This window comes from Protopterus annectens, chromosome 9.part0 (assembly GCF_019279795.1).
Source record: "Protopterus annectens isolate FY-2018-M chromosome 9.part0, PAN1.0, whole genome shotgun sequence".
Taxonomy (NCBI): domain Eukaryota; kingdom Metazoa; phylum Chordata; order Ceratodontiformes; family Protopteridae; genus Protopterus; species Protopterus annectens.
In genome coordinates, this window is record NC_056743.1 from 1,081,475,366 (window position 1) to 1,081,547,454 (window position 72,089).

Genomic DNA, 72,089 nt, shown 5'->3' on the forward strand with positions numbered 1-72,089 from the left:
CAAATAGACAATACCTTCACTACCACAATCTAGTCTATCTGGAACAGTGATGTTGAAATCAAGGTGTTGCAAAAAATATAAGAACTAGTGTGGATGTACCTACATACTTTACATCCCATACACTTATGCACACCTCTATTGTTTACTCCTAAACAACAGGAAGCATGTCCCCTCTCCAACATATCCTTGATGTTACAATTTTTCTTGTACACAAAACAAGGCACCTCACCCAATACATTTACCACGTCACCATTACCTAAAATGACTTTCCAGTTCTTGTTAATAATTTTACGAATCTGGTTGTTGTTCAAACACATGTCCAAACAAAACCTAGGTTTGCTTGGACCTACACCATCCATATACGTTCTTTTTGTGAAACCTTTTACCAAAATGGGAGGAAAATCATTCTCCCTTCTAGAGATAATCTCACTGGCAGCTTTGTCCAGTAAATCTCTAGGATAGCCCCTATCCAAAAATAACCTTTTAATAAACTGAACCTCCTCAAAAAAGGTGGTGTCATCCATGGTCATCCGTGAAGCCCGGATGAACTGGCCATGAGGAATGTTCTTTTTAGTAAAGGTGGGGTGGTCACTTTTATAATGTACATAGCTGTTACAAAAAGTATTTTTTCAGTGAATACTACTGTAAACCTCATTTGTAGTAGCTTCCCACCCAATAACCACATCCAGGAATGAAACTTCACGACCAAAACCACTTAAGGTGAATATTAAAAATTCAGTGGTAGCACTTAAAGCATCTACTAAACCATCTACAAATAAAAAACAGGTCATCTACAAACCTTTTGTAAAAGATGACCTTGTCATATAAACCGACATTAGGCAAAATTTCCAACTCCCACCACCCAAGAACCAAACTTGCATAAGAGGGACCCACAGTGGCACCCATAGATACTCCTAACAGTTGTTTGTAGAAATTACCATTGAACATAAAATAACTGTGCTCCAATAGTAAATCTAACAACAAGGTGTAAGTGATCACACTGTTGTTACTCAAATTAACAAAATCAACACCTGCTTCCTGGGGAATGCAAGTGAACAGTGAAATCACGTCAACTGTGAGCATCAAAAACTGTTCACTGCCATTGTCCAAACTGGAAAAAAATGTTCTTAAATTTTCCAAAAAGTCCCAGGAATCGGCAATGTACGACGGTAACTGCTTCACATATGACTTCAAAACATGATCTAAGTATAAAGAGATGCAATCTGTACAACTTCCTGAGGCAGAAATGATAAGCCTAAAAGGGGGATTGGTAATGCTCTTATGGAGCTTAGGTATTCCAAAAAGAACACCTATTTTGGGATCTTCCACTTGCAAGAAGTCGAAGACTTCTTTAAATATTTGACCATCCATTAACAAGCCATAAAGATTGGCATAGATGAAACCATAACATTTCAAAATGCCAAATTTAGACACCTTTTTATATTCCAATTGGTTAGCCAACATAAGCTCCATTGCATTATTGTAGTCATTAGTACCCATGACCACAATCCCTCCCCCCTTGTCGGCCTTCATACACCTTAAATCCTTGTTGCATACCAAGTCATTAAGTGCCTTTCTCTCATTTGTACTTAGATTGTAAAAAGAACTGTAATTACTGCTACCAATTTGAGCCCTGATGTCTCTCTCAAAGATTTTCAAACATTTTCAAAGTATACATTAATGTAGGATTGTACACAGAAGGCTTAGCCAGAGTACTACCCAAAGTTACATCATACAAAATGTACTGCAAATTAAGCTTTCAAGTGAAAAATTTCAATTCCAAAAGTGTTTTAGTCAAGTCAGCCCTTCTACTGGGATGAAAATTTAATCAAAGCTTTAAAACATTAACATGCTCGTCATTCAAAACAAATTCTGACAGATTAAATACAGAAATACGTGCACAGTCATAATTTACAGTCCCAACTATCTCCGTAGTCTGCTCCTGTCCTGACTGCGGGTTTGATAACCCTTGCTCCTGCTTCTGTTCCTCCTGTTGTGAGAACTGTAGTCCGCCTGTAAAAAAGGCTTGTTGGCAACAAAGCCGACCCCTTTGTTGTTGTCACAACCATTGTTCTGGACAGTTCTTGTTTGTGAATGCTCACCCATATCACCAGAATTGTGTGTAACACCGTTGGCTTTTCGCCTCCCCACTGTTGAACTCACATCACCACCTTCAGAAAAAACATCTTCAGAATTGTTGGAATTTAAAGGGGCCACCACCTCTGGATTCTGAAGTTCTCTTTCAACTCTTCTATTGGAAGTGTTGCCCCTTAAATCACGCCCCTGTTTAGTTTCTGCATTCCCAATGGATTTGGCACCACTAGGAATATAATCAAAGAAATCTTTGCCAAGTTCGTACACAGCCAAATCCCTTAGAATCTTCTTCAGTTTGCACTGTGTAACCTATTTTTCGCCTTTGACGAATAGTGAATTAAATCATTTTACGCTAAAAGACCTGGTTTTCTCCTGATTTTTGGTGTTTTTGTCTTACTGGGAATGAGGTTTATCATCTGCATCATTAAAACAGGAAACTTCCTATCTCATCAGAAGGATTAGTTGACACATTGTTCCAAAATGATACACTGTCGTTACTGCATTTTTACAGCACAAGGCAGGCAAAATCTATCCATCTAGAACTGGAATTTACTGTTACTAATTAGCATGCCTAAGCCTGGTTCTTATGTTCAAAATGTCTTATGTAATCCTTCTATCTTCACAGTCATTATTTGATGCAAAGGGATGTTCACACTAATTTCTGTATACTGTTCACAATCTGAACTATTCTGTCTTTATGAATGCTAAGGATTTATCTCAGTAAAACATGCTTGAAAAAGGCACCAAAATCAAAGGCAGATTCAAAAGGCTGTAAGTAAACAAATCTGTCCTAGATGTCATGCTTGCAAGACACAGGAAATTAAGAAAGGGAAGGAGAACGACTAATATGACAGAATACAGACTAGATACAAGTCACTTATAGGGATGCCCTGGAAAGGACAAACATCCCCTGAGTGACTTATATCATGTAAAGTGAAAGATGAATTATAAAAATGTCTTCTCTAAAACAGAGACATGCTGCAGTGTGTAGCATGGCACTGTGACATAAAAAAACTTGATTTAGAACGGTATAGAAATTCTTTCGTAAATAGCTGTTGTGTGCAATGGAGATTTGAGTAGGAAAACAAATGGATTTTCAACTGCCTGTAAAATAATTACTTCTTTTTCTGTTTGTTTCATGACAGATAATTATTGTTCAGGCACATGGTATCTATCTTTGTCAACATTTTGGTTTAGAGTCCTGCTTTTATAAATAGAAATACATTATTTTGGAGGGGGGACTGATGGGAAAGATTTTTTTTTCTGTTTCATTCTTAAACAAAGGGGGGATAAACTTCCAGTTTGAAGTAGCTTGAAGATAAATAGATATTCCAGTTCACACAAAGGAGTAAATATTTATCAGTTAAACCATTGAAATAACATTTGAAGATGGGAAAGAGATACAGTGTTTTGAGAGATATCATAGGCACACTTGGTGTGCCTTCCTCCCACATCTTATAGACATGCTGTGGAATGGATTTGTGATTCTCTAAACTGAGTGTGAATGAATGTATGTGTGCACACGCGTGTGCATGTGTATACATCCTGAAATGGAGTGGCTTCCTGTCCAGGACTGCTTCTTTGCTTTATGCTTACTGCTAGTCTGGATAAGTGTCACCCCTCTATGACCCTGCATATGATAAAGTGGATACTGCAGAATTAATGAATGAATTACTCTTACTAATATCACAGTAATTCTAAGTAATAATGTTAAGCATCATATTGTAAATGACACATCTTCATATTATGGTAATATCGTATTAGTTCTGGGAGATCAATGATTAAAATGAGTTACAGATTTTTGTCTTCCTTTGACACATCATAGTAAATATGTCTATGTCATCTAGATGCAGAATAAAAGATCTGATTTATGGGATTAAACTGCTAACTTATTAAAAAAGGAAATACAGAATATTGGTAATCCATGTGGGTGTTAATAATTTATCTTCCTTTTTTTCAAATGCAAAAGGTTAGGGTAACATCAGCTAGCCAAACCAATTTTAAGCAGCTTTAATTCAAATTTCTAATTGCATTATATTCCTGACACATGAAGGACAGCCATAGTGGTGCCATTACATAAAGGTAGCCCCACAACAGTCCTCAGAAACTATAGATGTATTAGTCTCATAAGTGTTGTCCTTAAAGTTATGAAATGCAAAATTGTCATGCTAATCACTAGTCGCACAGGTGACCTACAAATCCTAGACCCAAAATAAAGTGGATTTGTAAAAGGCTGGTCATGCCTCCTAAACCTAGTTTGTTGCAAGGAGACACTGAAGCTCTGGATGAGGGTCTGGCAGGCATTTGATAGCCAACTTTTTTCCTGCTTACATTGAATTTGCCAAGTTCACTGATACCATTCTACAAAATGGTATTATACACAAACTCTCCCAAATAAACATAAAGCCATATGTTGATTTCCAGTATGGTGTCTGCTGAAGATAGCTGTCTAACTAACAGAAACTTATTAATAAAATAAACCTAGTTAACATTATTGTTTTCAGAAATATTCAGTCTCAGGCCAACAAGTACATTGCTTGAATGTCTTCAAGAAGAAAGTCTGACAGTTCTAAGAGAAAAGTAGCTCAAAAACAAGAAAAAAGGGCTGTGGTGTGATAAACCTCATTGCAAACAGACATGAAGCAGGCCTTACCACAGTAACTGTACAAGAAATGGCTCCAAACACAGTGAAGAAAAATGACCAAATCCAAGCAGAGGTGCTCAAAACAATTCTGTCATTGGAAGAATTGAGTAATAAAAGACTGGAGTATATTGATGAACCATTAAATAAACAGTCTGGTGACCTAACAGAATTGCAGAGATCAGAAATTGAAATAAGAGAAAACAATGACAAAATATGTGGCTTCCCAAGAAGATATAAAATAGAAGCTAGTTGAGCTGGAAGACAGATCTAGAAGAGAAAACGGAGAAGTTTCTGCCATTCCAAAAAAATGGAGGAAACTGTTTGCATTACCTTTATGATATAGATGGACTGGTGTTTTTCAGCAGGACCTCCTGATTTACTCAGGATATCATGTGTATCCGCTGAAACTTGCCATTAGGAAACAATAACCAAGACCTTATCAGCAAAATGGGTTGTTACCAACAAGAATGAGGCAAGAAGGAAAAATACTGAAAATAACACTAATGAAAGTCTTTGTAGAAAATGACTATTTGAGGTATACTTGACAGACCATTTTAATTGTTATATCCAGCCAAAACTCTGTAGAAATAAAGGCTAAAGAGAATTTGGAAATGGTAAAAAAATTCCTAGTGCTATTTGCAGTGGTAAAGATTCTATAAAGTAATAAAGAAAGATGCATGAAAGAGGAAGAATAGCAGTTGTATTCATCTATGGGAAAAGTTAATGAACATTTAGATAACTTAAATGAGTACAGAAGTAAGCAGAAGCTGTTCGCTCAAAAATTTAGACAACAGAAAGTAGAAAGATCAATAGTAAAGCTCGGATATCCTAAGACAAGGAAACTCATCAGGGACCCAGAGGAAATATTGGAAATATTTGCAGTATTCTATGAAAATATGTACAGAGCAGAGGATTTGGGAACAAGGGCAAGAAGCAGATAGAAATATTTATGAGTGATCTGAATATGCCCGCTATGGGAAAGAAGAAGAAAAAGCAGGACAACTAATGGCAAAGACAGATGAAATAGAAACTGCAATTCATAACTGATCAACTGGAAAGTCTCCAGGAATAGATAGTATCTCTAAAGAAATCTGGAAACTAGGTGGCAAAAACTAATAAAGCTTTGTTATATAGTGTACAATAATATTTTGAATGGTGGGAAGTTGCCAAAAATGTAGAAAAGTGTAGTAGTGGAAGTCTTACCAAAAGAAGGCAAGGAGCCAGCAGATTTTGCATCATATAAACCAGTTTTGCCCCGAACCATGATTAGAAAGTCTGTGCGTCTATACTGGCTAAGAGAATAACAAAAACCCTACCAAGATTAATAGGCACTGATCAATTTGGCTTTCTAGAAGGGAGGCAAACATCTGATAACATTACTAAAACTATGATGATACAGAAGGAATCTGAGCATATACCATTATTGCTGGTAAACTTGGATGCAGAGAAAGCATTTGACATGATCTTCCAGGACTTTACGAGGGCAGTTAAAGCATTTGTATTTTCATAAAATTAATGGCATTCATATTTAGAATATATGAAGAGTCATGAGCAAAAATAAAGGTAGGAGGGACACTTTCAGACAGACTAGGTTTGAGCAAAGGAACCTGTCAGGGATGCCCATTGTCCCTTATGTTGTTGGTGTTCTACATGAAACCTTTAACTAGGAAAACAAAAGTTTACAAATTAAAGGATACAATTGGTATGGATGCCAGGACAATCTGCCTCTGTTTGCTGAAGATAGTATAGTGTACCTGACAAAACCAGAAACAGATATTTCTACTCGGAAAGATATACTGAGTTAATTTCAAGTGTCCTCTGGGTATAAGGTAAGCAAAGACATGACAAAGGTAATAACAGTAAACTATGTACCTATACATATATACATACATGTTCAGCAGTAACCACATTTATGAGGGCAGGACAAAATGAAGTATTTGCATATTTTGATAAAAACAGAAACAGAGTCAGCAGCCAAAGGTACTCAGGAAGAGACTACACATAAGATAATTAAAAGAAATTAAAGGTGTGGTAAATCGTGATTATAGATCCAGATAATAAGATACAAGCAGTAAAAATGTTCTTAGTCCTTCTAGTGTTATATATAGAACAGGCCCATTTTTTCAGTCCAATGAAGAATTACAAAAAGCAGTTAACAAAGAGTTAAAAGAGTTTATATGGGAAGAAAAAAGGCCAGCAGTCAGATGGGTAAGTTGATTGTTCTCCTGGATCACTTGGATCAGGAGGGACTAGGAATGCCAGACTTGAAGGGCTATTTTAAGGCCCCCAGCTAAAATTTACTTATATAACTCAAGCAGAAGATTACAAATCCCAAAGGAAAATAATGGCATTAGATCAATATGGAAACAGTAGGGACAGAACAATAATACCTTACTGAATTCAGGCTCTTAAAGAAAATGTGAATAACCACACAGAGCAGAAGGGGTCCAAATGGAGAGATGATAAGTCAGCAAGCAAAGGAGAGTAGTATTGCTGGAACTGAATTCATCTTCAGGTCTTGAGTACCTTCATGAGATGGACCCTGTTTTTCACAAAATGTCACCAAGATGACACTGACATATAGACTGTATTTTATATAGCATATATCATGGACAGAAGTAGGTTAAAAATAAAAAAAGTGGGTGCACAAGACCCAGGATAAAAATTGCCTAATCCTGGTAGGTGCACTGTTGCCAGAACTGGAAAAAATGACAGTGTAGAATCCTCAAGACATGGAAACATTCCTACAATGGGGCCAGGCCATGCCCAGGAGAAGGATGGCTCCCCTGTTGTAGAAGGAAGTAGCAGTCCATAAAAATCACAAAAACTGATAGGTCAGAAAAGAGCCATAAAGACAACAGAGTGGACTATTGAGGTATAAGAAAGAAACTATGCATTGTTACCATTAAGCAAGAAGCCCAGAATTTTCAGACAGAAGATATATATAAAAATGAGAGAAATTAGAGGAAAGAAAAATACTTCCACAAGAAAAAACTGTCAGAAGCTTCAAATAAAAATTAGTGTGCATTAATACAACAAATTTATGAAAAACATAATATAGACCAAGAAACCTTGGGCCGTTTGGAAAAAGAAGTGACTTAGGAAGCGTAAAAATATAAATAACAAAATCTAGAGACTTTTGAAAGGCATAAAAAAGAAATATGGACATGGGAAAGAAAGAGAGATCTGATACGGTGTAATATTTATACAAAGAAGAAAGCTAAATTAATCAACACAAAAAAGGCAGCACCAAAGATATTTGAAGAGAAATACAGGCAAAGGCATCCATATATATAGAAATTCACAATAAAAAAATAAGATCACAAAGAAGAAATGTAAAACAGAAGATTAGTAAAGTAGAAATTAAAGTAGAAAATGAAGTTATGGAATACTTGCAAAGTGAAGGTTTAGTGCAGAAAGTCTAACAGATAACATCACAACATGATGAAACAATGAGTCTCCAAAGTAAGGAGAATCAGGAGGAGCAGGAGACATCTGAAGAAGAAGAAACATGGACATGGAAAGAAAAAGAGATTTTGTTGTTGTTTGTCTTTCGGCTTTTTCCCGGTAAGGGGTCGCCACAGTGGAACTCCGGTCAGCTAATGATTGGCAGTAGATTTTTACGCAATGCCGAGGTGCCAGCTCGACGCCCAACCTTCAACGAAGGCACTCCCATTTACGCACGCATGTCTTATGAATGCTACCCAACCCCGGAGAGGACATGCAGACTCCACACAGAAGGCACTCCCAAGCCAAGCCAAGAATCGAACGGGAGAACCTCTTGCTGTGAGGTAACAACGCTACTGCTGTACCACCGTGGAATTTTAGAAAAAGAGATTTAGTATGGTGCAATATTTATGCAAACGGGAAAGCAAAACTAATCAATACAAAATAGCAGCGCCAAAGATATTTGAAGAGAAATACAGGCAAAGGAATCCAGACATGGAAAACTTTACAATACAAAAACTAAGAAGACAAAGAGGAAAAGTAGAAAAGGAGATTAGTAATGGAGAAGTTAAAGAAATAGAAAATGAGGTTATGGAGTACCTGCAAAGTGAAGGACTTAGTGTAGAAAATCTAACTCAGATCACATCACAGCAGGATACAGCAAATGACATGAATCACATATGAATGGAAAACATCTAATCAGTTGCCATATGAAGACACTTTGGAGTCTTTCATAGGAAACCAGTACAAACATTCAGCTGAAGTTGCACAGCAAGAGAAGGAACAGGAAACTGTGGCAAATCTGACACAGTCAGTGTTGTGGAGTGATAGGCCGGTGAGCTCCCATATGAAAGAGCAGCAGATGACACAGGATGAAACTGAAGAGAATGTGGTGCAGGGAGATGCTCTGGAACTTTCTATAGAATGCTTGCAGGAAATGGAGAACAAAGAATGTGCCCTCAGTTTAGAAGACAATGATCTAAGAGAAGAGTTGCTTGATTTAATAGAAATGAACAGACATATTAAGATCAATGAAAAAATACAGAAAGTCAATAAAACCCAAAAAGTTAGAAGTTTGGTAAAACAAATGAACACAGTAATTAGGACTGTCCATAGAGATTTGTGTTATATAATAGAAATAAATAGGATATATTACTGTGCAGCTAAATTAATAACAGCACAAAAACACAGGGTCCTAAGGGAAAAGGCAGGAGAGAAATCAAATGCCATCATGAAAGTATCGACTAGAGAAAACTATAAAGCAATTAAGACAAGAAGTGTCACTGTTAGAAGAGTATAGAAGAGGGAACAGATCAACAAAAATACTCAGAAAGATACAAATGATAAAAGCAATGCTCAGTATCAGAACAGATCAGTATCTATTGTGCACTATTACAAATAATAAACTAAAACTATCAGCACAGGCAGAAAAACTTAAAGATCTGCAGATAAAATACAAAAGAAAAGTACAAAATAAGCAATTTACTGATGAACCAAAAAGTTTTAAAGAGAATTGGGAAACCAGGAAAAAGAAATTGAGACACCACTAAAAAAAGAATACATAGATATATTTTGGAGAAACATCTATGAAGAGCCTGTGGAACATAACAAAGATGCTAAATTGATAGAAGTAAAAAAGAATAAGAAGTTCAAATGTACAGGATATGAAATGGGATGAAGTAATGGCCAGAGAGATTGAAACAAAGTTAAGAAAAGCTCTTAACTGGAAAACCCCAGGTCCAGATGCAGTACCGAACTTCTGGCTAAAAGTATTAACATCTTTACACGAAGATTTAGCCATGAGTAAGAACTATTTACATGTGCATCCTGACCAGACACCAGCCTGGTTAACAATAGGAAAAACAATAATCCTACTTAAGAGCGAACCTGCAAGCTGTCCTAAAAACTATAGACCAATAACTTGCCTTATGATGACAAATAAACTATACACTAGAATTTATGCCAACAGAGCTTATAGTCATTTAGAAGAAAACTTAATCGTGGCAATAGAACAAAATGGTAATAAAAGAAAGTCATATGGAACAAAGGAGCATTTGTTGTTAAATAAAGTCATAATGGGGAACTATAAAAAGGGGAAGAATCTATGTATGGCATGGATAGACTATAAAAAAGCATTTGACAGTATCCCACATTCATGGGTAAAAGAGTGATTAAAAATGTGTAAGATACACCCTACACTAATCGATTACATTACAGCGACCATGAAACAGTGGCAAACCACTTTGTAGTTAAGCCATGATAAAGGAGAAATTGTTATTCCAGGAATAAAAATTCAAAGGGGGATATTCCAAGGTGATTCTCTGTCACCACTTTTATTTTGTCTTGCCCTTAATCCGTTAAGTTGTCTACTTAACAGATTAGGTCATGGCTACAATTTGGCTCCCAGAAAACAACAAAGTGTAAAGACTTATTTTTTTTTTCATAGATGATTTAAAACTATATAGTTCCTCAGATGAGGAACTGAAAGCACAACTGCAAATGGTCAAAATTTTTTCAGATGATATAAGAATATTATTTGGTCTTGATAAATGTGCAAAAGCAACCTTTAAAGCAGGAAAGCTGTAGCAACAAGAAAACATCACTTTGGGACAGGAATGTGATATAAAAGAACTTGAGCAAGAAGGAGTGTATACATATTTGAGAATTGATGAAGGATCAACAATAAAACAAGCAAATGCAAATAAAACTTAGTAAGGAATATTTTAGAAGACTTAAATTAATACTGAAAACAGTGTTGACATCTAGGAACAAAGTCCAAGCTATAAACCAATTTGCTTTTCCTGTCTTACAGTTTTGGAGTGATTTATTGGCCCCAAAAGGTGTTGGATAGGTTGAACAGGAAATCAAGAAGGATGCTTCATGCTCATCAAATGATTTATAAAATTCAGTGCATACCAAGGTTATATACTCCCCGTTCCGAAGGAGGTATGGGCCTCCTCGAAATTGATTACATGTATAGATCAGCAGTCATGGGACTGCACACATATCTGCTGACCTCACAAGACCCAAACATAATGAAAGTTTTGAACATGAGGGGAATAAGTCTAAGATGACTTCCCTGCTTAGTTTAGCAGAAGCATATCAGCATCAAGCAGGAACTGAAATCAAACCAGAAGTCAATAAAAATCAGGCAGCAGCTGAATGTGCCAAAAAACAAAAGAAAGAATATAAGGCGAAGAATCAGATAAGTAGGCAAGAAATGTGGAAAATGCATAAATATAGTTGCAAGTATAGAAAACTCTTGAAACAGCCTCATGTGGCTCAGGATCGAATGCATTAATGGTTAAGGAGAGGTGAATTTAAACCAAAAGATGAAAGGGTTAATATTGGCAGCCCAAGATAGTGGACTACGTACACATTGGTTTACAAAGTCCACTGAACATGTGGGAGAAACAGACAAATGTAGGTTTTGTAATACAGAATTGGAAACAGTCACACATCTTGATGCTGGTTGTGATACACTAATGACAGAAGGACTGTATACTGAAATACATAATAATATGGCAAGACTGTTGCATTGGGGATTGTGCAAACATAATATTGAAGTAGCTGAAAAACACTGGAAACATAAGCCACAAAGCATCATAGAAAATTATGAAGTTTATATCACATGGAATCACCCACTACCAACAGTTCAAAAAATAGATGTGAGAAAAGCAGATATACTAGTAGTCTGTGAAAAGACGACAAAAGTAGCATTGATCATTGAAATTGCTACACCCAGTGACTACAGTGTCTTATGTACAGAGAGACACAAAGTCATAAAATACCAGGATTTGCAGGCAGAAATGAGGCCAATGTGGAAGAAAGATATCCAGATAGTTCCAGTAGTAGAAGGAGCAATGGGCCTTATAAAAAAAGAATTTACAGTCATACCTAGATATGTTACCAATACATGTAACTCCATATGAATTACAGAAGGAGTCATTACTGGCCACATTTTGGGTGCTGCAAAGAGCACTTCTGGCTAATATCAAAGACTGAAACAATACTAATTTCATGAACTTTAATCGTACTTTGACATAATAATGGGGTCCATTCCAGTCACGGTATTAGAAAACCAAAAGACTTGGAGAAATTAAAAAAAAGCATTATATTTATAAAACAGCAAGGCAAATGAAAGATTGGAAAAAAAATAAATCTTGCCTATAGGAATATATGCAGATAATGACAGAGGAGACAAACAGGAGGTGACCTGAAGTACATGCAAAACAATGGCTAAATAATTGAGGTATAGGGAACAGATAAATCAAGCAGGGAACATAATAGAATGGGGAAAGGCTAAACAAATGTTTGGGTTATATAATAAAGACTGCTTACCCTATCAAGGACTGATAGTAGAACATATGTAAAGAGTGAGGGATACAGAACGTAATGCCAGTCCTTATAGTATTTATCATATAACCAAAAACAAGAAGTACTTACAAAAGGAATAATAAGTAAGTCATATAAAATACTGCATTATAACTATAACAATCAGTTGGAAGAGATATGGAAAGATTGTGGGAGGAGAATAGGTAAGTAAATAACAAAAGGGCAATGGAAAGAAATTTGTAGGGCATCTGAATATGCAACAGCATCAATGAGATTTAAATGTTTTCCTGGAAATGTTTGCACAGGTATTGCTCTACCCTAACTAAAAGTAGACTTCACAAGATTTTTCTTCAAGGGAAATGTAAATGCTGGAGAGGTGATGGGGAAGTACTTCAGAAACAATAAACACATAGCCTGACTTCTTCTTTCGGCTTTTCCCAGTCAGGGGTCGCCACAGTGGATCACCCGGCCACTCATGATTGGCAGTGGAGTTTTACAGTGTCGAGTTGCCAGCCCGGCGCCCAACCTTCCACAGAAGGCACACACATGCACACACACACCTAGGGCCAATTTGGAGTGTCCAATCCACCTGCAGCATGTCTTTGGGATGTGGGAGGAAACCGGAGCACCCGGAGGAAACCCACGCGACCACAGGGAGGACATGCAGACTCCCCACAGAAGGCACCCCAGCCGAGGATCGAACCAGAGAACCTCTTGCTTTGAGGCGGCAATGCTAACCACTGCACCACCGTGGCCGCCCAAACACATAGCCTGACAGATTCCTAAATTATGATTAAACTATTTTCTACCGAACTTTCACTGCATAACATTATTATTAAGATACACTGAAGTTTCACAGCGTGACAAATCTGAAATTAAACACTGCATCTACTTTTATACAAGCAGTGGCACTTTTCTTGTACTTTGTTGTGAAATGAAATTAATTTGCCTACACTGGAAATTGCTATGAATAGCGAAAACTGTTCAGTTGAATCATCATAAACTATAAATCTATAATTATAACACAATGAAATTAAAAAAATTAACAGAAATAGTAATTCTGGGGATTCAATAAACTCCATGTGGGCTTAGCATGAAGCCTATGTAGAGTTTATGTGTTTGCGCAGTGAGCAGTAACGTTAACTGCATATGCATTCTGCTCACCACGTTTAAATGTAAATAAGCATGGTTTCATGGGCGGCTACAGTGTTGCCTGCCAGGAAACCATGTATGACAACACAAACACAAGCAATCATGTAAACCTCTTTACCTACGGGCAAAGTAGGTCTGTGGGATTGCGTGGAATGCCACAATGATTACCAGGGTTATTAATAAAGCAATGTATGTATTTCCAGCACATTACATGAAAGTGTATACAGTGCAGAGTACTGTGGAAACCTGTGTCAGGCATACTGAATAAACGTAATGATGAGTAAGGGCACACAGACTGCATTATAAATAAATAAGGGAAGTGTGTATATTGAAAAGGGACAAACACATGAATTGTAGGAATGCATACGGGAAGAGGACGGGTGAAACATGGTAATGTACAGCACATGAGAGCATGTCAATGAAGACAGTGGTAGTATGAACACTATTCACCTATCAACATGATAAAGTATGGACTGCACAGTTATTGTATATTATGTGACTGCCACACAAGGTGACATATCAATGGAGTGGATATTTGTGATATAAACTTCCTGACATGAACAATGGACACAGCATCTATCAGGGATGATATGTACAATAGGGATTATGTGCAGACTGTGAAGCTGTGCAAAATGAGTTGCCTGAATATGAATGTAATGTCAGCACAGGTCTCAGCCAAGCGGGAGACATAGTAACAAGCACATGGACAACAGTGGGCAGAAGCATGCACAATGAGGGACAATATCAGAATAATATCACCAGTAATCCCATGTCTTCCACATAACATATGTGATTGTGAGTGATCATAAATGGTTATGCAAGTACACACTTGTACAACTATTATGATTCATCAACAATCTCTGAGGGGAATCAAGCACACCTCCCTCAAAATGTAACATCTGCTGGTGGTGTTCAGAGGGGCACTGTTATACCTATATTAGAAAAAATGATGAATCCTGGCTAGTTGACAGGCGTGCATACCACTTGATCTACTCATAGGGGTGTGTTGTCCATATTGTAATTATCTTGTGTATTTGCGTTAATAATGGGACTAATCCCCACATGAGTTTACTTCATCTACTGTGTCCCCATGGCTGTGGCATCAATCCTTTGTGTGTACTGATACAGTATGCATTTATACCAATACCACACTTTAATTCAATGACTGTCCTCGGTTTGCAGTCCTCCACAAAGCTGGTTGGAGAAAGGATGTGTAAAGTCAGTTTTGGTGTCTGAGACTTAACTAATGAACTGGAAAGGGCCTACCACAGAGCTCTGAGATATGGCCCTGGTCACTGGACTCTAGATAGAGGTGACTTCACAAACTGCAACATATTTCTCTGTCATGTATGTGTTCCAGTTGTCTACCCACTTGGTGACATAGGTGTTTATGGGCACTTGTGACACTTTCTCTGTAATACCTGACTTTGTGTCAAATGCCTTGTTCAAGTCAAGTTAAACAGAATGATAGTGTTGTTATCATCCAATGAAAACAGTGAACAGAGTTCTGGTTTAACCAATTAATCACAAAGAAAATAAAACCAGTGAAGAAAAATCCACTTTTACTTAATGCAGGACTTCAGTAAGTGCTTTTGTCTTAAAAAAGACTTCTTCAGACTGAAGTAAAAACAGTTACAAAACATTTAAATAACCATTAATGAATCACATGACAGACTTGCTCAGTGTTTTAACCCTTTGCATTTCAAAAACATAATAAATTCTTCCCTATTGTTCAAGCCTGGAAAATGGCAGGCATTTAATTTTACCTGCCACTTATATTCTAGCCATCCTAATTCTTCTTCAGGGTTAAAGCATAATTCCACATTTTTTAAAGCTTCTAAAACTAAAAACTTAAAATCAATCCTAAAATTTCCATATTTAAAATGCTTAGCTAATGCATTCTTTTCATCTCCTATAGAAATGGCATATTTATGTTCATACATTCTCTTGTTTAAATCACGTGTTGTTCTTCCAATGTAATAACATTTGCACACTGTACAGAACTCTAGGTAAACCACAAATTTAGACTTACAAGAGAAAGTTTCATTGATATAAATTTTCATATTGTTAATAATTGAGTTTCTTCAGTAAACAAGAAATTACACATATTACAGTTATAGCATTTGATAATTCCCTTCTTTTCACTCCTAACCTTGGGCAAATTCAGTTTGCCCTGAAAAAATTCTTGAAACTTTTCGCACTTCTTTGTGTGAAAATTGATTTATGAATGGGTGGAAAACCACCCACATTTTCAACAGTGTCTATATGGATAAAATAGTGACCATGTTTTGTTTTATTGACAACCTGTTTTTGGTCTGGAGAGGGACAGATACTTCTTTGGAAAGTTTTATAACTTACATAAACAATGTATGCAGTTATTTGAAATTTACTTGTCAGTACAATCAAGTATCCATTCATTTTTTGGATGTTTGTGTTTTTAAGATAGGGGACAGGCTTGCTACCAAATTTTATAAAAAAGAAGTTCAGAATAATTTGTATTTGCATTTTAGCAGTATGCACCCTTATAGGTTCATAGGTAGGTACTAGGCTATTTGCCCGAAGGCATTTATAAGCCTAGCCAGAATGTGTTGGCTTTCACCGGCCCTTAGATTAGTTCCCTGTGCCTCTGTCCAGCAGAGCCACTGAAGTCATCCCTGGGGTAAACTTTCTGTTTCCCATCCACTCGTCAAGGTTTCTTTTGAAGAGTGTTAGCGAGGAGCTCTGCCTAATGTAGATTGGAATCTTGTTCCAAAGCATGGGAAGTCTCTGGGACAGGAATCTATCCCTCCAGCATGTCCTATTTAGTGTTGTGGTGAGGTTTAGATCCCTAGAGCATGTGGCTCAAGGGGATAAGTTTTTCTTTAGGTGGAGCATGTCCATCAGTTCTGGGTTGGACATGGCCTTGTATGTCAGGCAGAGATCACCTCTGAGTAGGCGGTATGCAACCGAGTATAGCTGAAGTTTCTTCAGTCGAGCTGCATAGGGCATCTGTTTGAGGCCAGTGATCCTCATGGTGAGGTACTTCTGTGGTCTTTCCAGCTGTTGCAGGTGTCTTGTAAGGTACATCCCAAATGGGGCATTGTACGTTATGATGGGTCTGAGGAGTGATGAGTAGAGGGGCACAATGACCTCTTTTGATCTGGATGTGAACCCTTTTGTGATTAGGTGGGCCACGTAGAAGGATTTTCTAACCACTTTGGCAATGTGATTATCAAAGGTGAGATTGCTTTCTACTTGGGTCCCCAGATCCCTTATTACGTCCTCCGTATTTAGTGGACTACCACCTATGTGGTAGTTTGTGGGTACTTTGATTTTTCCAAAGGGGATGACTATGCACTTTTTGGCATTCTGCTTGAGGCCATGATTTTGACACCAAGTATCCGTCTCAGTGAGACCCTTTTGGAGGATGTCCGTGTCAGCCGGAGAGTCAATTATAGCCCCTAGTTTGCAGTCATCTGTGAACTTAGTTAGCCATAGTCCTCCTGTGCTTGCCTGTACCTCTGAGAAGTATATGCCAAACAGGAGGGGTCCTAGGACTGAGCCCTGGGGAATGCCACTTGTAACCGGTTTAGAGTCGGACCTAGCTCCCACAACTCTGACCATGTGGGTTCTATCCGTGAGCCAGTTGGCAACCCATCTTGTGAAATAGGGGTTTATGTTCAGGCTGGTGAGCTTGTCTATAATACCAGAATGGGGAATGGTTTTGAGGGCCTTAGTGAAAGTAGATAGTATAGCCTTAGTAGATAGGCTACCTAGTGCTTACCACTCCCACTGATAAGCTAAAAGGCTTCCCTCTGACACAGAAAGGCTTGGGGGGCTCAGAAGCTTACTAACAGTCCTGGATACAGCAAATCTGTATCTAGACTAGACTAGTTACAGGAAAGAGGGGAAACAAGTGAAAAGGCAGGCTTTTAAATCAGAAAGTTAAGAGAGAGATGGAAAACCTGCCCAAATGGCCAAGAACTCTAGGCCATAAACCACTCCTTATGTGGTAGATAGGCTATCTAGTGCTTACCACTCCCACTGATAAGATAGGAAAGGGGGGAAACAAGTGCAAATGTGGGATTTTAAATCAGAAAGTTGAGTGAGATGGAAAAATTGCCCAAAGGGCCAAGAACTACAATTTCTGGGCCAGAAACCACACCTTATGTGGTAGACAGACTACCTAGTGCTTACCACTCCCACTGATAAGCTAGAAGGCTTCCATCCAACACAGAAAGGCTTGGGGGGCTCAGGAGCTTACAAACAGTTCTGGATATAGCAACTCTGTATCTGGACTAGTCTAGTTAGAGGAAAAGGGGAAACAAGTGCAAATGCGGACTTTTAAATCAGAAAGTTTATTGAGATATGGAAAAACTGCCCAAACGGCCAAGATCTACAATTTCTTGGCCAGAAACCACTCCATATCTGGAAGGTAGGCAACCTAGTGCTTACCACTCCCACTGATAAGCTAGAAGGCTTCCCTCCAACACAGAAAGGCCTGGGGAGCTCAGGAACTTGCAAACAGTCCTGGATACAGCAAATCTGTATCTGGACTAGACTAGTTACAGGAAAGGGGGGAAACAATTCCAAAAAGCGGAGTTTTAAATCAGAAAGATGGGTGAGATGGAAAACCTGCCCAAACAGCCAAGAACTCTAGGCCAGAAACCACTCCTTATATGGTAGATAGGCTACCTAGTACTTATCACTCTCACTGATAAGCTAGAAAGCTTCCATCCAACACAGAAAGGCTTGCTGGGCTCAGGAGATTACAAACATTCCTGGATACAGCAAATCTGTATCTGGACTAGACTAGTTACAGGAAAGGGGGGAAACAAGAGCAAAAGTGGGCTTTTATTACTAAAGAGAATTTAGTCAATGGCCAATTGTTGAGAATTAGTGAGTTAACTGACAGTGAGGAAGACTATCTAACAGAAAGCAATAATTTTTGTGATAAATTACAAAACAGAGGTTATCCACAGAGTTTGGTTTTAAACACCAAGTCTATGGTTATACAGCAAATAAGTGCAACTATACCCACAAAAAAAACAAAAATTAGAACCAATGACCATAAAATTAGAATGCCTGTAGTAAACAGCTTGGATTCCAGTGATATAAAAAATATAATAAATAGCAACTGGAATCTTTTTAGAGGTGTTCCTGACATCACAGATGTCATAGGAAACAAGCCTCTTTTCACACAAAGAAGGGTGGAACGTTTCAAGAATTTTGTTCAGGACAAACTGAATTTGCCCAAGGTTAGGAGTGAAAAGAAGGGAATTATCAAATGCTATAACTGTAATATGTGTCATTTCTTGTTTACTGAAGAAACTCAATTATTAGCAATATGAAAATGTATATCAATGAAACTTTCTGTTGTAAGTCTAAATTTGTGGTTTACCTAGTGTTCTGTACAGTGTGCAAATGTTATTACATTGGAAGAACAACATGTGATTTAAACAAGAGAATGTATAAACATAAATATGCCATTTCTATAGGACATTAAAAGAATGCATTATCTAAGCATTTTAAATATGGAAATTGTAGGCTTGATTTTAAGTTTTTTAGTTTTAGAAGCTTTAAAAAATGTGGAATTATGCTTTATCCCTGAAGAAGAATTAGGATGGCTAGAATATAAGTGGCAGGTAAAATTAAATGCCTGCCATTTTCCAGGCTTGAACAATAGGGAAGAGTTTATTTTGTTTTTGAAATGCAAAGGGTTAAAACACTGAGCAAGTCTGTCATGTGATTCATTAATGTTTTTTTTAAATGCTTTGTAACTGTTTTTACTTCAATCTGAAGAAGTCTTTTTTAAGACGAAAGTGCTTACTGAAGTCCTGCTTTAATTAAAAGTGGATTTTTCTTCAATGGTTTTATTTTCTTAGTGTTGTTATCATGCATGCCCTTGGTAACCTTCTTGAAGGCAGCATACAAATGTAAAATACATGATGTAGCCCGAACAAATCAAACGTGGCTTTAGTACCCAGTCTGGATATTACCTGTGTCCTTTTAGATAAGGTCCATGATGACTCCTTGGCCTACCTCACAGATGAAGAGAGTCAGGATGGGTCTATAACTCCATGCATCAGGTCATGGTCCACCCCAGTCAGGAGGATGCATGGTGCTGTACACCCTTCTGTGGGAACATAGGCTGTCTGGAGGATGTGTTGACATACAGATCCAACTGTGTCTGGTAGGTCAGGTTTTAAGTCAAGTATAGGCAACCTATGATGTTGTCAGGGCCCATTGCTTCTGTGTTATTAGCAATAGAGACCACACAGATGTGCTGCCCTCCTGAGAATAAAAACTAAGCAATGTTTGCATGTATACTTTGGCTGATGGCCAGTGGCAACAGGGTGGTGACATGTGAGACAAACTGTCAGCTAGCAGATTGTCTGTGTGCTATGAGTGGGTATGTCTGCTGACTGGGAGGAAGAACATGTCTTGAATTCAATATACAAAGATAAAATAGTATTATACAATCATTTTCTTGATGATGTTCTGATTCTGTGGAAAGGTAGTGAGGAAGAAGCTATGTAATTTCTTGAATATCTTAACAGTACAACTAAATTTTTTAAATTTACTAGTAAATGGAATAACGAAAAAATAGATTTTTTGGACATAACCTTAACAAAAATTGTTGATGGTGTTGAAAGCAAAATATATAGGAAAGAAACATATAATAATTCCCTACTACATTACCAAAGTTGTCATCCTATACACCAATGCAGGGGTATAGTGAAGGGGCAAATGGTAAGGTTATCCAGACTTATAAGTGACAACAAAGTTTTGGAAGAAGAATTGTACACCTTAGTCGGGATGTTTTTGGAAAGAGGATATCCCCTTAAATTGTTGACTAGAACACATAAAGAGGTGCTGAGTAAGAGAAATACAATGTTTCTTCCCATACTTAAGGTAAATAGTACACTAAATTTGAAAACATGTCAACCAAAAAACTCTTATGATTCAAGAGTTTTAGTTTTAACATACAATAACCAGATAAAAGGGATTGAGGAAGTAGCACGTACAGCATGGGACGTCTGTTTTAATTGGGAACTTAAAAACCTTTTAGGTTGTGTTCCCAGAATTGTTTATTCAAGGGGAAGAAATATCAAAGAATTTTTGGAACAACATGTTCCCAAAAACACAATATCGAAAATGAATAGATGTGGGACCTGCAGGGTTTGTAGATACATCAATGATGGACCTTATGTTATTGTACAGGGACATAACAGGACTATCCCATGTCCAGGTAGAGTGAATTGTAACACACAAAAGGTGGCTTATTTGGCTACGTGTACCAACTGTAGTGCATTCTACGTTGGCAAGACCATTCGAAGATTAAAAGATCAGATAGGTGAACATCTTAGGGCTATCAAGAATCATGATTCCCACAATGCTTTATATACACACAGTACATCATCATCATCTTCTTTCGGGTGTTCCCGTTAGGGGTCGCCACAGCGGATCACCTGTTTCCATTTCTTCCTGTCCTCTGCATCTTGCTCTGTCACACCAACCACCTGCATATCCTCTCTGTCTACATCCATAAACCTTATCTTAGGCCTTCCTCTTTTCCTGTTACCTGGTAGCTTCATCCTTAGCATCTTTTTCCCAATATACTCCGCATCACTTCTCAGCACATGTCCAAACCAACGTCATCTTGCCTCTCTGGCTTTCTCTACAAACCTTCCAACCTGGGCTGACCCTCTAATATACCTATTCCTAATCCTGTCCACCCTCGTCACACCCAGTGCAAATCTTAACATCTTTAACTCTGCCACATCCAGCTCAAACTCCTGCCTTTTTGTCAATGCCACTGTCTCCAACCCATATAACATAGCTGGCCTCACTACCCTCTTGTAGACCTTCCCTTTCACTCCTACAGGTACTCGTCTGTCACAAATCACTCCTGACACTCTTCTCCACCCACTCCATCCTGCCTGTACTCTCTTCTTCACCTCTCTTCCACACTCACCATTACTCTGAACTATTGACCCCAAGTATTTAAACTCATCCACCTTCACCACCTCTACTCCTTGCATCCTCACTATTCCTCTATCCTCCCTCTCATTCACACACGTATATTCTGTCTTAGTCCTGCTGACCTTCATTCCTCTTCTCTCTAGAGCATATCTCCATCTCTCCAGGGTCTCCTCCACCTGTTCCCTACTCTCACTACAGATCACAATGTCATCTGCAAACATCATAGTCCATGGGGACTCCTGTCTGATCTTGTCTGTCAACCTGTCCATCACCATTGCAAATAAGAAAGGGCTCAGAGCTGATCCTTGATGTAACCCCACCTCCACCTTAAACACATCCGTCACTCCCACCACAGACCTCACCGCTGTCACACTACCCTCATACATATCCTGTACCACTCTTACATACTTCTCTGACACTCCTGACTTTCTCATACAATACCACAACTCCTCTCTAGGCACCCTGTCATATGCTTTCTCCAAGTCTACAAAAACACAATGCAACTCCTTCTGACATTCTCTGTACTTCTCCATCAACACTCTCAGAGCAAACATTGCATCTGTAGTGCTCTTTCCTGGCATGAAACCATACTGCTGTTCACTAATCATCACATCCCTTGTTAACCTAGCTTCCACTACTCTTTCCCATAACTTCATGATGTGACTGATCAATTTAATCCCTCTGTAGTTACTACAGCTCTGCACATCACCCTTTTTCTTAAAAATCGGTACCCAAACACTTTTTCTCCATTCCTCAGGCATCCTCTCACTTTCCAAGATTTCATTAAACAATCTGGTTAAAAACTCCACTGCCATTTCACCTAAACACCTCCATGCTTCCACAGGTATGTCATCTGGGCCAACAGCCTTTCCATTCTTCATTCTCTTCATAGCTATCCTTACTTCCTCCTTGCTAATCCATTGTATTTCATGATTCACTATCCCTACATCATCCAACCTTCTGTCCCTCTCATTCTCTTCATTCTTCAACCCCTCAAAGTACTCTTACCATCTCCTCAACACACTCTCCTCGCTTGTGAGTATGTTTCCCTCATTATCCTTTATCACCTTTACCTGCTGCACATCTTTCCTAGCTCGGTCCCTCTGTCTAGCCAATTGGTACAGGTCCTTTTCTCCCTCCTTAGTGTCCAACCTTTCATACAACTCTTCATATGCCTTATCCTTAGCCTTCGCCACCTCTCTCTTTGCCATGCACCTCATCTCCTTATACTTCTGTCTACTTTCTTCATCTCTCTGACAATCCCACTTCTTCTTTGCCAACCTCTTTGCCTGTATACTCTTCTGTATTTCCTCATTCCACCACCATGTCTCCTTGTCGTCCTTCCTCTGTCCCAATGTGATACCAAGCACCTTTCTAGCCATCTCCCTTACTAGTTCTTCTGTAGTTACCCAGCTATTTGGTAACTCTTCACTGCCACCCAGTGCCTGTCTTAACTCATCCCTGAACTCCACCTCACAATTACCCTTTTTCAATTTCCACCATTTGATCCTTGGTGCTGCCCTCACACTCCTCCTCCTCTTCTTGATCACCAACGTCATCCTACAAACCACCATCCTATGCTGCCTAACTACACTTTCTCCAGCCACCACTTTACAGTCTCCAATCTCCTTCAAACTGGCCCTCCTACATAAGATATAATCCACCTGTGTGCATCTTCCTCCACTCTTATATGTCACCCTATGCTCCTCCCTCTTGTTAAAATACATATTCACCACAGCCATATCCATCCTTTTCGCAAAACCCACTACCATCTGACCTTCTGCATTCCTTTGTTTAACACCATACGTACCCATCACTTCCTCATCCCCACTGTTCCCTTCACCAACATGCCCATTTAAATCTGCTCCAATCACCACTCTCTCACCCTTGGGTACAGTCATCACCACTTCATCCAATTCACTCCAAAATTTTTCTTTCTCATCCATTGCACACCCAACTTGTGGAGCATATGCACTAACAACATTAATCATTACACCATCAATTTCCAGCTTCATAAACATCACTCTATCTGACACCCTTTTCACCTCCAAAACACTCTTCGCATACTGTTCCTTCAGAATAACTCCTATGCCATTTCTCCTCCCATCCACACTATGATAAAACAATTTGAACCCACCTCTGATACACCTAGCCTTACTCCCCTTCCATCTGGTCTCTTGCACACGCAATATACCAACCTTCCTTCTGTCCATCATATCAGCTAGCTCTCCCTATACCAGTCATACTACCAACATTCAAAGTTCCGACCCTCACTACCACAGTCCTAGCCTTTCTCCTCTCTTCCTGCCTTCGGCCATGCCTTCCACCTCTTCTCCTCCTTCAGCCAACAGTAGCCCAATTTCCGCCAGCACCCTGTTGGCTAACAGTACTGGTGGTGGTCGTTGTTAACCCAGGCCTCGACCGATCCAGTATGGAAATATTAACTGGTGACTGCATGAAAAGATTTGGCGAAGTTTTACGCCGGATGCCCTTCCTGACGCAACCCTCCCCATTTATCCGGGCTTGGGACCGGCACAAAGAAATGCACTGGCTTGTGCATCCCCAGTGGCTGGGTTTCTAATTTTAAGAGATTTCTATTTTTTGTCATTGATAGGGTATTGTTTAACGAAAGAGGTGGGGATGAAAATTTAAAGGTGGAATTATTGGAATACAAATGGCAGATAATATTGAATGCTTCCAAGCTGCCTGGTTTGAATGATTTCTTTTCCCTAAGACCCATTTTGAGACAAAGGGCAAATATCATCTAGGCACCTTAAGGGCTTATAACAATACTATAAGTTTATTGCTTTTTATAGGTCATTTTTTTTATATATCTATTTATACATTTGTGGGTTGGGTTGTGTTAGTTTTGTATATGCTGTTTTAAGAATGAATGCATTTTAAATTGGATAATTGTACAATCAATGTGTGTATAAAAAGGGTTTTTTGATTTGTTACCACTCACTCTGAAGAAGCCATGTTATGATGGTGAAAGCGCTAAGTGTGTGGAATATTCATTAAAATGCTTCGGAAGTACTCGGCTGGTCATGGGCATTTGTTATGTCTGCTGACATACACAGACAGATCTGTGCTTTGTTGCGTATTCCACTTAACATTTCAAATATATTGGAATAAATTATTTGTGACAAGGCCTCCATACAGCCTTGGTCATTCATCACATGCAGTCGTACAACTGTATCAATGTCACCTACTTACATCACTGGCACAACGTACTGTATGCCTATAAGTGTTTCACGGGCAAGCTGTTTTTGAATGGCCGGATGTTATATCAGGACACATTAGAGTTCAGTTGTTTGTAGCTCATGCAGAACCTTTCCTGACATAAATGCTAATTATCACACAATGTTGCTGCTGACCACCTCAATAATCCTTGGGTGTAGCAACATAACTGCACATACAATGACTTCCACAAGGTTGCAAATACATCAAAACATAGGATACATCAGTTGTGTATATCACAGCATAACAACCATGTGTATGAGACAAGACTTCTGTAACAAATATGAATTAATATTGATGCCAGTCACAGAACATTTAATGATTGCATGCAGACACATGTACACCTGTGCCATAGTGTCTGCAAGTGTCACTGTGAAGGTGGAATGTGAACTGTGTAGAAGGTTGATCTGCTCCACTACAAAAACACATGTTCTAATAGGCCAGCAATATGCATAACAGTCCATCATACCATGTCAACAGTTCTCAGAAGGTGTATTACTACAACTGTTATAGAAAGAGCATGTGCTGCAATGTTATCAGTGGCCATAAATACATGACCTCATATCACAGATTGTAAGACCCTTTTTGTAGCCATACTGTATATCCACACCTCAATATAGCACATGTCAATGACAGCAACATTGACATGTCAACTGTTCATATGGTCATAGAACATCATTAGGCTAATGACCAATACAACATGAAATCCTAGCCATTTTACCATTTTATATCACAAACCATACCGACACACTCCCAGTTGCAAACATTATACATCACTTATAATCTACCCATTCATTTATCAGTCAAAGATTACATAGCTCATTTAAGTCCTACCTTCTTTTAAACCTCATTCCTCCCCTGTATGTATTGCTCCCACAATTCCCATTTTTCCTATGTAGTTTACTCCTACCCTTTTCTAAAGATCTCAGTTCCAGTTGTTTTATTTCTGTTACTATATTCACTAGTTCTAATGTAGTTGGTTTAGATTTTGATTTCCATTTTCTAGTAACTGCATTTTTGGCAGCCACCATAATTAGAAACAGCAAGACCTTACCATGTCTAGGCAATTCTGATTCTGTATCACAGCTCAGGAAAAAAAAATCATCTCTCTCATTGCACTAATCTGCCCACCCAGCATCTCTGACAGTGCATCCCATAGGGAATCCTTAAAGTCTGTCAGCTCACTGCATTCCCAATAAATATGTTCCAGATTATCTCTTTCTTCCCCATCACACCTCCAACAAACATTTTGAGACAGTTTCAAATATTTTTGGGATACAAAATTAATGAACCTAAAACAAAGGCAATAGCAGTAAATTATGTACTCACAAATTCTGCAATATCCATATTTATGGTTACATGATAAAATGAAGTATTTAGGAGTATGGATTAAAAGTGATTCTGGTGTGGCAGCTAAGGATATGTGAGAAGAGACTAAACAAAAGTTAATACAAAAAATGAGAAAATGGAAGCTTTGTTATATGGATCTCAAAAGTAAAATACAAGCAGTTAAAATGTTTTTAGTCACTTTAGTCTTATACACAGGCCAGGCATATTTTTATCAACCAAAGCAGAAGTTCTGGATAGCAATTATTAAAGAGCTGAATAATTTTATATGGAAGGGGAAGATGGCAAGAGTCAAGTGGGATAAGCTGATTCTTCAAAAAGAACAAGGCAGATTGGGATTACCTGATCTGAAGGGGTATTTCAGAGCAACACGGTTAAAGCTCCTATACATAGCATAAGCAGAAAATTATAATTCAAAGTGGAAAGGGATGATGATGAAATGGGGGGGGGGCTGAAGAAACAAGGAGAGACTGGGATTTTGGATGCAGACCTTTAAGGAGAATAACAATAATCACACAGAATATTATATTCATAAAGTAGCAGAAAGTATTTTAAGAACTAAGCCAAGACAGGAATGAAGAGAGAAGATTCTGCTGATAGGGATGACTGCAATTAGGGATACAGACAATAGCCAAGAGGGGGCTGAAATTTATTGGAGAAAGGAACCAATAACTAGAGAGGGAAAGGTAATTGAATGGGAAGATGCCAAGAATATATTTGGACTGCAGGTTAGAGATTGCCTTCCCTATCAAGGATTAATATCAGAGTACAGGCAAAAAGAAAGAAATGGAGGGGTCCTAAACAAAAAACAGCACTGCCAGAGTTTTTAGTAGAATCTAGAACAGACTTTGATGTCAAAAAAGGAATAGTTAATATCAAATATTATATGATAACTATAAGAATCAATCAGAGGAGGTTAGAAAGGATTGATTCATAGGTTCATAGGTAGGTACAAGGCTATCTGCCCATGGGCATTTTTAAGCCTAGCCAGAGTGTGTAGGCTTTCGCCGTCCCATTGATTAATTAACTGAGCCTCTGTCAAGCAGAGCCAATGAAGTGATCCCAGGGGTGTATTTTCTGTTACTCTGCCTAATTTAGTTAGGAATTTTGTTCCAAAGCATGGGGAGTCTCTGTGACAGGAATCTATCCCTCCAGCATGTTCTATTTATTGTTGTGGTGAGGTTTAGCTCACTAGAGTGCGTGGCTCGCAGTGACTTGGATTTCTTTAGGTGGAGCATGTCCATCAATTCTGAGTTGGACATGGCTTTGTAAGTCAGGCAGAGATCACCTCTGAGTAAGCGATATGCCACTGAGTACAGCTGGAGGCTTTTCAGTCGGGCTGCATAGGACACATGTTTGAGGCCAGTAATCCTCTTGGTGAGGTGCTTTTGTGGTCTTTCCAGCTGTTGGAAGTGCCTTGTGAGGTACATCCCAAATGGGACATTGTACTCTATGATGGGTCTGATGACTGACGAGTAGAGGGGCACTATAACCTCTTTATTTCTAGATGCGAACCCCTTAGTAATTAGATGGGCCACATAGAAGGATTTCCTAACTACTTTGGCAATATGATTGTCAAAGGAGAGATTACTATCTACCTGGGTCCCCAGATCTCTTATTACCTCTTCTGTATTAAGGGGGCTGCCGCCTATGTGGTAATTTGTGGGTGTTTTGTTTTTCCCAAAGGGGACGACTATGCATTTTTTGGCATTTAGCTTGAGGCCATGACTTTGACACCAGGTGTCTGTCTCAGTAAGGCCTTTTTGAAGGATGTCCGTGTCAGCCGGAGAGTCAGTTATGGCTCCCAGTTTGCAGTCATTGGCGAACTTGGTTAGCCATAGTCCTCCTGTATTTGCCTGTACTTCTAAGAAATATATGCCGAACAGTAGGGGTCCCAGAACTGAGCCTTGCGGGACACCACTTGTGACTGGTTTAGAGTCGGACCTGGAGCCCGCTATTCTTACTGTGTGAGTTCTGTCTGTTAACCAGTTGGCAACCCATCTTGTGACGTAGGGGTTTATGTTTAGGCTGGTGAGTTTTTCTATAATACCCGAGTGTGGAATGGTGTAGAGCGCCTTGGCGAGATCAATGTAGGCTGTGTGAACTACCTTTCCCTCATCTATGGCCTTGGTGACTGTCTCAAAGAAGTCAGCCAGGTTTAGTAGGCATGATCTGCCCTTAATAAAGCTGAACTGGGTCGGGTCAAGTGTTTGGAGGTTCCCAATGTCTTTATTAATGAGTTCCATGATGATGAGCTCCATAGCCTTGCAGACCAGGCTAGTCAGGCTTATGGTGTGATAGTTACTAGGGTCAGTTGTGGCCCCTCCTTTGTGGAGCAGAATAACCATTGCTGTGCGCCATTCTATGGGAATGTAGCCTGTGGAGAGGCTGAGGCTGAACAGCGTGTTTAGGTGGGGGTTAGTTCGTTCTGTAGTTCGTGCAAGAAGCTGTCTGGGACACCATCTGGCCCCACTGATGCTGTGTTTTTGGCTTTTGAAAGGGCTGTTTTCACCTGTGCTTCTGTAATTTCTGGGACACTACACTTTTCTGGTATGGTTGTGGGCCCTTTTGAAGGTGAGAGGGAGGTGAAGTTTGCACTGAATCTATCTGCCAGGATGTTGGCAATATCAGTAGGTTCAGTTTATTTTGTGCTATTTTGCACTAGCTCAGAGCATATCTGCGAGTTGCCACTTAGATTCTTGACATAGCTAAAGAAGGCTTTGTGGTTATCTTTCGAATCCTTGGTTATTTTTCTTTCGAAGTTAGCCTTGGATGATTTTATGAGGGACCTTAGTTTCTTACTGATACTGATCAGGGATGTCTTTCCTTCTTGGGATTTGCTTTTTTCTGAACTAGTTTCCTCCTTCTGTTGTATAACCTGTTTATGGCAGGGATCCACGAGACTGGTTTCCTTCTCTTTGGGGAGTGAGTCTTAGTCTTGCTAGGGATGGCACGATCCATGCATCCTTGTAGGTGCTCATAGAGTGCAGTTGTAAAGGATTCTGCATCTTGGGCAGTGTTATCCTTTAGCGTGGGGGCTGTGAAACTTGCCACCTCTGCCTTAAGTAAGGTGAAGTTTGCTTTAGAAAGGTTTTTCACTGTGGTTTTCTTGGTTGGGGGTGGTGGTGGGTGTGGACATCCAGGGTGATTAGTTTATGGTCTGATCTAACCAGTGACGGGTTGACCTCTGGTACGGAACACCTGTCACCCATGTTCGTGATGACCAGGTCCAATATGTTGTGGCCTCTGGTAGGGGAGTTTACCAGCTGATCCAGGGCATTTGAGTTGATAAATTCCAGGAAGCGCTGAGCCTGGGAGTTTGTACTCAAGTAGTTTTCCCAGTTAATGGTAGGGTAATTGAAATCACCCAATATCAGGGTCTTCGGTAGGACCTTCATGTTTTCCAGTGTCTCCAGAAAGGCGGAGTGGTGGTCCTGGGTCATGGAGGGTGATCTGTAGCAGGCCACAATCTGCATTGCAGATTTGCCAGATCTTAGTTGCACATGGATGATCTCAGAGGTATCATGCTGCGCCACTAACCTGGAGGTGTGAGTATCCTTGATGAATACGGATACACCCCCTCCTTTTGTGTTTCAGCCCATGTTCTGTGGCCGAAGTGTGTGGTATGAGTTGTAGCCCAGTAGTGCTGGAGTGCTCTCTGGAGCCTTGAACCAGGTTTCAGTTACTGCACAGATGTCGATGTTCTCCATACTTAGGAGTGCTTCGAGCGCATGCATTTTGAGATTTAAACTCCTGGCGTTGAGTAGCATAACCCTCACTTTTTTACTTGTGCTGTTTACGGTGGTGGGTTTGAATTTTGAGCCTTGTCTAAAAAAGGCACTATGGGGGCAGCAAGAGCCTTGGCCAGTATTCGAAAGCCAAGGGGTGACAGGTGCAAGCCATCTCTTGCGAAGCAATGCAGCTTGTCAAGCATGTCATCCCAGGCTGGCAGACACTGGATCCCTTTTGAATGACACCAGAAGCTTAGCCAATTGTTGAAATTGATCATTTGTTTCTTTCTACTGAGGTATCATTCTTGGTGAGGGCAGGATGCTACTCAGGGTCAGGGTCATACCCACCTGGGCTGCATGATCAGAGAGCTCTTCCATGTCTCTTTTCATGTAGTCCAGGGAGGTACATTTCAGGTCATTCACACCAACATGAACAATGACAGAGTCATATTTGCACTTGTTCTGGAGTGACCTGAGTGCTTGTGTTATGCGGTGGATTCTGGCTCCCAATAGGCAGCTAACAGTAACCTTCTCCTTGTCCAGCCTAGTGAGTGGGGCGTTAGTGTGCCTGTCTATTGAGTCACCTATTACTAGTGTGTTAGGTATGTTATTTCGCCTTAAGGGCTGTGATTGTGCGGCACATTGATTTTGTGTTTTATGTGTTGTTGGGAAGAGAGACTGGATAAGCAATTCACAAAGAAACAATGGGGGTATATGTATTTTTCCCAAATATGCAACAAAGTGTAGAAGATTTAAGATCTTTGCTTGCAAGTGTTTATATAAGTATTTTTATACCCCAAGTAGAAATTTTCCTCAGATAGGCAGTAAATGTTGGAGGAGTGATGGGGAAGAAAGAGGTAACTGGAAATGTATTTTCTAGGAGCATAATAAGTTGGCAGACTTTAAAGATTCCCCTGCAGACTGCTTTGTTGGAGATGCTGGGTGGGTGAATTGGTGTAACTAAGGGAATTACTTTTTTGAGCTATGTTATAGAATTGGAATTGCCTAGACATAGTAAGGCCTTGCTGAGTCTAATTATGGTGGCTGCCAAAAAAGCAATTACTAGACAATGGAGATTTTCAGTCAAACATTACATAACTCATTTAAGTCCTGCCTTATTTTAAACCTAATTCCTCCCCTGTATGTGTTGTTTGCACAATTCCCATTTTTAATATGTAGTTTGCTCCTACCCTTTTCAAAAGATCACATTTCCATTTGTTTTATCTCTGTTACTATATTCACTACTACTAATATAATTGGTTTAGATTTTGATTTCCATTTTGTAGTAATTACTTTTTTGGCAGCCACCATAATTAGACACAACAAGGCCTTATCACGTCTAGGCAATTCCAATTCTCTAGCATAATGAATAATCTATCATCATAAATATAATTGTTCAGATGTGGATTAAACAGACTTGGTCACTTCAAACTGCTGAACAAATTATTTTCATCAAAATTTGAATAAGAAAGCCAAGTAATAAAATTCAGATGTTTGAAAAAATGTGTGAGACTGATTTTAGAATTTATTACAGGAATCTAACAAAAACAAAAAGAATTTTAATAATTTAGCTAAGGTTGAAATTGAAATGTTAAAAGATATTAGTGCAGATTCTAGTATCAGGGTCAAGAAACCAGATAAAGGTGGGGGACTTATTATAATGGACAAAGTTCAATATGTGAAGAAAATGGAAGAATTGTTAGAAGATGGTGCTTATTGTAAAGTGCCTCGTAATGAACTTAATACAGCTATGAGAAGGATTGACATTATGTTATATGACATGCTGATGCAGGGTCAGCTGGACAAGGATGAATTTGAATATATTTACAATGATAAACCAGTGGTAGCAAGGATTTTTGGAATCCTGAAACTACATAAAAATATGAATAACCCCCCTTTAAGACAGATAGTGGATGCTACAAGGTCAAAAACGTATTTTATAGTGAACTTGTTGGACAATTGGCTGAAAAGTAGTCTATCCAAAATACCTCAAGTCTGCAAAGATTCCTGGCATTTTTTGAAAACATTAAATGAGTTGGAATTTGATGGAAATGTTATCTTTGTCACTATTGACATGAACAATTTGTACTTGGTCATCCACATAAGCTAGGAATTGAATGGTTTGAAGAACAATTGGCTTTATTGGTGAGATGCATAGAGATAAAATCAATGCAGCTGTCATTTTAATGAACTTAGTATTCGAGAACAATTTCATACTGTTTGGTGATCAGTTGTATAGACAAGTTGCTTGTGTGGCTATGGGCACAGCTTGCGACCCTCCTTTTGCCAGTTTAGTCATGGCAAACTGGGAGAAATTGTTCATTTTTGACAGCCAGTTTAGTGATTCTTTTGTGTTTTATACACATTTTTTAGACATCATTATGTTATGGACAGACTCTTTGAGTAAGTTAAGAGAATTTTTAGAGTATATAAATAATACTGTGGATTTTTTTTAATTTAGTCACACTGTTAATAGAGAGAAAATGACCTATTTGGATGTATAAATCTCCAAAAATAAATATTAATTCATGTCCAATATTTATAGAAAGAGCACTTTTTCCAACATTTATCTTCATTTTGATAGCTGACACCTTAAATTTCAAGAGAAAGTAGGGGTGAAAGGCCAATTGCTTAGACTGGCAAGAATGGTGTCAGATAATGATATGTTTATTAAGGAATGTGATATCCTGTTGGATATGTTTTTAAAATAAGGTTATCCACATGAGTTTCTATTAGATACAAGAAATGAAGTTGTGCTCAAAAGATTAAATGGTGTATATACCCCCATTTTAAATAATAAGGCCATGGTATTTGAAGATAGTTAAAATAGGCAAAATTACCTGATGAGAGACACTAGTTTTGATAAAGGTTTTATTTCCACTTTCACTGTAGATAGTAAAGATCTTTGGGATATTCTTGTCAAAAACTTGAATATTTTTAACTTAGATAAGACCATATATAAAAATGGGGGCTAAACCAATTGTTGTATATAGGAGAAACAAGTCCCTTAAGGACATGTTAAAGAAAAATAATAGACAAGAGGCAGCATTTCATCATGATGCAAGGGCATGTTTAAATGTGGCCATTTTGCTCAGAGTCTGTGTTTACGTACTAAGGATCACTTTGAAATAAAAGGCAAGAATTTTTTTTTGTCAGCGGTCACTACACTTGTGAATCTAAGGCTGTGGTGTATGTGGCAGTTTGTTCCTATTGTCCTGCTTTCTATGTAGGAAAATCTGCTAGAAAGTTAAAGAATAGAATATACAAACATGTTCTGGACATACAAAAAAAGAAAAAAAAAAGAAAACGACTAATGCCTTATATAGGCATTTTGAGGATGAAGTCAATCATTATTTCTCCTTTGTCGTACTGGAACAAATCCAAAGAGACACTAGGGATTTTATTATAAATGAACATCTTTATAAGTATGAACTGAAATGGCAGCTCTACTTAAATGCGACAAGTTATCCAGGACTTAATGATTCTGTACCTATTAATTCAGTATTAAAACTCAAGTATTATAGGTTCATGAAGGGATTCACATCTAGATCAGGGGAGGTCATCGTGCCTCTTTACTCATCCCTCATCAGGCCCATAATTGAGTACAATGCCCCTTTTGGGATGTACCTTACCAGACACCTGCAGCAACTGGAAAGACCCCAAAAGTACCTCACCAAGAGGATCAAAGGGCTCAAATAGATGCCATATGCTGCCCGGTTAAAGAAACTCCAGCTCTACTCAGTGGCATACCACCTGTTCAGAGGCGATCTGTGCCCGACGTATAAAGCCATGTCCAACCCGGAATTAATGGACATGCTGCACCTCAGAAAATCCAAATCCCATCGAGCTACGTGCTCAAGAGACTTGAACCTCAGCACTTAAATAAATAGGACATGCTGGAGGGACAGATTCATAACCCAGAGGCTCCCTTTACTCTGGAATAAAATCCCAGTCCAGGTTAGGCAGAGTCCCTCATTGACTCTCTTCAAGAGGAATCTTGATGAGTGGATGGGAGATTGTAGGTTTACCCCGGGTATCACTTCTGTGTCACTGTTAGACAGAGGCACAGTATACTAACCTCGAAAAAGGGCATAGCAAAATAAATTTAAAATGGGTGGCGAAAGCCAAACACATTCTGGCTAGGCTTATAAATGCCCTAGGGCAGATAGCCTAGTATGAACCTATGAACCTATGAACCTATAAGTATTATAAAGCTCGATGTATTTAAAGTTTTAGAATGCACTGTTTTTTTTTTTTAAAGATTAACTGGATAATTAATGTTTGGTCACATGTTTTTAAAGTGTATTTGTTTGATTCAGTTTAATTGTTAGTTCTGATGAAGTTCCTTTGAATGTATGGAAGGAAAGCTCTAAACCTTTGTTAAAACAAGTTTTTGAGTGCCAGCAGTGTATATAGTGCTATTTTCTTAACACCATTGGATGTTTTTCTTAGTTTCCGTTTGTGTTTGTTCGGTATTTTACTAGAACATAATAACAGACTGATGCCACTGTGAAATAAAGTCAGACAATAGCATTGTAAATTAAATAATAATACGAGTGAACACACCAGAAATATATGGGTCATCTTCTGATAAAAGTAGGACTGAAACTAGGGTTACAGAAGGTAACTTAGAAGACAAAAGGCATTCATGAGATTTTTTGGAATAATGCAGAATCTTCCAAATTTGTACCTAATTTATCTCTGATAACAATGCCTGTTGGACCAAGATGAAGCTTGGGAACTTATCTATGAACTAGAACAATTTTGAAATTATCACAATACTAGTAACAAAGTATCTGTTTTGAAATACTGTGTTGTGAATAATCCAGTTGTGTTACAAGTGAATTTCCATTATAATGGTATTGGAACTGTAAGATGAAGATGACAGGAAAATAAATGAGTAATTTTTGGGTCAAAACCATTTGCAAAGCAAAACAGATATGCTCAGAGGATAACTGGTTAGCTGTAATTAAGACCTCAGCCTCACAGCTCCAGGCCCAGGGTTCAGGCCTGACATCATGTTACTCTCAGTGTGGAGTCTCCAAGTTCTCAATGTTTGTGATGAATTTCTCTAGGTACTCCAGTTTTCTCCCTAAAATATCCATGTTGATTGGTTACTGTAAAATTTCCATACTGCACATACCCTTGCTCTTGTTATCTAGGTTAAGGGTGAAAAGGGTCCAATGTAACTAGTTTATTGGAGCATGTCAATTTGTCAACTAAAGTTTAGGCGACTGCCATTTCAGCAAAAATGTTTCACTGAAAGCACTTTCATAGACAGAGTGGAGAATTCCCTTTTCTCCACTGCTGTGCAACTTCAGAGTGAGGACATTTAAGTTCGGGGGTGTGTGGGAAAGTCCCCCACATCAAAAAAAAAATAATTTCCTCAAGTTTCACCGAAACTGCTTTCACTGCAACATTTTCAGAATTTTTACTTTCAATGAAAGTGGTGTTGCTCTATTGACATGAACCGCTAGTGCACTCAGCTCACAAATTAATAAATCATATAAAAACCAGACAGGGAACTAATTGTAGCAAATATGTTGAGTAGAGCATATTTAGCAGACCAAATGAAGACTTGCTAGAGAGCTACAAATGTCGGGGTAATAACACAATTATCAGTCAAAGAATAAAAAAGAATAGGAATTCCAGCAATGTACTCATACTGACCTAGAATTACACCTACTAAAAGTGACAGGCTTGCCAAAGCAAAATTCATCAGTCGCTAAAGACATTCAGCCTTAGTTTCTGTTCATGGAAGGAGTAAGTGCATAATGTTCAAAGCTAACAAGATCATACTACTTATGCAGCTGACAGAACAGATGCATAGGAAAAAATCCCGTAACCCTTTGAAATGCTGGGACCTGCTTGGATGAGTCCCGAAACATGGAGACTGAATGGTCAAAAGAACAGACTTACACATGCTAAGTCTGAGATGCCATTTCTCAGAATATTACCTTTTCTCTGAGGTATGGTGATCTTGGAGTTGGTATATATAAGTTCGGCAAGGTGGAGGTGCAGGGGAGGAAGAGTGACTTTTGAGATTTGCTCTTCTCCTGTGTTTTTGGCCTTTTTTATGGTTTTTCAGCACTCTGCATTTTGAGTGCCAACATTTCAACAGGGAGCCAAAAATAAAAGTCATGTTCTGAAAAATTGAAAAGCAAGAAAAGAGAGTTGTTAATGTACTGGCCAGAAATGTTAACAGAGATACAACAAGAGGCACAAAAACGTAATGTGTACAAATCAGACCATAGTAACAATCTAAGAGAAAACATGTCGCCTTATACACAGCTGAAATGTCCATGGAACAAAGTGAGGACAGATTTGTTTCAATTTAAAGAAGTTCTGTATTTAATATGTGTAACATATTATTCCACATCATACCCTGAAATGATCAAGCTGAAAGATACAAGAACCAGTGAGATAAAAGTACTGAGGTCTATATCTCCAAGGCAAGTCATACCTATGTTATCATATTAGACAATAGTCCACAATTTTGGATCCTAGAATTCAAGAGGTTTGAAAAAGATCAGGGTTTTAAATACATAACTGCAAGTCCATTTTATACATGATCAACTTAGGTAAACAGAACCATCCAGACAGTGAAGAATATGATTAAAAACAAGTACAAACAGTAGCTAAGGAGACTGCCATCTCACTATTTTTGAATAAATATTTAATTGCAGGATATCAGTCTCTCAGCATCTCTTCTATTGACATGAAGAAGGTTAAAGTACATATTACCCACTTCATATTTTTTGTTGACGCCAAATAAACCACTGTCAGAGAAACGCTGTAAAGGAATCGTAAGTGATACTAATATGTCAGACATTGCAAGAAACAGACACACAGGAAGTAAAGTCAGGAATTCAGCAAAGATTGATCTCCTCACAAGGTCAACTATTTGAAGCAGTTTTTATTAATAAATAAAGCAACACAGCCCAGAACTTAAGATGTCCAAGAAGAAGACAAAAACATATAGCAGGTATAGAAGGCATATATCTGAGTTGAATATGCATATCCAGAAGTAACTACTGTAGCTAGAGACAGCTCTAGAATACAAATCATCATCATCATCATCATAAGCTCCCCTTTTCCCATTTTCTACATGAGGTCTGGGTTTCGTGTTAACTGTCACCATCTCTCTCAATTCAATACCACACTCCTGCCTTTTTCGACACTCACGCCTGACTGTCACAGATCTTCTCTCACACAATCCATTCACCTCTTTGCTAGATGTCCATGTTTTTTCTTACCCTCTTCCTGTCTGTCTCAAATCTTCTTCATGCTTTTTTGCTCGTGTCCAAACCATTGTAATCTGTTCTCTTTGATCTTTTTTGCAATTGGAACTACTTTGGTTTCTGCTCTTATGTCCTCATTTCTTCATTTGCCCCACAGTATGCATCATACCACCTTCTCAAGTACTTCATTTCTATCACCTCTAGCTTCTTGATCTGCTCTCCCTTTACTGCCCAGGTTTCTGTACCATGCAGTAGTACCAGTCACACCACTGTCTTCTACACCTTACTTTTCAGTTTTGTTGGCATTCGTCTCATTCACTACACCTGAGACTTTATGCCAGTTGGCTGCAGTCCCTCTGATTCTAGCTTTGACCTCTTCATTCTGACTTCCCTTCTCCTCAACCACCTCTCCCAGTTACTTGAGGCTATTAACCTGTCCTATTCCACTATCTTCCCTTCTATCACAATTCTCAGCTTCTTCTGATTTCCCCAATTTGCTGCCATTAACATTCTCTAATCTGCACTTAGTTTCATCCCATGTGCCTTTAGTTTTGCATTCCATTCCCCTACCCTTTGATGAAGTTCTTGCTCAGGGACTGCCTGTAATGCCACATCACCTGCATATAGCAACTTTGTCAATCTGTTCCTTCCACCCTGTTTACTAATGAAGTCCATCACCAGTATGAATAGCAGTGGGCATAGAGCTGAACCCTGGTGCACACCCACTCCCACTGGGAACCCCTCTGTGAGACCAAACACTGTTTGTACTTGAGTCATTGGGTCCTTTTACATAGCCTGCACTAATTCTACCAATGTTTCTGGGACTTTGAACTACCGCAGTACTGCCCAAATTAGCTTTCTTGGGAACTTTCTCCAAGTTTAGGAATGCCCAGTTGGACTCTTTCCTCATCTCTAGCTTCTTCTCAACTGCCTGTCTCACTGCAAACATCAGGTCAGTTGTGCTCCATCCTGATCTGAATCTAAACTGCTCATCTCCCATCATACATTCTACTACTCTGCATATCCATTTATCAATCACCCTCTCCAGAACTTTCATGCAATGTGAAAGGAGTTTAATGCCTCTGTACTGCCCACAGTTGTGGATGTCCACTTTGCTCTTGTACACTGGCATGAGTATGCTTATTCTCCAGTCATCTGGGATATGCCTTTCTCTCCACACTGCTATGAGTACCCTCAGGAGCCATTTCTCCCCTATCTCACACAGCATCTTTATCATATCTGCTGTAATCTCATCTGAGCCTGCTGCTTTCCCTGACTTCATTTTTCTTAGTGCTATTCTTACTTCTTCTAGGGAGGGACCCTATTCTTTGTTCATTGTAGGCTGTGTTTGGGGCAGTACACCTTCTGTGGGGTTTTCTTCATTCTGAATTTGCTAGACAAACTCCTTCCATCTGCCTTTGATGTCCTGTGGACTGGTGAGCAGGTTGATGCTGGCACCCCTTATGAAGGGTGTCTGACTATCTTCTTTATCTTTCTGTCTTTGCCTTGCAACTTGATATAGTTTCTTTATGCCACCTATTGAATCACTTTCCAGAAGCTGTTAGTGTGCCTCCAAAGCTCTATTTGCTATTACAACTCTTTTCTTAGCTTCTTTGTTAGCCAACCAGTATTCCTTTGTAGCCTTGGCAGTCTTTTCCATTTCCCACTTTTCCTGCACTCCTTATTTCTTTTGATGACTTCCTAGACTTCTGTGTTCCACCACCTTTTCCTATGTACCTTATTCCCATATCTGTCTCAGCCACATATCAGTTCTACAGTCTTCACACATGTTGTTTTGAGGAGCTGCCGTTCTTCCTCAACTCCACCTACTTCCTTCTCTTCTTGGGGTGCAATAGCCCTGAGTAATTTCTTGAACTATTGTACTTTCTCTCTAGTCAACTTCCAGTACTTCAGCCTAGTGTATGTTGACCTTAGAGCCTTCTCTGACCATTGCTTGCAGCTGATTATGGCAACCAGTGGTTTATGATGTGGTCTGACTGTTTTGCTGGGGATGACTTTGCAATCATTGATTCTGTACCAGTGCCCTTCCTTACAAGAAGGAAGTCTAACTGAGCTGCATGTTGGCCACTCTTGTATGTGATCTTGTAACTCTTTCTCTTTCTGAACCATGTGTTAGCTACTATTCAAGGCATTTGTCAGAAAGAAGTCTAGAATGGCCTCTCCTTCTTTATTCCTGTTGCCCCACCCATGTGGATGCAGGCAGTCCTCATATCCTGTTCTATCTGTTCCAATATGTGCCTTCCAATCCCCCATTACCAATTCATGTTGTTCTGCTTTATCTACTAGGTCCTGCAACTGTGTCTGAATGTACTCTTTTCTTCACAGTCACAACCCTGCTGTGGGTCATAGGCTGAGATCATGAATATTGCCCTATATTTACAGTAGAGTCTGACTGCCATGAGATGGTCACTAATTCTGATGATATTCCTTACTGCCTTCTGAAGCCTCTCTCTTACCACAATTCCCACACCATTTCTAGCATGACCTCCTCCTGAGTAGTAGACTCTGGTTCTCAAGCCAAGCAGCTTCACTGCATTACCCTTCCATCTTGTCTCTTGGATACATAGGATGCCCAACCTTCTCTGTGTCATCATGTCATCCACTTCCAAGCTGCATCCTGTCAGTGAACCTACATTAAGCGTAGCAATTCTCAGTTCATGTTTGGCAGGTCGATTGGTTTTACATCCAGCTTTTGCTCAACAGAGCTATCCCAGGTAACCCAGGCTGGGCAACTAGACACTGGCCTGCCAGTAGCATATTGACCCAGTTCTGCTGGTCTTTATGGGGGGCACACACTGGCCACTAGGGGCACATGCACCCCTCCCACCATTAGCATGGGTCTCTGGCCTATGTCAGAGTAGGCTGGGTCTTCAACCCACTTATCACCGGCAAATACCCATGCCCATTTAGCAACAATAGTCAAGATGACTGAATCAACTAGAGGCATATTTTACACAATCAAGTGGCAAGCCCTGCCATGTCACACAGTCTGTTATCCATGTTCTCCTATCTTGAGGGAAACTGAGCACCACAGTAGATGCCCTAAGCAGTTGGTCTGTTCAATTCTTCTCCCATAGGGCACCATGTAGTGTTTGTGCTGATGCCCGCAGCTCCATTCATTGGTGAGTTTTGAGATGGAAACACTCACCATGTTTTTTGAAGATGGGAGGAACCCCACAGAGACACAGGGATAACATGCAAATTCCAAACAGGCATTGGCCAGAGGTCAGAATTGAACTTTGTACCTTGGGCATGGGAGATGAAGACATTAACCATTATGTCATGCGAGAAGCCAAAGTTGCAAGGATGAGTGACTCAAACAGAAATGACTTCCCAACTGGAAAAACAACATGAACTGTAAAAAATAAATAAATAAATAAATAATAATCAGAGATGGTGTAATCTAAAATCCAGTAGTCCTGTCAGAACTGTATATAGAATATTAATAAGCCACCCCAACCAGCCAGATAAATGGGCAGCTCAAATAGTTCTGTTCAATACACACTGAATCTAAAGAGTGATAAAGTTGCTAAAGTGACTTTTCTGAAATTTTAGGTGATATTAACAGCTAATATGTAACAAACTAGTATAGAAGTAATAGTACCCATGTTTGATGAAGTATAATGTAGAACTACCTTAAAAACAACTATTTGTAGGGGCAGTATATGATAGTATACTTTTAACAGAGGATCGTAATATTACTGGGTATTGTATATCACAGTTTTACTTGTAGGAATTACTTGACAGTTACAGGACAGACTTTGTGGAGGTTGGTTAATACAAATGCATATTCAATATGTATGTCATTTGTGAGCATCTTGTGAACATTACACATTATGGCGATCACTTAATTGATTTATTTTGTTTGATAGTGTGCGGGCGAGCTGGTACAGGACTCTTTTTAGCCACTATCAGGGTGATATGGCAAGGACATCAGCAACAAGTGAGACAAGACACATGGAAAATACATACAGTACATATCTGTTGTAGTACACAAATAATACATATATGATATATGTTGTATACAAATGACTAAAAATAACAGGTTAACATATTTCTACCTATTGTATGAATATGATTCACCCTTACACTGTAATACTTCAGTCTTTTCTGAACTTTTGGACTTTCCATTGGCTCCTTATTTAATAATCCATGTTTAAATCACTTTGGTTGCACTGTTGTTTAATATTCATATCTTTTCACAACTGTAATTTAGGCACAGCATTATGATTTTTATCCCAGAAATTTAGCCTTGCTTCATCAAGATTCACTGATGTTCCTCATAAAGTAATTCAGGTTATAGGTACATACCTTATTAAATAAATAAACTAAGACTATTCAAAGACTCCATACCACTAATTGAATAAAGAGTTGAAGGGTTTTATCTGGGAGGGATCTGGATCTCCCATATAAATACCTTATTTGGTGAAAAATAAGAAAGTGCTCCTTTTTTTGATCCTCAGCTATGATTTTTAAAGGCCAGTGCTATGATTTGTTATGTACAAAGGATGAGACGTATGTGTAGCATTAAATGTTCCTCATATTGATCACACCAGAAGTAGCCTTAGCTATATGAGTTATATATAAATCCTGCCAAGGATATAACAACCGGACAGCTTCCAAAGTTTCAGGACACCTTCCATGCACTCAAACTGTCAGACAACTCAAGCAGCGCTAACTGTAGGACATGTTTGGGTGCTGAGCCCTCCAGAGCTTTACTGCTGCCAAAGAGTATGCTCCACTGAGGTTTTCAAAGATCGACAGTCAGACTGTACTCTTCCTTTGCTGGGCAGATAAGTTCCCTTTGGGGAAACAATCTCCCATTTAATAATTGTGGTCATTATTTATACTTCCCTCTTCAGAAAAGTTCATTTATAGCTAGGAGTTTGTGTTTTAACTGTCACTAGACAGTAGTGTACTTTTAAACAGAAGCGCTCTTTTGTCCTATCAATTTTAAAGTTGTTTAAAGTAACTGAAAACCATTTTTTCTATGAAGAAATTGTGTTTCTTTTGCTTTGTAGGGATGGCATATTTTTTGTTTTATTTTTAACACCTTTATTGAATTATCACTTAAGACAAAAGCAAACATACATTTATATAAACGGATAAAACATATTAACATATTCTTAGTTGTAAACATTATACATAACATATATTCTTTTGTATATTTATCATCAATTCAACATTACATGAATTGATAATCTCCTGCTTCCCTTAAACCTCACTCCTTCTCCAAAACATTATTCTGCATACATTGTTCCCACAATTTCCATTTTCTCTATGCATTTTGCTCCTACCCCTTTCTAAAGATCCTACTTCCAGTTCTTCTGTCTCTGTTATAATATGCAGTACTTCCAATACAATTGGTTTAGACTTTGTTTTCCATTTTCCATTAATTCATTTTTAGCAGCCATCAGAATTAAACTTAACAAGGCCTTACAACATCTAGAGAATTCAGATCCTGTATCCCAGCTCAAATAAATCATTTCCTTAGTTACATCCATTTGCTCATCCAATATTTCTGACAGAGTTCTCTGTAGGGAATTTTCGAAGTCTGACAACTCAGTACACTTCCAAAACATATGTTCCCAGTTACCTCTTTCTTCTCCATTGCAACTCCAACATTTGCTATCTACCTGAAGAAAAATTATTTGGAGTCTGCTTGGGGTGCAAAATACCTATGCAAACACTTCCAAGCAAAAAATCATAAATCTTCTAGACTTTGTTGCATATTTGGGAGCCATACATATGTTCTCCCATTGTTTCTTTGTGAATTGAATATGCAATCTCTCTTCCCAATCTTTTCTAACCTCCTCTGATTGATTCCTATAGTTATTGAGCAGTATTGTATATTCCCTGCTAATTATCCCTTTAAAACAGCAGCTTCTGTTGAAGATTTAATTAAAAACTCTACCAGAGCAAGTCTTTCACTTAAGATTCCATTGTCCCTTTAACTTTGCCTGCACACGGATATCAATCCCTGATAGAGAAGATAATGTCTAGTCTATGGTGCAAATGTCTTCATGGCTTCTACTGTTACCTTTCCCTTTCTAGTTATTTGCTCCCAATATCTGGGTTCCTTTCCCAGTTTTCTCAAGTAAATTCCAGCCCTCTCCTGCCTAGCCTTTAGCTACACAGCTAAAATACTTACACCTAAACTAATGTTTGATCTACCCAAACTCTTACAATGTAAACCCAAATGGCTAAAGGTTATTTCCTTCAATAACCTAGTCTTAGCTGGAGACATTCATCCCAACCTTGGCCCTAGTACCCCTACAAACAACAAACTTCCCCCATCTCCTTCTTCCCCTTCCTCCCCCCACAATACTCTTAAATTCTTTACAATCAGCACCCAGAGTCTCAACAATAAAGTACACCAAGTTCAAGCATAGCTAAGCCATAACCAACCCGACATCTTAGCCATCTCTAAAACCTGGTTCAAACTCCATATCTCTGACTCTGAAATCCTGCCTACAGGATTTCTCGCTCTCAGAAATGACCAATTAAATAAAAAAGGCGGCGGCACTGCCATAATCTATTCTAACCTTTTTACCTTAATTCCCCTCCAAATTCCAATCCCTCAATTCAATAATACTGAACCAACAGTTGGTCTACTAAAAATGAATAAACACAAGAATATCTGCATCATTGCCCTATATATCTCATCTGGCAACAACATCTCTACCCTCGAAGATATTAGGCCTCAACTGAAATTAACTAAGAAACTTACATTCTAAGTGATGTAAATATCGACTGGAATAAAATCAATAGTCCCTCTCCCTCCCTATCTATTAAGTTCTATAACTTTACTCAAGTAATCCTCTCCATCACCCAACCCAACAAAACAAATCCCCCAGGATCCATTATAGACTGGATCCTAGTCACCCATCCAAATAAAATAACCTACTCTGGCACCATTCCAGACACCATTAGCGACCACCTCCCAGCTTCATCGTTCAACTAGCTCTACCCTACATCAGCATCAATACATTCTCACTCGCAACCTTAGCAGCTTCAACCCCACAACTTTCTCAAATATTCTCAAACAAATGAACTGGCAAATTCTTAATACCCTTCCTCTCGACAAAGCTACAGATCACTTCAACTCTGTCTTCCTAGACACTCTCAATTCTCTAGCTCCACTAAGAAACAAAAGGATAAAAACTAATTCTGCTCCTTGGCTATCCAAAGAAACAAAACAAATTATGCAACAAAGGGACAAATCCTGGAAGCTTTACCAAAACAACAAACTGCCCAAAACCATGCTCCAATACACACAACTCCGTAACCTTGCAAAACAACGAATCACTAAGGACAAAAAATCCTAGTATATTAAGCTCCAGTCCAATAATAATAAAAACCCCAAACAATTCTGGAAATCCATAAACTCGCTTCTCTATCCAGGCTCCAAGAATAACCCCTGTCCATACCCAAGTATATCTGGCCTCAAATTAGGCTCCCAATTTAATTCATTTTTTATTGAAATGATTTCTGACCTGACCAAGACTTTTCCTAACAATAATCCACCTGTCCCTCATTCCTCTCCATCTAAGCCCCCTAATAACCTTCCCCTTATGTTTGAGCTCAAACCTGTCTCTACTAATTTTATAAAAATACTTCTATCCAAACTTAAACCTTACTCCAATGCTCCAGATAATATTCCCTCCTCCTTCCTAAAATGTGCTGCTGACAGTACAGCACTCCCAATCAGCATCATTATCAACAGATCTATAAAGGAATCATATGTACCCAAACTCTGGTGTTCAGCCTATATTCTTCCTCTTCACAAACGAGGCAAAAACACCAACATCTCAAACTTCTGCCCCATTGCTCTGCTCTCACCAATCTCCAAAATCATAGAAAACTGTATCCACATCTAACTTATGCCTTTCCTGACACAAAACCAACTCCTTACACCTACCCAGCATGGCTTCTGCCCAGGCCATAGCACTATAACTGCACTACTCTCATTCTTAGAAACTGTCAGTCAAGCCAGAGATTCAGGACACCTAGTATCCACAGTTCTTCTCGACCTATCTAAAGCATTTGATACTGTTTCCCATAAACACCTTCTCTATCATCTCTCAAACCTACATCTCTCACCAAATAGTTTATCCTGGTTCTCTAGTTACCTATTGTATAGGTCTCAGGCAGTTAAATGGAAGAACACTACTTCTACCTTCCTACCTACCCCAACCAGCGTACCTCAAGAGTCCATCCTCGGACCTATGCTTTTTAACATCTTTATCAATAACGTTTACACTGCTATTCCTGATGCCAAAGTTATTCAATATGCAGATGACTCATCTTTAGTCTGCTCTGGCTCAAACCTCCCTGAACTGCTGACTAAAACCTAAACTGCTTTTTCAACTACTGAGAACTGGATGTGCCAAAACCACCTCTCACTAAATGCAAACAAATCAAAAATTCTACTATTCCCTCCCTCTAAGACTTTCTCTTATGACAAAAATGCATTCAAAGTCCTTAGCTAAACCAACTCACCTGCAGAAGTTTCGCAAAACTTCTTGGAATTACTATTGAGGAACACCTCAAGTTTGATATCCATATTCAACAAAATATAAAGAAAACCCACCAAACCTTAGGTATGCTTTACAGGAACAATCTCTTCCTCTCCAACTCTACTAGGCATACTCTGGCTACTACTTACCTCCTCCCATCCCTCTTATATGGAGCCCCTCTTCTAACTAACCTGACCACTTCTATCACCTCTGAACTAGAAAACTGCTATAATAAGATCTCTAAATTTGCCACCAGATCTAAAACTTCCACCCATCACTGCCTTACCCTTCAATCTCTGAACTGGCTAGAGCTCACTAATTACCCAGACTACCTCCAACTTACCACAGCACACAGACTTGTATTTCACCCAAATAAATGTCCGGCTCTAACAAACATCCTTCCCCCCTACACTCCTAATAGACCTCTCAGATCTGAACACCAAAACTTAATTATTATCCACAAACCTAAACGACCTGCTGGCCAACTTCTCCTCTCTTTCCTCACTAGGCAAGGAATGGAATGCTCTCCCTTCCACACTAAGGACAATATCAAACTCAGAAAACTTCAAAACCCAGCTTTTCACATACCTGTCCTCCAAATGGAAATGTACCTGCTTTCACCCTACCTAATTCTATTTAAATAAATGCCCCGAGGAGGTTTTTCTCATGGGTTCCTAACCTCTCTATAACTCCCGTAACTATTTCCTAGAGTGGCCTCAAGCTCTCTGCAACTCCTATAGCTACTCAATACACAATTTCAACTTTGCAAATACTGTAAATAGCATCTTACTTCAAATGAGTGCATGTAAAGTGTTTCCATACTTACTTTAAATGAGTGTATGTAAAGTGTTTCCACACTTCAAATGTAAGAATGTATGTTCAAATTAATCTGTACTGTACAGTCATTAGATATATCAAAATTAACTTTGTTGATCATGCCTGATATTGAATGTACATATTTGTAAACTGTAGTATATACTGCACCTTTTATACTTTTGTATCCTTACTGTATTATGTATTATGGAGCTTTTCTTCCTGGGCCACCACTGAAAACGGGCACAGTTGGGCCCAGAGGACTTCCCCGGTAATCAAACTGGAAATAAATAAATAAATAAATAATACATTTTCTGTACTCCTTATCGCAGTCATCCATATCGGCAAAATCTCCTTTCCCCATTTTTGTGCTGACTTAGTTTTTAGAATACTTTCTGCTAATTTATTAATATAATATTCTGTGTGGCTGTTGTTATTCTCCTTAAGAATATATATCGAAAATCATACTCTCTCCTTATTTCTTGAATTTCCCTCTGATTCATCATCATCCCTTTTCACTTTGAATTATAGCTTTCTGCTTGTATTATGCATATGAGCCTTAACTGTGTAGTTCTAAAATGTTCCTTTAAATCAGGTAATCCAAATCCACCTTGTTCTATTGGAAGGATCAACTTACCCCACTTTACCCTTGCCCTATTGCCCTCCCAGATAAAATTCTTCAACTCTTTATTAATTACTGTTCACAACTTCTCCTCTGGTTAATAAAATATGCATGACCTTTATATAAAACTAAAGGGGCTAAAAACATTTTCAATGCTTGTATCTTGCTATCCATATCCATAAAGAAGAGCTTCCAGTTTTTCAGTTTTTGTATTTTCTTTTATTTAGTCTTTTCCCACAAATCCTTATCTGCCATAACAAAATCCTTTTTAATACATACTCTTAAATACTTAATTTTATTGTGTCCCCATAAATATGAGTATTGCTGGACCAATTAATTTTTGGGTACATAGTTTAGAGCTATAAACTTTGTTTTATCTTCATTAATTTTATATCCAAAAAAAAAGACATTGAAACTGTCTCAAGATGCTCCACAACAATGTCCTTTTCTGGTTTTATCAGGTACAAAATAATATCATCTGCAAATAAAGCCAACTTTTCTTGATTACCATACAAATTATATCCTTGAATTTCTGAGTCCCTTATTTTCTTTCCAATTACTTTTTACTATAAAGCAAATAGCAAAGGGGAAAAGAGGACACCCTTGCCTGGTTCCTCTGTTCAGATAAACCTTGTCAGAAAGGAACCTTTCTATTTCAGTTTTTGCCTCCATTCCCTTATATATCATCCTAATTAATTTTTTATTATTGTATCAGAGAATGCAAGTGATTCCATTGCCCTGTTCATAAAATCCCAGCCTACTCTGTTGAATGCTTTCTCCACAAGACCCACAAACAACAGTAGCATTTTCTTATTATCTGCTTACATCTGGATCATCATTTTTCTATTAATGTTGTCAAAATGTTTGCCTCTCCCACACAAAACCATATTGATCCATTTCTATCAATTTTGGAAACACATTTGCCATTCTTTTAGGTATTATAGACATAAATACATTATAATCATGGTTTGAAATTGGCCTACGTGAAGCTGGGTGTGATGGGTCCTTACCATCTTTAGGTGTTACAGCCACACAGTTTTCTTTCAGGATGCTATTGCTTCCCCTTCTTTTAGAACACTGTTAAACCCTTCCTGCTCTGTATCACTTTCTTTCCTCCGAGCTTCCAAACTTCCACATGAGTACCATCTATTTCTGGAGACTTTCCTGCAGATTGAATGAATTTTTCCATTTTATCTCATCCCCTCCTGTCTTAACTGTTAATTGTTGAGCTTCATCTATCTCTAACCTTGACACACTTAAGTCTCCCATAAATGTTTCTATTAGTGCTCTTTCTTGAGTTCTACATTTCTTTGCTTTATTTAAATTTTCATAAAATTTCTGAAATACCTTTAATACCTCTACAGGATCGCAGGTTTTTTTCTCGTTATAGGCTTCCTAAGTTTGGGAACAACCTTTCCACTTTCTGTTGCCCAAGTCCTTGTACTAAAAGTTTTTGTACTCTAGAGATATTATTAAAAAAAAACAGTTGCTTAACAGCAATATTTCTAAACTCATGCATATTATCCAGATACCCCCTTATTTTCTCTTTAGCATTCTGCAATTGCACCTCTTCTTGTTCTGTAAGATTCTCATTATTCTGCAACGCTTTAACCTTTGTCAGCCCCTCTAAATAATTCCTGTTACTTCTTAACCATATCTCTGTTTATTTTTTTTTCTATCATATTTTAATCTCCACTTTCTATTTATTCCACTCAATAGCTATAACTTGTGAAGAAATTTCTATTTTTCCCCTAATAACTATCAAATAATTTCCACTACCCATTCCTTAAATTCTTCTCTTTTTAACAGGCAGGCGGGAAGGTGCTAGTGTCACATTTTTACTTTGTTATTCTGCATTTTTATCTTAGTTGTTATTGGTGGATGATCTAAAACACTTACTGTATATACGTTGAAGCTTACAATTAAATGCACATGTTTCTGTGAAATATAATTTGGGTCTATATTAGAACATCGAAGTTTCAAAACTTTGAATGTTCTAATATCGACCCCTATTCAGTGAAAGCGGAAAACATCGAACATACAGAACAGCGATTTTTTTTCCTAGCGAAAAAATTTGCTGCTCCAAAACACATACACACAACACAAGCACACCAAACAAACAGCAATCCACACACATACACCAAAAATCTTACACCTAACCATACACTAAAATATACACACACCACTAACTATCCACTTACCTTAACCCTAACCCTAACCCTAAGGTCCGTCACTATTGCACACTCACTTCACCCGCGCCCTAACCCTAACTCACCTACCCCCCTAACCCTCACGTCCACACAATCGTACACTTACCTGACCCACGCCCTAACCCTCACGTCCACACAATCGCACACATACCTAACCCGCGCCCTAACCCTAACTCACCTAACCTGCCCTAACCTTCACGTCCACACAATCGCACACATACCTAACCCCGCACCCTAACCCTAACTAACCTAACCCACACTCAATCACACACTTACCTGAACCCGACCCATAACTTTCCACCACAGCGCTGAAAATACTGAAGCAACAGAAACGGACAACCAAATTCTTTCCCTAGGAAAAAATTTGGTTTTCTGTTGCTTTCATATTTTCAGCTTTTGCTGAATAGGGTCAATATTAGAACATTTGAAGTTTTGAAACTTCGATGTTCTAATATAGACCCTATAATTTCTGTCTAGTCTAACCCGGTTATTGTACCTTGGGGAATGATGCATAAATTCTCTCCAAGTTCCTACTACTGAATTCATATATTCCATTTGAAATATTTTCATATTTTTTAGAAATGTACCCTCTTTCGTTATATTTTCCCTTCTAGGTCCCCCAAACATATCCTCACTGTTGCAAATTAAATTCTAGTTCCCATCTGTAAGTAATATTCCCTGCCGAAAGCTGATTATTCCTGTCACAAAAGGAAATATTGTCAGCCTAGCTGTCTGGAATTTTGTAAATATTTATATGTCATTTGCGAATATTAATATGATTTATATAGAAATGTAACAAAAGGAGATACTGCCAGCCAAGCTATCTGGAATTTTGTTAAGTGGTTGTGTGTCATTTGTGAATATTAACATGATTCATATGCCTGTGTTATAAATGTATTAGAACTGTATGTTATGTGTATATCAAAAAGTTGGTACAGAAGTGTGTGTGAAAAGGGTTTGTACAGTATTGAGCTTAAAGATGTAGCCATAGTATACCCTGTTTTAAAAGAACAGAAATGTATATAAACTATTGAAGCTGTGTAAATGTATATGTTTTAACAGTGGGAACTGGAACTTAGAAGGTTAACTTGCAAAACTTCAAAAAAATTGTTGAAATTAAATTGTTTTATAACTGCACCATAAAAGATAGTTTCAAGGCAGCAAGGAGACAGGGTGTCTAAAACTAGGAAGCCTTTTGCATTGTTTTGTAAGTGTTTTATTGTTTTATGTCTTCCAGCAGCTGCAAAGATCTAAGGACAATGTATTTTTCACAGGGAGATGCTAAATTCTGGCAGTTTCTGGCAAAGGGGGTTTTCTACTACTACTATTGGCAAAGCAGATGACAAAAGTGATGTCATCCTGCAAGTATCCCAGCAGCGATATTTGAGATGTTAATTTAAGAACTCTCTGAGAGAGAGACAGTGCATTTTGTATTTTGTCTTTGACCTGGCAGCATCATCTAGGAAAACCCACACACCACATCTGTCTTGCCTAGCTCTGTAAGTAAGTTAACTAGGGTACAGTAATTTCTTTTAGATATAGTTTGGAATATAGTAAAGATTTGCTTAGATGTTTCCTATATTTATTTGAGACTGTCCTGCAATGTTGTTTTAAATATTTCCTGTGATTTTGAACTCTGAAGTGACTGTGAATACATATTTAGTATTGTCTTGTTCTTTTATTATTTATTGTTAAATGTATTTAAACCTCTCAATTGTGGCTGGTCCGTCTAAAGATATTTAAGCTCTTAGCGTACTTGCATATCTATTTAGTGACAATGTGCAGGCCACTGCTAATAGCCTTGATCTTGGTCAAACTACCATTTGGATTAATAGTAACATTACACAGTAAGATTGGACACCCTTTGCTAAGGACCTTAAAGTAGCTGATAAGGAGTGACTGATGGCAGGTGAAACTACCTTATAGTCTGGGCAGAAGGGGGCATAGCTAGTAAATCTGTGCCAGCCTTTCCCAGGTGTGTGTGTGCATATGTGTGTGTATGTGTGTGTGTGTGTGTGTATAAATCAAACTTCTAAGAGTGTGTGCGTCAGCTACTTGGGCATGGACATGAAGTAGTGGTCAGACAAAGAGGATGCTGGAGGTCTTGGCTTGGTCACTCAGCTGAGATCTCAGCTCTATAGCTGTGCCAGTGGGGAGTCTTATTGGGGATCTGGAGAAAGAGGGAGAAATGAGCTGACTGTAGTCTCTGTGAGCTCTTAAAGTAAATTGCACTTTACTGTGTGTGTATTTATCATCCTCCCAGTGTGTACGTCCCCCACTGTTGCCAGTGGTGAGGAATGAGGCTTCTTGATTACTGAGCCAGTCCTGGGGTGTCACAATTTCTCCCAAAATTTTCTTAAGCTCCATAATTGTAATTTTAGATAGAATATAAATGCATGCCAGTATAATCCCCCTCCCTTGCCAGTAGCCCTTCACTAGCAGAAACCTACCATTATTATCATTTTTACCTCATCAGTCACAATTCCTGAATGTTTGCTCCTGTTCTGCTATGAATTTGGTGAGTCCCTGCACCAGGTTCCTGGTTTGCTCCCAGGCCATGTAACTGCAATGGTAGTTCAGGTTTATTGGTGTTGGAGAATTGTGGAGCCTACATTGATGTATGTCATTGGAAGCCCAGCCCCAGGTGTAGACTAACTTTATTGCAGCCAGACTAAAAGGTTGGAAGCCTGTCCTGCTCACTATTGGCAAAGCAAGTTATCACCCATCTCCCACTGGAAAAGAAGTCCTGCTTGAAAAGTTACAAGACTCAACTCTACATTCTTCCACCTCAGTGGGATTGAAAGCCTGTCCTGCTCACTATTGGAAAAGCAAGTTATCACCCCCCATCTCCCACTGGAAAAGAAGTCCTGCTTGTAAAGTTACAAGACTCAACTCTACGCTCTTCCACCTCAGAGGAGTTGAAAGCCTGTACTGCTCACAACTGGCAAAGCAAGTTATAACCCCCATCTCCCATTGGAAAAGAAGTCCTGCTTGAAATGTTATAAGACTCAACTCTATACTCTCCCACCTCAGAGGAGTATGTGCAGTTGATAAATATTTCCAGCTGTATTTATCTTTAGTGTTTGTAAGGCCACCTGCACACCCCTGAACCAGACCTTTGCCTCCCCCCATCCCAGATACTCCTGTAACATAACAAGCCTCCATCACAGTTCTCACCACTTACTTATCCTCCTCACTGACCTTACTTATCAACTCTCTACTTATTATTTAACTGTTTTCCCTTGCTATCCCCTCTATCTTCACCCCCCAACCCTCCCAACTCCCAGTTAGTCTCCTCTGTCCTACACACCTAGTCTCACCCATTAAACCTGCCCTGCTGTATTCTGCTAGCCTGCTCTCTCACTGAACCCCCACACTCTCCTCTTTAGAACATTATGACAGCTTACCCAGCTCTTTCTGCTGCACTACACATTGTTTTTCTAATATCTGGCTGCCTGCTGTATCCAGACCTAACAGTCAAATATCCTTTCCCTGAGGAATTCCTTCACAAAGTATTTCATGTTTTACTCTATCCCTCATTACCCATAATTCCTTGTGGGATACAAATCCCTTACATTGGCGTCCCGCGCCATCTTTCATCACTACTAGTCCCCCTCCTGGACAGGTCTGGTTCCCGGTGGTGTGTGACAGCCATAAATGAGTAAACAGAGTGCTGTAATAGTCAGTAGATAGGGATTGTTATACAGGGCTCTTGCTCAAACTACGGTATATTTTCCTAATCTGTTTATCCCTGTTACTGTATTATATCCCTGCAATTTTCAGTATGCAATGTATCTGGAAACTGTTATGTACTGTGTAGGTGATAACCAGATGTTGGAAAATAACCTGTTGTATTTATCAATACCTAGCGGCTTATTGACAGGTTTTTATCATAACAACGGTCTACCACTGTAACTGACTTAGTCAAACACCTGCTATTTTCCAGCACCTAACATACCTGAAAATTGTGTCCTACTGCTTAGGCACCTAGATGTATATTTATCTGGTAATAGAAAGCTTGCGAGTGTCTGACCATTAGAGGCATTATCACTCCTGTAGCAGTGTTAGTTTATGTTCAGTCACGGCATAAACGGAATGTGTACCGAAAGTTAGTTAAAATATATTGCCCGGTTTGCGACTTTAGCACAACGAGCATTTTATACATGCCTACTGCCTTGTTTAACTGATATTGGCATCTTCTTCATCAGCAGTAGTGAATGATTGCACACAGCAGTTACCGGACTTATGTTTAGTGTTCTTAACTCAACTTTAATGGTCTGCTGCTTCCTACATAGATTTTAAACTCCTGACTTGAGTGTGAGTCATTTATTTAAGTGTGTTCACCACATTCTCATGTTCAGCAGCTGCTCTATCACACATGCATTACTGTTGTATCTTGTAACTGTTTATTGACTAATGTTTTGAACAGTCCATAAAGTTTATACTGCTGTTCTATCATGTTTACGGCATCTGTACATCAGCCAAGATAGAGTGCACATTTCTACACAAAGCAGCAATGTGGATTTCTCGTCCCTATACGACAGACACCTTACCTCTTAATTAAAAGCTAGCTGCATGTATTATACTTTTCTTGTATGGTTGCACCTCACAGCAGTGGCTATAGTCCTTGCATGGCATTGTTATTGTTCTTGCTGTGGTTGGAACTGTTCAATATTTGATAGCAACAATATTTAAAGTGGATTTTGTTTTTGATCTGAACTGCCTTAGATAAATACTGTGCCTTGTCTACTTACTCCAGCTAACTTCTCTCCACTCCTGCTATTCCCTCAACCCTTACTACTAATCTCTATCTACATTTAGTTTCTGACTAACCCCCCCTTCTTCCACCCTGTCCTCCTTACTTACCTCAACCTCCATTCCTGACTCTTCTCCTTCTCCTCCTCTGCATCTTTATCCTCATATGCTCACATTTGCCTGCCTTTCCTCTCTCTTTTTTAGGTTGGAAGCCTGTCCCTGCTCACTATTGGCAAAGCAAGTTATAACCCCCCATCTTCCACTGGAAAAGAAGTCCTGCTTGAAAAGTTACAAGACTCAACTCTACACTCTTCCACCTCAGAGGAGTATGTGCGGTTGATAAATATTTCCAGCTGTATTTATCTTTGGTGTTTGTAAGGCCACCTGCATACCCCTAAACCAGACCTCTGCCTCCCCCCATCCCAGACACTTCTGTAACCTAACAAGCCTCCCTCACAGTTCTCACCATTTACTTATCCTCCTCACTGTCCTTACTTATCAACTCTCTACTTATTATTTAACTGCTTTTCCCTTGCTATCCCCTCTATCTTCACCCCAAATCTCCCAACTCCCAGTCAGTCTCCTCTGTCCTACACACCTAGTCTCACCCTTTAAACCTGCCCTGCTGTACTCTGCTAGCCTGCTCTCTCACTGAACCCCCACACTCTCCTCTTTAGAACGTTATGACAGCTTACCCAGCTCTTTCTGCTGCACTACACATTGTTTTTCTAATATCTGGCTACCTGCTGTATCCGGGCCAACCCCGCTTTGTTCGCCCTCCCTACACTTGGGTGTACTTTTCTACCCTACCCCCATTCCCACCCACCCCATATCAATTTCCTTTATAGCTAAACACCACACCCACTCTTCCTCCCACTCTCACTTTCTGCTCTATTTCTCCAATTAAAACTCCTCCCACCAAAACCCTCCCCATACAACATACTAACACCACCCCACTTCCTGCTCTTTATCCAATCAAAACACACCCCTCCCACCTAGCACCACCCCATTCCCTACACTTACTTCTCTTTATAACCCTAACCTCTCTTTACCTCTCCTTCCTTCCTACTCCCCAACTTCTAACACTTACTTTATCACTTCCAGTTGTATTACATCCACCCTCACATTCTTTCTCAAGCTCAAACTCCCCTCTTCACTCTATCTCTGTAACCCTATCACCTCTACTCACACCTCACTACTCTCCACACTATAATGACCTCTTCTTCCCTCTCCCCCTCTCTCCACCCCATATTATTATCCCTCCTACTGCTCACCTCTCATCTTACTTCTTTCCACATTCCCCAACTTCCTCTTACTACACTACTCACTCCAACACACACCACTTCTTCACTATATCACCCTCACTCTTTTCCTTATCTGAATTCCACTTACCCAAAATTAAACTACCTCCCACAATTCCCACACTTAACCATGTAAAACTGAAATTAATCAACCCATATTCACTTCTATCCTCTCTTATTCATTCAACACCTTTCTACTCTCTGGTGACATTCACTCCAACCCAGGCCCACAAGCTAAGCATACTGCTCCTTCCTCTACCACACAAACTCCCCCCAAACACTGGCAAGTATCCTCCTAAGCATCTCTCTTTCTTCTCCATCAACATCCACAGTATCCTTAACAAAATTACAGAATTTCACTCATTGATAACTCAGTACTCTCCCAACATAGTCACTCTCTCAGAAACCTGGCTTAAACCACACATCTCTGACAAAGAATTCCTCCCACCAGGATACAACATTCTCCACCTAGACATAACCCATAAGAAAGGAGGTGGTGTTGCTATTCTGTATTCCAACCACCTAACCTTAAACCCCCCCCCCGCCCAATCCACCTCCCTCCTTCTTCCCTGCTGAGCTTCTAATAGCCAACTTTAAACCTAATCCCCACAAGACCATAACAGTTGCTGCCATCTACATACCACCTGGTGACAACATACCATACTAGAACAGATTCTAAACTGGTTATCTGACCACATCCTTAGTGAAACCATTATACTGGGTGATGTTAATATCAATTGGCTTACCCTTACCAGTAACTCACCTTCCACCAGCATAAACCTATATGGTTTCACCCAACTCATCTCATCTCGCACATTCCTTAACAAATCCACTAACTCTAGCTCTATCATTGACTGGATCCTCATTACCAATCCCAATCTCTACCCTCATACTGAAACACTACCTGACTCAATCAGTGATCACTGCCCCATACAAATCTCTCCCCACATCCCCAAACCCCATAAATACAAAGAATCCCAAAAATTATCCACTTTTAACCCTAACACATTTAATCACACCATCTCTCAAATAAACTGGACCTCCCTCTTTACATTACCCTTTGATGATGCTATTTCATTCTTAACTCCACTTTTCTCTACATACTCAACTCCCTTGCCCTTCCACGTACTGTCAGAGTCAAATCCCACAACTCCCCCTGGCTAACACACACAACTTGTACTCTCATGCAAAAATGAGACTCCATGTGGAAACTCTGGTCCAAAACTAAATCTCCATGCCACTTCCAAGCCACCAACTCTAGCTCTATCATTGACTGGATCCTCGTTACCAATCCCAATCTCTACTCTCATACTGAAACACTAACTGACTCCATCAGTGATCACTGTCCCATACAAACCCTCCAAATCTCCCCCCACATCCCCAAACCCCATAAATACAAAGAATCCTGAAAACTATCCACTTTTAACCCTGACACATTTAATCACACCCTCTTTCAAATAAACTGGACCTCCCTCTTTACATTACTCTTTGATGATGCTATCTCATTCTTAACTCCATTTTTCTCTACATACTCAACTCCCTTGCCCCTCCACATACTGTCAGAGTCAAAATCCCACATCTCCCCCTGGCTAACACACGCAACGTGTACTCTCATGCAAAAAAGAGACTCCATGTGGAAACTCTAGTCCAAAACTAAATCTCCATGCCATTTCCAAACCTACAGGGACCTCCAAAATCTCACCAAAAAACAAATTAATCAAGATAAAAAGAATTTCTATCACCAGCCTCAGTACTCACAATCCAGTAACCCTAAAAAATCCAGGAGCACTATCAACCATATTCTCCACCCAGGTAACCCATCAACACCCAACCCTTGCCCAAATAACTCACCTGTCAAAACTGCCTCCTCCTTTAACTCCTGTTTTATCAACACAATAAGTCAACTAATGCAAAAGTCTCCCCTACCCCCCCCCCCCACACACACACATTACAACACCACCTCAGGTTAACTTCCTCCTCTCCCTAAAAACAGTCCCTACTAGATACATTAAAAAACTCCTCCTCAAGCTCAAACCCTGCTCCTCATCAGCAGACAACCTACCATCTCTCTTCCTAAAATACGTTGCACCGTCCATAGCATATCCAGTTTCCATCCTAATTATCCGTTCTATCACAGAATCAACTGTTCCAACTCTTTGGAAAAAATTCTATACAATTCCTATAAACAAAGGTGGCAATTCCTTAGAACTCTCAAACATCTGACCAATTGCTATACTTTCTCCCCTCTCCAAAGTCCTAGAACACTGTGTACACAAACAAATCATGGCCCAGCTCCTACAACACAACCTGATCACCCATGCCCAACATGGTTTTCGTCCACAGCACAGCACCTCCACTGCTCTCATCTCTTTCACCAATACCATCTCCCAAGCCAGAGACAACAACAAACTCATTTCTTGTCTATTCTTAGATCTGTCCAAAGCCTTTGACACAGTCTCTCATCCAATCCTTCTCTCAAAGCTTTCTCAACTTAACCTTTCCCCCAACAACTATTTGATTTAGCAGCTACCTCTCAGACCGGCACCAATCTGTCAAATGGCTCTCTCCTCTCTCTCCTTTTCTCCCTATTAACACAGGTGTCCCACAGGGCTCCATCCTTGGACCCCGCCTTTTTAATATCTTTACCAATGAACTCCACAACTCTTGTCCCCAGTTATCCCTCATACATTACACGGATGACTCTACCATTATATTTATAGCTGATAATCCAACTGAACTACAAACCCTCACACAAACATCTTTTAACCACACCGAAACTTGGCTAACTCAACACCTTCTCACACTTAATCCAAAAAAAACAAAACTGCTACTTTTTCTCCCAAAATCCCACCTCTCTCTGAAATCCTCCTTCACCATCTCTTCACTCAACAACACTAAAATAGCTCCAGAAACCCATACCAATCTCCTCGGAGTAATCATAGATGACCAACTCAAATTTGACCTTCACATTCATCACAGTATAAAGAAAGCCCATCAGAAGCTTGGTCTTCCTTATAGAAATAAAACATTTCTCACTCCTGAAACTAGAATAACCCTAGCCAATGCCTACCTCCTCCCCAACATCTTCTATAGCGCACAAATCTATACTAACATACAGTCTACACTTCTCTCCAAACTTGAAGCTACCTACAACAAAGTGGCTCGATTTGCTGCAAACTTATCACCCAAATCCCACCACTGTCTGGCCCTCAAGTCACTACACTGGCTTGAATTTCCAAACCACCTCAAATATACCCAACTTCTCATTATCCACTCCATTCTCAACAAACCATCCTCCTGTCCTAGTCTCTCTTCACTAGTCTCCCTCTAAGCTCCCACTTGATCATTAAGGAGCACAGATCAACATTTGCTACAAATTTACGAACCTAACAAATGTGCAGGACAGAACTTATATAGCTACTCTCCAGCCATCCTCTGGAATAAGCTTCCCTTGCCTCTAAGAAGCCTACCTCAGACCCATACTTTCAAAATCTCTCTTAAACACTATCTTACCCACCTCACTACTTGCCCCTGCAACCACCCCCCTTTAACCTAGTACACATCTTGGTCTCTTCACACCTCTTTCACCTTCCCTTGATCAGCCTACTATCTATCTCATTCTCCCTCCCTATCACCTATCAAACCCCCTCTTCCCCACACACCTTCCTGCCACCCCATACCTTTTACCTCAAGACCTGCTCTCTCCTACCTAACTCTTGACAGTATGTATAAAATCTTTCCCAACTCCTCGCAGGCCACCTATTTCATACTAGGACCCTCACAATTGCTAATCCATAAATCCTATCAACTCATTATCACCCCTCTTCACTAACTCTGCAAACTCCCCCTAAATCCCACTGCTCCCCTCTACTTATCCTACTTACATCACCCTCAACTACCCTCCATCTGCTCTAACTCCATTACAACTTTAAAGCTGCCATCTAACTGTATCTGTGTTAAAACTCTCACTTGCCTCCCTATTTATATGCAATTAACTATCATTACTCTGTGTATTTAGCAAAATTTGTGTTCTACTATTTTTTGCATTCTTCTATTAAGTATCGTGTAAATAGCAGATTTTTTAAATTCTTGTATTATTCTACTATATTCTGGAGCTTTTCTCCCCGGGCCTCCGCTGAAAAAGGGCTCTGTCCTAGTCAGACTTTCCCGGTCAACAAATATCAAATAAATAAAAATAAATAAATTGGAGCTCCTCTAGTAACTAGTATAATTATTTCACTTATTCTTTGTCTTTGATACTCTGCTGAATATCCATCCTGAAATCCTTTCTTTATGAAATTCATATGCTCATTTCTTTCCAAGTGTGTCTCCTGTAACGTTGTCATTTGCACTCTGCATTTCTTAATATAATTCAATACCCTTTCCTTTTTGTCTATACCTGTGAGGCCACTAGCATTCCATAATAATATAGATGGTGTAGTCATTATGATAAGAATTTATTATTCCCACCTATTATATATATGGCAGCATTTTTAAATGTCTTTTTCCAGTTTTTGAGGTACACACACCCACTAATGTATGGCAGGTTGATCTTTTGTACGGTTGTTTCTTGTCATGCCTATGTGAACCCATGTCACATTTTACAAGACTTTCTGTTTTAAAGAAAATCTTCAAACAAAAAAACAAAACAAAATACACACCCAGAACACTCCCCATAACCTATTAAATAAAAGCAAACACACAAAACTATGGACATCTTTAAATAATGAAGCTTACTTAACCCTCCTCGTATGAACAATTGTCCCAAATTGACAGCTGTACACACAGGCATAACCTAACTTTAAATTAAGGATATCCACACTAAGATGCATGTTACAGCCTGTCCTCTTATTTACCATAATTGCTGTCTGTTTTTGTCTTGTCTTTATTCCCCTCCTATGTATGAAACACAGCTTGCATGTTTTCAGAAAACATTAACCTTTAGCCTTAAAAATGGCTTTTACTGCATACCAGTCAGCTTGTCTCTATGGAAACCTCAGAATAAACTGTTTACGAAGTTGGAAATTGATAGTGTGATGATGAATGTGGTAGTGCATATGCTCCGCAAGTTGGTTGTGCAATGGATTGGAGTGAGTTGGATGAAGTGGTGGTTAGTGTGCCCAAGGGTGAGAGAGCGGTGATTGGAGTGGATTTCAATGGGCATGTTGGTGAGGGGACAGAGGGGGATGAGGAAGTGATGGGTAAGTATGGTGTTAAGAGGAATGCAGAAGGTCGGATGGTGGAGTCTGTGAAAAGGATGAACATGACTGTGGTGAATATGTATTTTAAGAAGAGGGAGGTGCATAGAGTGACATACAAGAGTGGAGGATGATGCACACAGATGGATTATATCCTAGGCAGGAGGGCCAGTCTGAAGGAGTTTGGAGACTGTAAAGTGATGGCAGTGGAAAGCATAGTTAGGCAGCATAGGATGGAGGTCTGTAGGATGATGTTGGTGATCAAGAAGAGGAGGAGGAGAATGAGGGCAGTGTCAAGGATCAAATGGTAGAAGTTGAAAAAGGATGATTGTGAGGTGGAGGTCAGGGAAGAGTCAAGACAGGCACTGGGTGGCAGTGAAGTGTTACAGAATAGCTGAGTAACTATAGCAGAGCTGGTAAGGGAAACAGCTGGAAAGGTGCTTGGTGTGACATCTGGACAGAGGAAGGAGGACAAGGAGACCTGGTGGTGGAACAAGGAAGTACAGGAGAGTATATAGAGAAAGGGTTGGTGAAGAAGTGTGACTATCAGACAGATTAAGAAAGTAGACAGGAGTATAAGGAGATGACGTGTATGGTGAAGAGAGAGGTAGCGAAAAGTTAAGGACAAGGTGTATGGAGAGTTGTGTGAAAGGTTGAACACTAAGGGGGGAGAAAAGGACATGTACCAATTGGCTAGAGATAGGGATCAACCTGGGAAAGATGTGCAGCAGCTAAAGAGTGATAAAGGATAATGAGGGAAACATACTCGTAAGCGAGGAGAGTGTGTTAAGCAGATGGAAAGAGTACTATGAGGAGCTGATGAATGAAGAGAATGACAGAGAGAGAAGGTTGGATGATGTGGGGACAGTGAATCAGGAAGTGCAACCGATGAGCAAGGAGGAAGTAAGGACAGCTATGAAGAGGATGAAGAATGGAAAGGCTGTTGGCCCAGATGACATAACTGTGGAAGCATGGAGGTGTTTAGGAGGGATGGCAGTGGAGTTTTTAACCAGATTGTTTAATGAAATCTTGGAAAGTGATTGGATGCCTGAGGAGTGAAGAGGAAGTGTTTTAGTAAGAATAAGGATGATGTGTAGAGCTGTAGTAACTACAGAGGGATAAAATTGATCAGTCGCAGCATGAAGTTATGGGAAAAAGGACTGAAAGCTAGATTAAGAAGGGAGGTGATGATTAGTGAGCAGCAGTATGGTTTCATGTTGGGAAAGAGCACTACGGATGCAATGTTTGCTCTCAGGGAGTTGATGGAGAGGGTCTATATCAAAATTCCGAAGAGGTACAACACCGAATGTGAAAACATCAAACCCAAAATATTGAATGGTGAAAATAGCAAAGCCCCAGAATATCGAAATCTTACCTAGGGCAAGATTTCGGTGGGCCGTTCCGTGGCTTTGCTATTTCCTCCACTGTGGTGCGAGAGTTTATGGACCTTAGGGTTAGGGTGTGGGTTAAGGTAAGTGGATAGTTAGTAATGTATGTATGGTGTAGTGTAGGGTTGTGTTTTGTTAACTGTATGTGTGTGAATTAATTAGTTTGTGTATAGATTTGTAGGGTATGTGTGCAATAGTTATGGACCTTAGGGTTAGAGTGTGGGTTAAGGTAAGTGGATAGTTAGTAATGTATGAGTGGTTTAGTGTGGGGTTGGGTTTTGTTAAATGTATGTGTGTGGTTTATTTATTTTGGTGTGCTTGTGTTGGGTGTATGTTTCCTGGAACAGCAAATTTTTTCCCTGGGAAAAAAATTTGCTATTCTGAGCATTCGATGTTTTCAATATTCGAAATTCCAAGTTCGAACATATGATGTTCGACATTTTGGAGTTTTGAATATATGATATGGACCCGATGGAGAAGTATAGAGAAGGTCAGAAGGAATTGCATGATGTCTTTGTGGACTTAGAGAAAGCATATGACAGGGTGCCTAGAGAGGAGCTGTGGTATTGTATGAGGAAGTCAGGAGTAGCAGAGAAGTATGTAAGAGTGGTACAGGATATGTACAAGGGTAGTGTGACAGTGGTGAGGTCAGCATTAGGAGTGACGGATGTGTTCACGGTAGAGGTGGGATTACATAAAGGATCAGCTCTGAGCCCTTTCTTATTTGCAATGGTAATGGACAGGTTCACAGACGAGATCAGAGAGGAGTCCCCGTGGAGTATGATGTTTGCAGATGACATTGTGATCTGTAGTGAGAGTAGGGAACAAGTTCAGGAGAGCCTAGGAGAGATGGAGATATGCTCTAGAGAGGAGAGGAATGTAGGTCAGCAGGACTAAGACAGAATATATGTGCGTGAATGAGAGGGAGGATATAGGAATGGTGAGGATGCAGGGAGTAGAGTTGGCAAAGGTGGATGAGTTTAAATACTTGAGATCAGCAGTTCAGAGTAATGGTGAGTGTGGAAGAGACATGAAGAAGACAGTGCAGGCAGGATGGAGCGGGTGGAGAAGAGTGTCAGAATTGATTTGTGACAGACTGGTTCCAATAAGAGTGAGAGGGAAGGTCTACCAGATGGTAGTGAGACCAGCTATGTTATATGGGTTGGAGATGGTGTCACTGATGAAAAGACAGGAATCAGAGCTGGAGGTGACAGAGTTAAAGATGTTATGATTTGCACTAGGTGTGACGAGGATGGACAGGATTAGAAATTAGTATATTAGAGGCCAGCTCAGGTTGGACGGTTTGGAGACAAAGCCAGAGAGGTGAGATTGTGTTGCTTTGGACATGTGTTGAGGAGAGATGCTGGGTATATTGGGAAAAGGATACTAAGGATGGAGCTGCCAGTAAGAGAAAAAGAGGAAGGCTTAAGATAAGGTTTATGGATATGGTGAGAGATGACATGCAAGTGGTTGGTGTGACAGAGCAAGATGCGGGGGAGAGGAAGAAATGGAAAGAGGTGATCTGCTGTGGTGAGCCCTAATGGGAACAGCCAAATGAAGAAGAAGAAAAAGAAGAAGGATCATAGGATCATAGGAAGTTACTAGGCTCATGGCCCTAGGGCCCTTACAAGCCTAGCCAATTCTGCCCTTGTTTTCACGATCAGCACCTATTGCCCCTGTCCAAGAGAGACACAGGGGGAACCCCTGGGGTGAATTTACGGTTACCCATCCAGTCATGCAGATTGCGCTTGAAGAGGGCTTAAGAAGTGCTCTGCTTTACATGAATTGTGAGTCTGTCCCACAGGTGTGGTAACCCCTGGGAGACAAATCTGTCCCTCCAGCAGGTTCTATTAATGCCACATACCAGATTAAGGACTTTACAGCGAGTAATGTGTGAGGCATTGGTCTTACAGATATGCAGCATTTCCAATAAAGCAGAGATTACCTTATACACAGGGCAGAGATTGCCTTTGAGTAGTCTGTATGAAACGGAGTAAAGTGACAGTGATTTCAGCTGATCCACATAGGACAGATGCTAAAGACCTTGAATTCTCCTCGTGAGAAACCTTTGTGGTCTCTCTAATTGCTGCAGGTGTTTGGAAAGGTACATACCAAAAGGGGTGTTGTACTCAATTATTGGCCTGATGAAAGTAGAGAATAGGGAGGTTATAACTTTTTTTTTCTGGAAGCAATGCACTTACTTATGAGATGAGCAATATAGAATGTCCTTCTTACCACTGTGGAGACATGGTGATCAAAGGTAAGGTTGCTGTCAACCTGTGTGCCCAGGTCTCTCAGCACTGAGTGCATACCTATTGTGTTTCTATTGATGTGGTAGTTAGCCAGAACATCATTCTTACTGAAAGGCATGATAATACATTTTTTGCATTGAGTTTAAGGCCGTGGCTTTGGCACCAATCATTTGTTTGCGTAAGACTCTTTTGTAGGATGTTGACATCATTTGGGGATTCTATGACTGCTCCCAGTTTGCAGTCGTCAGCAAACTTTGTCAGCTGTAGACCTTTAGTTTTTGCTTGTACATTGGAGAAATAGATTCCAAACAGTAGAGGTCCCAGGACTGATCCCTGTGGAACTCCACTGGTTACGGATCTGCTGTTGGAGGTTGATTTCCCTATTTTGACTGTATGGGTTCTATCAGTGAGCCAGTTAGTGACCCACCTAACGATATAAGGATTGACTCTGTCAGTAATGCCTCAGTAGGGAATAGTGTCAAAAGCCTTGGCCAAGTCCAGGTAGGCTGTATGCACAGTTTTCCCCTCGTCCAGGGCTCTGGTGACTGTCTCAAAGAACTCCACCAGGTTTAACAGGCATGATCTCCCTTTGACAAATCTAAACTGAGTAGGATCAAGTGTTTGGAGATTACCTATATCTTTGTTGATAAGGTCCATGATGATTTTCTCCATGGCCTTGCAGATAAGGGTAGTCAGGCTAATAGGTCTATAGTTCTTGGGGTCAGTGAAAGTATATTTATGCAAGGGGATAATGGTGGCCATTTTCCATTCAGCTGGGATGAAGACAGTGCTTAGACTACGATTGAAAAGAGTGCCCAATGGTGTTGTTAGTTCTTGTTGTAGCCCATGTAGGACACAGCCTGGGATGTTATCAGGTCCCATAGATGCTGTGTTTTTGGCCTTAGAATGGGCATATATGACCTGCTCTCTAGAGAAACAAGATGGGGACAGGTGGCAGGAATGTCATGGGGCATGTGTGATGGGGACAGGGGAGTGAAGCTTTCAAAAAACCTGTTGGCTAACAGGTTTGCTATGTCCTTAAGCTCAGTGTATGCGGTATCATTAATTACCAATTCAGCGCAGATCCGGGTCTTACTTTTTAGGCTATAGATGTAACTAAAGAACACCTTATGGTTGCCCTTAGTTGAGGACACTAATTTGGATCCATAGTTTGCTTTGAAGTCTTATTTGCTTGTTTAAGCTCAGGAGGGAGTGTTTCCAGTTTAGGGCATGCTCCCTCTTAATTTTAGACAATAGTTTCATCCTCTTTTTCTAAAGCTTGTTAATGGCAGTTGTCCACCAGGCTCTTCCTTGAAGAGCTTGTTTTAGTCCTATCAAGTATCGCTGTGCCAATGCAGTTAGACAGGGGCTTGTAAAAGGTGTAGGACTTGGCATAATTGCCAATTCCATCTGAGGAGGGAGGTCCAGTGAAGCTATTTATACCACCCATAGCCGGCCTTAGGCATAGGCCAACTAGGCAGCTGCCTAGGGCGCAGCTCTAGCAGGGGCACTTTTCCAGTAATCTGGATGGTGTAGGTAGACCAGGAAGGGGGCACTAAGTGATGTTGGGGGCACTGCAGAGACCTTTTGCCTAGGGCACCAGTAAACCAAAGGCCACCCCTGGCACCCCCTAGAAGGATATAATCTGCTTTGGAGAAGTTGTTTTAGTTTAGTTGCTGCTAGAGATCTGCCCTCATCTGCATACTTCTCAAAATAAACATTCATTTGCTTAAAGAAAACTTTTCATTATATTCTGTGTTCTCTTATTTACTTGCTTACACAAAAAATGTTATTAGATTAAGCCAAGGGCCCTACTCCAGACATTCAGCTATGCAAAAGAAAAACATATCAACTATACATATATTACAATCTGTGCACTTTTACACCCCATCCCAGGCTGGCATATTGTTTTAAAGTGCTTTTTACTATATTTGTCTGAGGAAAAAGACACTTTTAAAGGTGTTCTATTTTTAATGAACTTTGTTGCTTGTTTTCCTTGGGAAAGAGCCACCATTTTTGGCTTGACCATGGAACAAAGTGTTGGTCACCCAGTCAATCCTTCTTCCAGCCATAAAAAGAAAAAGTCAAGAAAACAGCCTTTGCCACCACACCAGACTAGCAATTTGCCTCAGCTGCAGGTGGGTTACTCTGCTTTGGTCATTTGTTGCACCTCAGACCACTCATCTTTTAACACAGATCCCTCTGGTGTAGCACCTACCACAACTATGAACTGGTGAACTGGAGGGTTAGACATGTCCTCTGCAGCTGTTAGGGTCTCTTTAGTGGACAGGTGAGGGTCACTCTTGTCAGTCCTGGGAGAGGGAATAGGGAAGGCTTCCCTGTTTTGTCAGAATGTAGTGTCCATCCCTAGGGAAGCTGTTGCTGTTGCCACTAATAATATTACCAGCCCAATTTTTCATGTCAAAAAGAAGCAGAAAACTAAGCATGTATATACTCCTCCTCAAATTTCCTTAGACAGGAGTAGTTCCTGAGACTGACTCATGGTTTAATTCAGGCTATTGATCCTTCTTGTAAGCTAGTTTCTGGTAAAAGAAAGATGAATAATTCCTTTCCTGAAGATATTCAAGATTCTAAATCTAGACAGCAGGATGAAGGGGCAGGTACATTATTTTCTCCTCAGATTTCGGATTCAGACTCAGAGGAGAGCTCAGTTTCTGATTCTCCCTGTGGGGGCTTGTCTTTCTCTGAGACTACTTCTAGAATGTGCAGGTGTTTTCTATGGGAGAAATCTGAGGGGTTTTTCAGTCCCTTAGAAACTGTTATGAGCTGTGTTACAGAAGGAATTTCCAGAACCTGCACCCATTCCTCCAGTTTTGTCTGCCTTGGAGGGTGTGTGTGCATCACTGCCTCAATTTTTCTGACAGTCAGCCAGCTGTGCCTAAAAAGGCAGATAAGATGTATACGTTCCTCAATCTTTTAGGATTTATACACTCTTCCAAAACCTGACCCAGCAGCTATAGCTTTAGTTAATCCTACTGCTGCTAAACATTTAGTTATTTCCAATCCTACTCTTTCTGATAAGGATGAGAACATTATTATTGATAAGTATGGGAAAAACGTATATGCTTCTGCAACTTTGATTTTTAGATTGTTGAATTATCAGGCTCATATATTAAGATTTGTCTTGAATAATTGTGAAAGTATGAGGAATGTTTTGTCTGATGTTTATTCTTCTGAGGAAAGATCTGCTTTAAATAATTTAATTTCATCTATTGTTCAAGTTACTACTCATTGCATACAGAGTGTGTGTATGACTGCTGATACTTCTTCAAAGGCTGTGGCCACTGGTACTGTTTAAGGAGGTTTGCATGGCTGCATTCTCAAAACCTCCCAGATGATGTTAAAATAAGATTTTAAATTGTCCTTTGAATGGAGATTTAGTTTTTGGCCCCTCTACTGCACATGTTTTCAAAAAATGTGATGAAAACTGTAAGCTGATACAGGGAATCTTTAACATTTTTCATTGCTCCTTTTCCAAATTTTCCAAGGAATACTTTAACTCTTCATCCAGTTTTGCCAAGAAATAAACAGTCTCAACAAAATGCAGGTAATAGATGATTAAACTCCCAAAGCCAAGGACAGTCCAATAAGTCAGAATGTCTGTTTAAGAGACTTAGTTCCCCCCACTACTCTGGCACCCCATTTTGTCTTCCAGAAAGCCTGAATCATCACTTTTCTCTTTGGCAACAGATGGTTTCAGACAACTGGATTCTGAAGATCATTCATCAAAGTTACAGATGTCAATGGGAGGAAAATCCTCCTTTCCATGGGATAATTTCTCATTCTCCAGACCAAACTCTTAAATGTCCACCTGTCCTTCATCACATGCTGTCCCAGTGAGTGATAGAACCAGTTCCCCCTTCCCAGGTGGGAAAGGGGTTTTATTCAAGGATGCTTTTATTGCTTAGAAACCAGTTCTGGATCCTTCTTTCCTAAACTTGTTTGTGATAATGACCAAATTTGAAATTATGTCACTTCAAAACCTGTTTCCTCTTCTTCCTCATTCAAGTTTCCTGGAAACACTAGATTTAAAAGATGCATATAACCACATCCCTTTTCATCCAGATTTCAGTTTTTTTTAAGGTTTTGTATGTCTGGATCACATTATCAGTTCTCTGCTTTACCCTTTGAACTATCAACTATACAAAGAGTGTTCTCATAGGTTCATATGTTCATAGGTTCATACTAGGCTATCTGCCCTAGGGCATTTATAAGTCTAGCCAGAGTGTGTTTGGCTTTCGCCACCCATTTTAAAGTAATTTTGCTATGCCCTTTTTCGAGGTTAGTATACTGTGCCTCTGTCTAACAGTGACACAGAAGTGATACCCGGGGTAAACCTATGATCTCCCATCCACTCATCAAGATTCCTCTTGACGAGAGTCAATGAGGGACTCTGTCTAACCTGGACTGGGATTTTATTCCAGAGTGAAGGGAGCCTCTGGGTTATGACTCTGTCCCTCCAGCATGTCCTATTTATTTCAGTGCTGAGGTTCAAGTCTCTCGAGCGCATAGCTCGATGGGATTTGGATTTTCTGTGGTGCAGCATGTCCATTAATTCCAGGTTGGACATGGCTTTATACGTCAGGCACAGATCGCCTCAGAGCAGGCGGTATGCCACTGAGTAGAGCTGGAGTTTCTTTAACCGGGCAGCATATGGCATCTGTTTGAGCCCTTTGATCCTCTTGGTGAGGTACTTTTGGGGTCTTTCCAGTTGCTGCAGGTGTCTGGTAAGGTACATCCCAAAAAGGGCATTGTACTCAATTATGGGCCTGATGAGGGATGAGTAAAGAGGCACGATGACCTCCCCTGATCTAGATGTGAATCCTTTCATGATTAGGTGGGCTATATAAAATGTTTTTCTAACCACTTTGGCCACGTGGTTGTCAAATGAGAGATTGCTATCAACATGGGTCCCCAGGTCCCTAATTACTTCTTCTGTACTTAATGGATTACCATCTATGTGGTAATTTGTGGGCACTTTGTTTTTGCCAAAGGGGATGACTATACACTTTTTGGCGTTTAGCTTGAGGCCATGGCTCTGGCACCAGTTGTCTGTTTCTATGAGACCCTTTTGGAGGGTGCTTGGGTCGGCTGGAGAGTCGATTATGGCGCCCAGTTTGCAGTCATCTGCAAACTTGGTCAGCCACAGTCCTTCCGTGTTGGCCTGTACCTCCGAGAAATATATACCGAACAAGAGAGGTACCAGGACTGAGCCTTGTGGAACGCCACTTGTAACTGGTTTGGAGTCTGACATAGCTCCAGCAATTCTAACCATGTGGGTTCTGCCCTTGAGCCAGTTTGCAACCCATCTAGTGACATAGGGGTTTATATTTAAGCTGGTGAGCTTATCTATAATGCCCGAGTGGGGTATTGTATTGAAGGCTTTTGCGAGGTCCAGGTAGGCTGTGTGGACCACCTTCCCCTCGTCAATGGCCTTGGTGACTGTTTCAAAGAAATCAACCAGATTTAAGAGGCAGGATCTGCCCTTAACAAAGCCAAACTGGGTAGGATCCAGTGTCTGTAGGTCCCCAATATCTTTATTTATGAGGTCCATGATGATCCTTTCCATAGCTTTGCAGACCAAGCTAGTCAGGCTTATGGGGCGATAGTTTCTAGGATCCGTTGAGGCACCACCTTTGTGGAGAGGGACCACTGTTGCTGTATGCCACTCTTTGGGTACATATCCTGTAGTAAGGCTGAGATTGAACAGTAGTTTTATGTTTGGGTTTAGCTCTTCTTGGAGTTCATGTAGGACGCAGCCCGGGACACCATCTGGTCCCATTGATGCTGTGTTTTTTGCTTTGGAGAGGGCAGCTCTTACCTGAGCATCTGAGATGTCAGGGGGGGCAGCACTCTGCTGGGATAGATATTTGCCCTTTTGGTGGGGGGGGGGGAAGAAGTTTGTGCTGAACCTGTCAGCTAGGATGTTGGCAATGTCTGTGGGTTCGGTGTATTTTTTTGTCATTTTGGACTAATTCTGAGCATATCTGAGAATTCCCACCCAGGTTCCTAACATAACTAAAGAAAGCCGTGTGATTATCCTTAGTGTCCTCTGCAATTTTTCTCTCTAAGCTGGCCTAAGACGATTTTATGAGTGCCCGTAGTTTTTTGCTAATACTGATCAGAGATGCCTTCCCTTTTTGGGATTTTGCTCTATCATGTAGTAGCTTCCTCCTTCTATTGTATAGTTTGTTTATGGCTGGGGTCCACCAGACAGGACGTCTGCCTTTGGAGGATTGGGTCTTGGTTTTATTTGGGATTGCATGATCCATGCATTCCTGAAGGTGTTCATAGAATGCATTTATAAAGGTTTCTACGGTCTGGGCCGTATTTTCCACAGGCCCGGGGGCTTTGAAGGATTCCACCTCGGTCTTGAGGAGTGTGAAATTTGCTTTAGAGAAGTTTTTCACTGTGGTTTTCAGGGCAGGGGGGGTGGAGTCGGGATGTGAATATCCAGTGAGATTAGTTTATGGTCTGATCTTACCAAAGAGGGATACACTTCTGGTCTGGAGCATAGAGTCCCCATATTGGTGATGATTAGGTCCAGTATGTTTTCCCCTCTTGTGGGAGTGGTAACAAACTGTTCCATAGCATTTGAGTTTATAAATTCTAGGAACCTTTGGGCTAGGGTGTTGGAGCTAGAGTAATGCTCCCAGTCTATGTTTGGGTAGTTGAAGTTGCCCAGTATAATGGTGTTTGGAGAGACCTTCATATTTTCCATTTTTTTTTTTTTTTGGTACATTCTGGTTAGTACTAAGCTAACTGCTCTTGCGAGCCATTTTAAGCCTAGCCAATTATCCCTTGTGAGACTCAAACCCTGCACCTTGCGTTTGTAAGGCAAATACCTTAACCATTGGGCCACCATCCCAACCCCAAATATAGGTTTATAGGTTCATAGATTAGTACTAGGCTAACTGCCCTTGTGAGCCATTTTTAAGCCTAGCCAATTATCCCTTGTGAGACTCAAACCCTGCACCTTCTGTTTGTAAGGCAAATACTTTAACCATCAGGCCACCCTCCCAACCCTCAGTGTTCTCAGGAAGGCTGAGTGGGGTTCCTGGGTTTGGGAGGGTGGTCTGTAGCAGGCTATAAACTGGAAGGCAGTTTTACCCACTGTTAGTTGCACATGGATAGTCTCTGATGCTTTGTGCTGTGCCACCAACCTGGAGGTGTGGGTATCTTTGACGAATATTGATAGCCCCCCTCCTTTTGTGGTTTGGTCCAAGTTTTGGGGCTGAAAAGCATGGTATGAGGCATAACCTGTTAGTGCTGGGGTGCTCTCGGGAGCCTTGAACCAGGTTTGTGTTACTGCACAGATATCGATGTTCTCCATGCTAAGGAGAGTTTTGAGTGTGTGCATCTTGAGGTTTAGACTTCTGACGTTGAGTAGCATTACTCTTAGTTTCTTATCCCTTGTGATACCTATGGAGGTGGGTTTGTCTTTTAAGCCTTGCCTAAAAAAGGCACTATGGGGGTAGCAAGAGCCTTTGCCAATATCCGAAAGCCCAGGGGTGACAGGTGCAAGCCGTCCCTAGTGAAGCATCGTGGCTTGTCGAGCATGTCATCCCAGGCTGACAGGCATTGGATCCCCTTTGAATGACACCAATACTTAAGCCAATTGTTGAAATTGATCATCTTGTCTTCATATTGTGGATTCATTCTTGGTGAGGGTAAGATGCTACTCAAGGTCAGGGTCATACCGGCCTGGGCTACAAGCTCAGAGAGCTCCTCTATGTCTCTTTTCATGTAGTCCAGGAAGGTACATCTCAGGTCATTCACACCAGCATGGACAA